Consider the following 71,685-nt stretch of genomic DNA (forward strand, 5'->3'; position numbering starts at 1 on the left):
CTTGACTGAATATGAAGTAAGGAAAGATGATCTAATCCCATACTTTCGGCTATCAACTCAACTGCTACAAAAGTTTGAGGCCGTGATGCTAAAACGTGTGCCAAGAAAAGAAAATCAAATCGGACGCTCTCGTAAACCTAGCCTCAAGTATGGTGCTAGAAGAAGACGAAGCTACGGACGTGCCAGTTTGCTAAAGATGGGTGATCCCGCTCATCACTAAAATGTTATTAGATGATACAAATGTCATCTCAATACTTCTAGTCGACACTGAAGAGTGGAAACAACCACTAATTGACTACTTGGAGTATGAAAAGCTTCCAGATGATCTTAGACACCACTCTAAAATACATCGACAAGCACCTCGCTTCCTCTGCTACAAAGGAACACTTTACCGACGCTTTTTTGAAGAAGTACTTCTAAGATGCCTTGGTGAGGAAAAAGCCAATCAAGCAATGGAAGAAGCACACTCAGGCGTATACGGGGAGTATCAATTTAGACCAAAGCACTGGCCAAGCATGGTGAAGGATTGCCTGGAGTACGCTAAAAGGTGCCAAGCCTGCCAATTCCACGCTAACTTCATAAGACCAATCACACCGCCTGAACCATTACACTCTATAGTTATTTCATGGTCGTTTGATGCATAGGGATTAGAAGTCATTGGACCAATCACACCAAAGTCATCTACAAAAGAAGCCTACATCTTAGCTGCAATGAATTACTTTTCCAAGTAGGCTGAAGCCTTACCCCTAAAGGAAGTCAAGAAGGAAACTGCCTTTCATTTCATCAAGGAGCATATCATCCACCGATATGGTGTGCCTCGCTACATCATCACTGACAACGAAAAATAGTTCTCCAACCGACTCATGGTCAAGCTTTGTGAGAAATACAAGTTCAAGCAGCACAAGTCTTTCATGTATCATGCTTCGACTAACGGTCTCGCGGAAGCATTCAACAAAACATTGTGCAACCTCCTGAATAAGGTAATCGGCCGAACAAAGAGAAACTGGCACGAAATAATAAGTGAAGAGGGCATATAGGACGACATATAGAACTCCTACCCAATTTACACCTTATTCTTTTCGTATATGGCATGGAAGCTGTTCAACCACTCGAAAGTCAAATCTTCTCATTAAGGATGGCTATACAAAAAGGCTTGACTAAAGAGGAAAATGCAAAGCTATGACTTCAAGAGTTTGAAGCACTCGACGAAATGAGGCTTGAAGCTCAACAACACTTGGAATGCTACCAAGCATAACTATCCAAGGGATTTAACAAGAAGGTTCACCTAAGGTCTTTCCAAACTAGAGATCTTGTCTTGGCATTACAAAGGCCTATCATCACAACTCATAAAACAAAAAGCAAGTTCACATCAAAGTAGGATGGACTTTACGTAATACAAGAGGTCTACACCAACGATGCCTACTTAATCATGGCGGAAGATGGCTTAAAGATCAGCCCCATCAATGGCAGATTCTTGAAACGTTACTACCCCTAAACCAAACAAGCAATGCTCCTTGCCTGCTTGAGCCTAAACTGCACACGGCACAAATCTCCTCGCCTGCGCGAGCCTAAACTGCACACGGCAACAATGCTCCTTGTTCGCATAAGCTTAAAAGGCGACACCCAATGATCCTCGTTCGCACGAGTTTAAAAGGCGACACCCAACACTATTGGCCAACAAGAGCATAAAACTGTGTATGACAAAAAAAAATAATCAAAATCATCATCAAAACCGTCAAAACTATCAAAAAACAATCCATCATTTCTTTCGAACTACGTCATGACTTGATCCCTCCTCAATCGAGGGTACGTAGACAACTTGAAACTTCAAAACTTCAAGTACAGTCACATCACCAACAAAAAAAAAATGCAAACACTTTGAAGAATAAGGAGCAAATTCAAAATGTGAATACTTTTATTTCTTTAAAGGAAGAAGTCGATTCCAAAGCCTTATTACAAAAAAAAAAAAAAAAAAAGGCTTAAAGTACAAAGAATGGAAGACAATACTTGAAAGCTATGTCCTTAAAACTACGACAACGATCTTCAAGCAAACCTTCCAAAGTCTTCAAAGTCTCCACATCGGTGGGAGACAAAATGGGCAACTACATAGCCATGCCTTTCTTTTGCTCTAGGCGTGAAATCTCCTATTGATGCTGAGAAAGTATAGCTTCTTGCTCCAAGAGAACACCTTGAATCGTGATGCTTCGACTTCCAACTGTTCTCGTTCTCGCGCCAACGCTTCTAGACACACCTAGACAAAAGCCAAAAAAGTCCATATGGCTTGATAACCTTCCAAAGCGACTTGATGCAAAGACCGAACTTGGGCAATTGATAAGTCTATTGCTGCAAGTTGCTAAGCTATAACATCTGGATTCAACTTCTTTAAGGAAACAACATGCAAAGAAGAATACTCAGTTGAGGTAGCCATAAGCTCGGCAATCTTGACTCTCAAGAGTGAGGAATCAACGTTAAGGTTGTCAATCACAGAAACAAGCTTCGATAAGTCTTCCTTGAGCAATGCAAGGTCCTCCAATGGGCACTTTGAAATCCTCTTATCAATATGGCTCTTGATATCTATAGCCGTGCGAAGGTTGATACGATGGATGAGCTGCTCAGTGCCATTAAGGTTCGAACCTCTAAGAGAGATCTCAAAACTAGCTGGCAAAGGTATTGGATGCATGACAAGCTTTAGCATGCCTACATCTACATTCGGCAACCTTGGGTTACTTGGCAGATTCGAAACAAGCTTTGTGCTAAGTGAATCTCCTCGTATGTAGGTAGATTACCTCCTAATAGCATCTCCGTAAAGGAATGAATGCCCATGTTCACCAAATCAAAAGAACAAAAGGGTCCAGCCTAAAGAAGACAAAGAAAGATGTTAGAAGCAAAAGCTAAACCAATGAAAGCAGAAAAAATCACAAGAAAGAAGGAAATATATACATTTTTCTTAAGTGACACACGACCATCAAATTGAGGAAGCCTAAACACTTTCTTCTTCTTATGACAAAAATTGACATCACTGTCATCTTGAGCACCTTCAAGCTGTCGCTTGTTTAAAACTTGTTGATGTTGCTGCAAAACAAGTTCATCTTCGTGCAAGTCAACTTCGTCACCCACCTCTTCAGAAGCATCTGAATGATGAGAAGACAAACATGGGCGTTGAGAAGCTAAAGCCATAGGTCCATCTTGCAAAGGAACTACACTCGCACAATCAAATGGTGCCAACAACGTAGGAACTACAGAATAACCCCCTCTTGGCGCGTCATAACGTGAATGAGAAGAATTAGTACCATTTTCCGTCCTTAGGTCTTCATGATGTACCTTTGACCACCAACCTACATAGGCACGGGTCACCGAATTGCTCTTAAACTCGTTCTTGGCCGGCAGGGTGATAAAAGCATTTGTGCATGAACGAGTACAAGACTCCTAATGCATATACATGGCTTGGAAGGATTTTGGCTGTGTGTTTTCCTTCAACTTGCTTGGCATATGTTGAACAAAACCACATTGCCTACTGAAAAGGTGAGGGCTATACAACTGAACAATACATCGGTTTCCTTGCCGCAAAGAAATATACCCCGAGCGAAGACTTGTAAGATAAGAAAAGTCTGAGAAATGAAGGTACGAATCATCTATAAAGCCTCGCCGCGCCTAGCCAACCCTTGCTAGATGGTCCATTCTCAAACCTTCACAGCTTCTAAACAATTCATGTGCCTGCAAATCATGAAGGCTCTTTGCAAAAACCACACCAGAGTAATTTGTCATCAAATGGCCCAGTTTGACTGAAGTTGATGAAGAAAGCCCAAACTTGTCTAAAGTCAACGAAGAAAAATGAGTACCAAAATACTCACCCAACTAACCGTACAAATAGTGGTAGGGAAATACTACAACACAATCTTCAGTGCTTGCCAAGTTTGAAACAACACTCAAGCCATCATAAATATTGGCTAAAACTGGAATAACAAAGCTGAAAGATTCACCTATAGCCATCTTGCTAGCCACTTTGACGTCGTCTTTGGGGAAAACAAACTTACAAAGCCAAAAAGCTAAGAAAACGACTAGGTAAGATTCTTCCACGTGCTATAACGCTACGCCAAGATCCTTAAACATTTTCAGCTTAGCAAGGGCATGATGCCTAGCTGAACTAATGACACCTAATGGGTCTGAGTCTCTTTTTGGCTTAGTGGTCTTGTTGCGGCCACTTTTCTTCGAAAGCTTATTGTATTTCATGGCATCCCAATACCAAAATTGGATCCATGAAGAAATCTTCACGCCTGACTTACCCTGAGCTTCCTGGGAAAGCTTGTGATACGCCCAAAATAAATAGCGGCAACTCGCAGGCAATCCTCAGCTATTGTGATGAGAAAAGTCCTCCACAACCTCATCGTAAAACTTACCCTGGATCGGCAAACCTCCTATCTTGTGGAGATCTCACACTAAAATTGACATCTCCCCTTGTGACATGTGAAGTGTGTTGGTCGTTGAACACCAATGCTCAAAGAACACACAAAAGACGGAAGGATGGCAATCATAACTAAACAAAGATATGTACACGACGTGATAAATGCCCAAGTTGGTAAGCACATCTTTAGATTAGCTTAAGACATCTTCAAGCCACTCCCGGTAAAACTCAGCAAAGACGATTTCTCCAGTAGATTACAAGGTGCTATTCCAAGTTATAGCTCTGCTACGGATGCGATCACTAAGAAGCTCAAACGAAGCTGGTGGATTGTCACAAACATGGTGCGAAGGATTCAAGATAAGAATCCTCAATGTACACGCCTTATTCTTCGTATTTGGTTGGCCAAAATTTGTCACCTTCCAAGATACTTCAGAAGACCATGACTTGATATGCATCGAGTGTCTTTCGTAGAAAGAACAAGCGCCTTAGGGCCAATCAACAACACAAAGCTACAACGTCGTTCCCCTATCTTGCAAATCACCTTCCTTCGCAATAATGGTGATGATATTGCTCTTAAAGCACTTGAAAAATACCATGGCTGCAACAAAACAAACAAGGCAACATAAGCATAAGAGTGGGGCGGTAAGAAAAAAAATTGCTTCACTAAAGCAAAAGACATGTGAGACACTCCTTGTGAGCGTTGAAGGATGACAATGACAAAGTCACAACGATGAAAAGAAATCAGCCACAAAGCTTAAGCAGCACGACAAAGAGGGTAGCTACAAGACGACCTTTCAAAAACACACTACAATAGCAAAGAAAACCAAAATGTTATGCAACCTTGCAGCGATTCCGCAAGCAGTTTCTTGCATTGTACGACAACGTCACCACCGAGGGAAAACTGTGACCAAAAGGTACTACACAGCGTAACCCTGCTACAGTCTTTTGCATAGCACCACATGGTAAAAAGTGACGCACTGAAATAAACACCAAACAACAAAACTCATGGCAGCAAGCAGCAATTACACAAGGCATAGCAACAAGCACAATGGCAGTGCACGGCAAGGGTAGTTTGTGACAAAAACACACACCTAATTGTCCTATAAATAAGGATCAATTGCTTCCTAATGCTATAGGGAGAATACATATCAAATAGCAAAAGGAAAATCAAAAGAAGGAAGTACATTCCAACCAAAAGCAGGGAGCAAATTCCAAGCAAAAAATGGCAAGGTGATTTCGGCCACAAAGGAAAAAAAAAAAAAAAAAAAAAAAAGCATGTTGTTTTTACAACAAAATCCGCAAAGAAAAGAAAAGGAAAAAAAAAAAAAAAAAAGTAAGGGGCTTTAAAAGTTCCAAAATATCAAAGGAAAGTACTTTTCCTTTCCAAAATACAAAAGGGAATCCTTCCAAAGCAAGGACAAGCCTTCAAGTTTCCCAAACCAAAGGGCAAAACACCCCCTTGGCCAAAAACCAAAAAAAAAAAAGGGAAAGGAAAAATGCAAATCCTACTTACCCAAGGACAAGCATTAAATCTTTCCAAAACCTTGAAGGAAATCACCAAAGCTTTCCAACATTTTGAAGGAAATCACCCTCATTATCAAAATGGAAGGAGATTCCTACCTAAGGAAGGAAAAGCATTTGTACCACAACCACAAGGAAAAAATCCAAGTCTCAAAATACCCCAAATGTATTTTGCCAAGAAAAAATTATGGAAAATCAATACGCACAATAAGTATGTGCCGATTTATCTATTTTCAAAATTTTCATTTCTTCCAAGATCAAACCTCTACAACCCTTGAAGAAAGTTAAAGTTTTCATTTCATTCAAGATCAAGCATCCATGGTCCTTGAAGAAAAATTTCATTTTCTTTCAAGATTAAGCCTCCACGGACGGCCCTTGAAGAAAAATTTCATTTTCACTCAAGATCAAACCTCTACGGCCCTTGAAGACATTTTCATTTCATTCAAGATTAACCATCTACAACCCTTGAAGAAATGTTTCGTCCAAGAAATACGCCTCAACGGCCCTTGACGAAATTCATCATTTCAATTCAAGAAATACGCCTCAATGGCCCTTGACGAAATTCATCATTTCAATTCAAGAAATACGCCTCAACGACCCTTGAAGAAATGTTTTTGTTCAAGACATACACCTTTACGGCCCTTGAAGAAGCAAACTAATTCAAGATCAAGTCTCAACGACCCTTGAGTTAGAACATTCACATTGCAGGACTTCAAAACACGTTTCCTACATGTGACAAACACATGCCTACAACGCGCCTTGAAGTGGGGGCATTTGCAGACATGTAAATTTCGTTGCATGCAAATGATGCATCATAAAGCTACACGTGGCATATGACTCATCACAAATGGACAAGTCATCAATCACATGTGACACAAAACAAGCAAAGAAAGCTCAAAACTTCCCCAAAATTCGGCCAAAAGGAAGAAATCTCCTTAAAATTGGCAAAGGGCCTAAATTGCTCCCAAAACTAGAAAGAAATCTAAAGTATCTTCACAAAACAAGCACGAATTGAAGATTGCTCGCAAAATAGGCAAGAAAACCCTATAGATTTCGGCCAAGCTAAGGAAAGTGGCTGAAATTAAGACACAATACATGCATGGACGAATCAAGACACAAATCAAAGCCAAATCCATCCAAAGGCAAGCTTTGAGAAGTCTATAAATACAAGATCCTCAAACAGGCATAAAGGTCAACAACTTCTACATTGAAGGGCCAAAATTCTCACAAAAGGAGAACCTCTGCCAAATCTTTGAAGACTAATACACTGCCAAAACTCTCTTCAAAGAACGTACAACCGAAGTCGAAGCTTTCTTTTGGCCACAACTGAAGCATTCCCTTGAAGAATCAACAAGCACTTGTGCCGATTCCTTCAAGACTTTGCTGCAAGCTTAAAACTTGTAACGACATTCGATTCAAGATCAAGTCGCCAAGACCCTTGAATCAACAAAATCCCACATCAACATCACCTTTGCCGCAGGTCATACACAAACCTAGGAGGTGAAGACTATCCACGCATTGTTTCAAGCTCAAAACTTGAAGCAATCGTTCAATCGTTTGTCCGAGATCAAGTCATCACGACCCTTAGATCAACAACCTACGCATCTACATCAAATTTGAAGATTGAATCAGAGGAAAATTGTAAACAGAGATTGTAACCTTACAAATTCATCAATACAAATCTACTTTGTACACGTGCTCTCGTTTCATTCATTATAGAATTTTCGTGTTTACATTCTCATCTAACTTAAAAATAATAATAAGTAAGAACCAATTCTAATGCCATATCCAAACGGTCCATTGAAAAAAGATTGGAATCAAAACAATTATATAAAAGATTTGATTTCTAATGCATTGAATGTGTAGTATAAATATTCAATGGAAAGTTATTTCTAAAGGTAAAGATTATAAATGAATTTATACCAAAAGGAAATTAAATTAAGGGTTAATCTTAGTTTACTACCCTGAAGTTTCTTGGTTTTTAACATTTAATACATGAATTTTTTTTCATCCCAGGTGGTACATAAAGTCATAATTTTGGGACACTTTCGTACATTTTTTAAGTTTTCTATTGAATCAGCCGTTAATTGGTGACGTGGTGCTCACATGGACAGTGACTAGGCTCCACGTGTTTAGGGGCCCATATAAATATTAAAAAATTAATTTTTTTTTGAAACAAAAAAAATTTAAAAAAAAATGTTTTTGGGTTGTCCCCTACCTCAACCCCTGACCCCCTTCCTCCCTTTTCTCATTTACATGCCGAAACGGGAAATCAGCTCCGCCGTGGAAAGGGTACAAAAAATCACAATGTTCCTTGTCATCGTGTTCGAATCCTTCGGCGGAAAGGGAGGCTTATCTAAATGGGACACGTCTTCTCCAGCCCGTCATCCTTATAAAATTTGACCTGTCAGTCTTCGATTTGTTGACTCAGAAAAACATAGCGGTTTCGAATCCAGGCAACCAATACACGTATAACAATCTCTCAAGCTAGACCATGCAGTAGCCTTTGCTGTCGTATTTGAACATGAATCTGAGGCAATCGTTTCTCACCATGCATCTCGATTCGCAGACGTTGAAATTGACGGCGGGCCAATTTATCTGGTTAGACCCGCCCGTGTTCCCTAAATTCGTGAGCTTAATTTTCCTTTCGCACCCTCTATCTTTAATTCCGTCGGCAGATTCTCTAAATCCTGGTGGGCACATGCAGTAAGAGGAGCTCAAACCGTCGTTGACGCAGATGGCGCTCAGCTCGCACGTGCGGTGGACTTTGCACAATTTGTACCTGGCTTGCCAGACAATGTTCCATTGCCGCAGACTGAGATTGAAGCTGTAAATTCTGAAATTCCCATAGTTGTCAATCGTCAGTCTTCAAGATTGATTTAGGCCGAAATCGGAGGCGATTAACGACTCGCTGTTTGCTTGCTGCACTTTGCCTTCGGAGTCCAGAGGCTGGAAAGCGTTGCTGAAACTCTGATAGACGTCAGTGTCATTGAAGAATAAATTACTCACGTTGACGACGCTGAACTTGTCATTGTTGGAGAGGAGGGTGAAATTAGCTCTGGTCATGCTCTGGTTCGGCAACATGGTGCAGTGGGGAAGGCGAAGCTCTTCCATTTGTCGTAAATTAAGTTTTCGTCATTGTGGAGGAGGAGTCTGGTGGTGTCTGGGTTCGAAGAAGAAGGTCATGGGGTTGAGGTAGGGGATATCCCATAAACTTTTTTTTTTTTAATTTTTTTTAATATTTATGTGGGCCCCTATGGCACGTGAGCGCCGCATCACCAGTTAACGGCTCATTTAATAGCAAACTTAATGAATGTATGAAATTGTCCCAAAATTATGACTTTATGTACTACTCTGGGATGAAAAAAACTTCATGTATTAAATGTTGCAAACCAAGAAACTTCAGAGTAGTAAACTAAGATTAACCCTTAAATTAAATAAAAGAATCAAATTTAATTTTGAATTAAAACAAATATAAACAACAAGGGTACTTTAAGATGAGAATGTGTTTTGAAATACCACTTAAAATTTCAACAACGGTCACGATTAAACCATATTAACGTCTTGTTCACATCTTGTATTGACTTCTTTAAAGAAAGAAAAAAGTGAGAAAGGAGGGGAGGGGAGTGGAGGGCAATCGACTGGATTCCAACTCCTCCATATATTATACTTTGTAAAATAAATTTCGTATATTTTCTTTCTGGTAAAGTCCATTCAACCATAGCTGGAATACACGTACATATATAATACATTCAAACAATGTTCTATTTAGTGCTACAAATTAACAAAAACACACTACAAGTTTGCTTAATCTGAGGGCATGGAGGATGGATTTTCTGTGATCTGTTTCGAGTGCTTCGGAGTAGCAACTATGAGAGCTTTGATGATTGGTACAACCTTTTCTGTGAACTTCATGATTCCCAGAAACATGAGCCTGTAAACTATTACCATTCCAAACAAAATGGCAAGATCGACCCACTTGGAGTATCCCATCTGCACTTGCCAAACGCTTCGTAAAATTTCTTCGCCATTAATTGTTGACGGTCCTTCTGCTTGATTGTTTGGGAATGTCAGTCCTTCAAACTCGTTTTTGTAGAATCCTTCATTTGCGTACTTGTGGAATGCAATGTAGTACATTGGATATCTCCAGAAGGGCTTAGGGAGGTCATTGGGTAGTCGGAAGAAACCTCCGTTCAGCATCATTACTCCTTGAATTCCAGCACCGGTGATAATTCCCATGAGGAAATCTGGCACAATGCTTGCGACAATCATCATTAGGCTCTCGACCAACATCATGGTGACAAAGAGTAGCAATGCAAAATAGGCAAAGTGATCAAAGCTCTTTTGAAGACCGACAAGGTAGTAGGCTATTGCTCCGGGAATTAGAGAGATGATGAGCAAGTATGGAATGGAGGAAAATGTGTTTCCAACAACAAATGCTGAAACACCATAGTGCCCGTTCAATCTCTCTCGCCCGAAGATCTGGTTCGTGAGACAAATAAAAGGCGGTCAGATCACCAACAATGCTTATTAGATGCAATGCTCACAAAATAAGGAATGATCCAACAAACTGACAAACCTTCATGTCTTCTACAAAAGAAGGGAATCCACCTATTGCCATGAAAGTTAAGAATGCTCCAACAAACATAAGCATCGAACCTCTCGCCTGAAAATTCGGTCATTTTTGGAGCTATTAAATTAGTATTGGCTAATGTTTTGCATGACAGTAGAGAAATATATCAGTGAAATCTTCGGTGAATTACCTGTATGGAGCCAAAGGTGGAGCCGATGTCGTGAAAGATAGTGCCTACGCATAAACACAAGGCAATGTAAATTGCAAGGCGAAGCCAGTAGTAGCCTAGATCGCGATACATGTTCACAAACGATCTCCTTGTGAGAACAAGGCATTGGGTTATGAAGCTGGCTTGACTTCCCTTCTCTAGAGTTCCACCTTTCTACAATACAAAAGAAAAGCGCAGTAAGTAGTATTCGCTAACCTTTTTTCTTTTTTGGTTTGTATGCTTTCGATCAGCTCATAATACTTTAATTGAGTGATAGATGGTTTACCTGTTGGGAAATATTAGCTACCTGCAGCTGAACTTGCTGGTTAATATTTGAATCCTTGTATGATTGTATGAGAATATTAATTGCTTCTTCTGTGCTTGTTTTGCCACCAAGCCCTTGTTCGATATCCTAATATCAAGGGCTCCAGGTAAGTTTTCGTAGTTTGAGTTTCCATATTTTTATCATATGAAGATAACTAATTAGTTTTCCTATCAAGATATATATATTTTTTTTTTTTTTGGGTATCAAAAAGTTGAAATATAGCAAGTAGATTGTTCTGAGAAGACTTACAACATCAAAATCCTTGTTGATAGTTCTAAGGTAGTGATCTGATGGGTTTCTCAGAGTCGGGCATGGGAATCCATTTGAAGCAAAAAACTGCACCATTCGGATTGGTTCTATTGCTTAATCGCTCGTATGTAAGAAGTAAACAAGTTTATGCTGATGAGAGTTCAAAGCTTACTTGTTCTGCCATTGAAGCAGGGCCAAAGTAGACTGTCCTACCAGAGGAGAGTAGGCAAAGATTTTGGAAAAGATCGAAAACCTCACTGCTAGGTTGATGAATCGATGCAATAACTGTCCTTCCATCACGGTGAGCTAGCTTAACAATGCGGTTAATGACATGGTAAGACGCTGCACTGTCTAGGCCACTAGTAGGCTCATCAAGGAAGAGAAGCTTCGGGCGAGTCAAGATTTCAATGCAAATGCTAACTCTTCTTTTCTGGCCACCGCTAAGTCCTTTTATGCTCCAACCTCCAATTCTTGTGTCCATGGAGTCTTGCAACCCCATCTCCCTTATCGTCATCTCCGCTCTTTCCTTCTTTTCTGCTTGGGACATGGAGTCGGGCAGTTGCAGCCGCGCCGAGTAATATACAGCTTCCCTTACTGTTAATGTTGTCATTAGAGTGTCGTCTTGAGTCACGTACGCCTATATCATCGAGAAATCAAACATAGGAACTATTACTTCTTAAAATAAATAGAAATTATGACATTAAAATGAGGAAGTGATGCATTATATATGTGAGTGATGAGATTGTACATCTTCATATATGTTCCTTCATTTTTCTTACCGATGTTCCAAAAGTAAGTGTTTCTTTACGGCCATTGATTAAGATCTCCCCGGTCTGCTGTGTGTTTGAACTTAGCCTTCCTGCAATATTTAAACATTTTTATGGTATTATGTACTTTGTTCTACAAATCCCTGTGGCGCTAAGCGGCTGACCATTGTCCCGATTAATGCCTAGACGTTTAAAAATTAAGAAATGATGCCTAGGCCTATTGAGGTGCCCACTTAGGCACTTGCCTAGCGCGCCTAGACCTGCCTAGGCATCTGTCTAGGTTGCAATTCACTTAGATAGAAAACATATAATTTTTATTTTGCATTTTATTTTTTCCAATAAATTGTAATAGACTTATTAAATACTTAAATGAACACACATTATATGTTTGTTCCCATGTTTTCATTATGTTCCAATAGCTAATAATATATATGTCATTTTATTTTGTATTTTATGATGAAATTATATATATTTTAATTATAAACAAATATTTATTTACACAAACTATAATAGATTTAATTAAATTCATCTAGTCTACCTAGGTGTCTGCCTAGACCCCACCTAGCCGCCTAAGCGCTAAGCTCCAACCCGCTGCCCAACTAGCACTTGGCGTCTTTTAGAACCTTGATTATATATCTTAATCAGAGCTCTGACTTTATCAGAATTTTCACATAGCAGAATGGCTGCTCCTTTTTTTTTTTATTTTTTTTTTATGGGAAATTAGCCATTTTAGACAGATTTCGAACAGGTTGTTCCGAAATAAAAAGATATAAGTGGCTTTCAAAATGGTTGTGCCGAAATAGAAACTTTTAGAATATGAAAAGACAAAGAAATCCATGCTTTTAAGCCCCCTTCCGCTCTCTCTCCTCCCTGCGTTCATGCTCCAGACATCTCTCTCTCTTCCCAGATTTTAGAGCAGTGACTAATTGAATTTCACTGCAGACCAAAATTGGAGAAACGAAAGGATTAGGATCCTCTCCTGAGCACAGGATGAGAATCCTCCTGATCAAAGAATATCGGTCGTTGAATGAAAATTCAACGGTTATAATTATTATAACTTTAAGTAGATCCTCTATTTGTAGCTGTTAGATTTTCATCCAACTGTCCACACTTCTTGATTAGGAGAATCCTCACATTGGACTCAGAAGAGGATCCAAATCCGAAACGAAAGAGATTTAGAGGAAGTGTATCCAGTAGCAAAAAGGCACCAAAACAAAATCTATATTTTGTCAGGTTTCCAACTTAATCACCTACTATTACAATACTAAATATTAGGTTTCATCTACAAATGATCTAAGTGATATTAAAGTAAAAACTCACATATATTAATTGTATACTATTTTACATGTGATCGATATAGAATCATATTCTCCAACAATTTCAACTTGCCCTTCCCTAAAATTAGAAGCCTCTTTACACAGTTACACATGACAAACAAGAAAGAACATATGAAATCAAAGAAATAAATGAATTTTTTTCCCATCATTTGGATTTAAAATTTGTTTTGTGATCTGTTATATAAAGTTGGTCAGTTTTTCATAAAAATTATATTGAAAAATAGGCTGAAATGAAGATTTTACCCTTTCAAAGTTGAAATGATAAAAATCCAATAATATATGGATAAAATATTAGTGACATAATCCATTAAATATTAACGATAACTTGGCAAGATCTAACAAATGGTCATTTCTTCTTCTGAGATTTGTATTTTCATCATTTCAGCCAATCTCCAAAAGAGTTATACATAGTTCAGAGTTACCTGCCAAAGCATCCAAAAGGGTAGATTTGCCAGAGCCAGAAGGACCCATGATAGCCAACATCTCACCAGGTTGAGCATACCCTGTAACCTCCTGCAAGATCATTCTCTGCCCATTTTTCCCATCAGCTACACCAACCCACAGGTCCTTCCATGTCAAAGACACTCCCTTCCTTTTCGACCCGATTTCGACATCATCAATACCATCAACACTACTTTGATGATCATTTCCGCAACTCAGCTTTGCAACAGATTCCAGTCTCAGAGGCGGAGCTTCACGAACGTCCTTACCGGAGTTCGAAGCCAAACCGCCTTTAAACTCAATGTGGAACGGAAAAATTCTGTCCATGCTGGAGCAGGACAAGGATATGTTCCCACCATCATCATCTTCTTCTGCAGAATCTCTGGTTTGTTGCCTTTGCATATGATCATCTTCTGATGACAATAATGTTCTTGTTGGGCTTGGACTTGGTGTCCATCTTGGAGCACTACTTTTAGCCAAAGAATTCAACTCCATGGCAATGGATGGATGTTAAGGTGGTGCAGGTTTTTGCACTAATATATATATCCAACTAGTCGTATTAAAAGTTATTCAAACCTTACAACTTCAAATAGATTAATGAAATCCTAGCTACCTTGTTCAATTGGGTGAATAAAATAATTAAATTAATGCTTGACCAATTTTTGAGCCTTGCCTATCTAGCAGAGTTTTTTTATGTGCTACAGATTATATGATGAAGGTGGACACTTTTTCTTCTTTTGTTTTTTTATCCATGTTATAAAAAATAATACTGAGTGCCATCGGCAAAGAAAATCTTTGACCTACTTTCATATATAAATTATATAATAACACAATGCTACGTTTATTTCAATGACGGATTTTGTTCAATTTATATCCGTTATAAACATATGTTAAATCGTTATACGTAAGTTATAAACGTTGATTTCAGGACCAATCATTTATATGTATCATTGAAGAAAAATTGTATAATAATGTTATAGAGATAACCCTTTAATGCCCTATCTATCCTTTCAACTTGAGGTGGGGTTCCTGCATCCCCCTTATAAATGCATGAATTTTATTGGATGAACAGTACATGTTTATCGCACTTGAATGCTAACGCCCGTCTCCTTTGTATACATTTGTCGTTAACACGTGTCACTCCTTTAGGATTACATAGATGAACAGACAAAAATGATCCACGTGCATGTGGGAAACTGACTACAGCATTTCTTATAATGGGCTAAGCTTTGGTGTTAGATTGAGTTTTCACTTTGATTTTTGTGTTTAATTAGTGTATTAGTACGAAATTATGAATATACACAGTTTCATTAACATGCATGTGAAAGAGAACGGCCTCTAAAATCTTAACCAAGTAAAATCAAGTGGGAAAAAGTCCGGTCAAGGAAAGAAGCCTCACGTAGTACTAAAGCAAAAACTAACCAACGTTTACAGACCTTTTATGTGTACATTGCATCAGCCATGGCAGCCCCCGAATCCATTCGAAACGACAGACCACTTGCGTGTATTCTTAATAATGTAGCTTAGTTTGCCAATCCACACACTGTATGTAAGCAACGACCATCGACCCTTTTGATTGTTGCTTAGTTTGCAAGTCTGAAATGATTTTGACTTTCAAAACCAAATATAAAACAAAGATTGAGAACATGGTAAGTTGGCTGGCTTGTTTTATCATAATAAGTTGTTGTTTTACTATAATAATTAAGGCGGCTTTGAATTTGAACGACGTTTCCAACAAAGCATGCATCCACAAGTTGCGACTAATTTTTTTTTTTGTTTTCAAGCGAACCTCGGCGGAAGGTGCTGAGTTTTGATGGGTCGATCAAAGAAAGTTATACTTAATTAGGGGGACATGAATTTTATTCCTCTTATTACAAGGAAGATGAAAAAACAAAATGTGAGGCTATTCATACATTCATTTTTATCTCTTACAAATCCTCTTAATTTCCAGCTGTCGAATCGAATGATTGAAGAAGATCAAAGGGTGTATGAAAAGTAAAAATGAGTGTGTGGATGCATTACCTAAAACAAAAAAATAAAGTAAAAGTGGAGGAACATAAACCTGATCCTCCTGAAAACAAAAAAAAAAAAAAAAAAAATTACAAGAAAAAGAAGGGGGCATAGAACCTAACCCTCTAAAACAAAGTCTAAGTATTACGGTCTAGTAGTATTTCTCTTCACTTATAAATGAGAGGTCGTAGGTTTGATTCTCGCCAAAGACAAATTTGAACCACATTATTGCTAGCTCATTGTGAAGTTTAGCCCACTCCCCCCACCTCCTTAGTATAGATAATATTGTTTGCTAAAAAAAATGCCTAAAATATAGAAACCTAGAAAACAAACTTTGAACACACCAAGGGCACATTTACATAAGGGTAATCGGCATCAAGAAACGAAATTGAATTTCGATTACGGAACACTCCAGTGTTTACCAAATTTAAGGGAATCAAAATTTAGTGGGTCCCACACAAATTTTGGAATTCAATTCCGAAATGTGGAGGAATTGGACTCCTAACAATTCGATGGTATTTGGATTCCGGATGATTGAGGGGATGCGGAATCCATTTTTCATACCCATTGTGACATCGCATAAAAGTTAAAATTCCAAAGAAACCCAAGCTCTCATTATCCCTCTCCTTCTCCCTCACCACTGTTGCACATCCCTTGCCTTTCCCAGGGCACAGACCTAGCCACCATCATCTTCCACAACAATTAAACCACAAAGATAGATCAAACCACACCAAGAAGAACCTTGCTGCAATTTTAGTAGGTAATCAAGGTTGTCTTTTTGGAGGGAGGGAGCATGAAGGGTTCTTCGCAAAAGGTGGGGTGGATCTGACATACAAAAAAAAAAAAAAAAAAAGGAATAATGAAGAATAAAGAAGTTTTACTAAAAAATAAAAAAGAAAGTTGTTCTCTCTACTAAAAATAAAAAAATGATGGGCTTTGGCCTTTTTTCATCAAAAAAAAAAATGAAAGATTTAAAAGTTTTATTAAAAATAATTAGCATATAAAATAGATTAGTTCAACTAGGGGTATTTTAGTAATCATATTAGTTTTCATTTCGATTCATAAGAATTAGTAAACAGTTTATATAGATCAATGTATTTCTTACTCCGATTCCAGACAGCTTTAGTAAACAACTTTAACAGGAATCTGATTATGGTTCCACCTCATTCCAATTCCTCCTTAATCCAATTCCTCTCAATTTGATTACAGATTAGTAAACGCGCTCCAAATACAGAATATTAGGAAAATAATCAAATCACACATCATGAGAGAAAGATTGACATGTCAACTGAGATTCACACTAATTTGAAAATCGAAAACCAGGTAAGCCAAGAAAATATGTATGTAGTGAAGCTAGAATTGTTGACAGAGGTGAAGCATGCCGCACCAAGGTTGAGAAAGGCAAGCCCATGTTAGCAAAGCTATCCGCAACAACATTCCTTTTCCAGTAAATGTGAAAGCAGTAAAAAGTCATCATCCTGAAGCGAGCCAAAAAAGTAAACCATTGTGTATGAAGAGGCCATGGAATTATCACATCCCAACCAAAGCATATGCCAACTCCTCTGATACGCAAAATCAACACCAAGAACTCCTAATAATTCCACAAAAAGGAATTACAATGACCAATACCTTGACAAAATCCACCAAGAAATTGACCATGCCAATCCTTAACCCCTCACGCAGTAAGACTAGGATTCCCTTAGCCAAACTATCAATGTTATTAGGTTGACAAATTGGCAACATATTTAGTTTGGTTAAACATTGGTGGAGTCGTAAAACAGTCAGTTTTGGAGTACCTTCAATTTGGTTAAACAACGCTACTAATATTTTGGTTGGTTATTTATCTCAAGTCTCAGCCTGTGAATAATCTACAATTCTTTCGCTTAAAGAGGTCACTTCATTAGCCTTTCCAACGAAGTGAGGCGGTCTATGAAGTTACTCACAAGTGCATTTTAGAGTTCGGTACCTTTATCGTAAGGATGCTCATTTCCTCTAATTATTTTTGTTCATACAACATGATTCCGGTTCGGTGCACCTATATTTTCAGAAATATAGTTAAAGTGGCCGAACCTGGTGCATAAGATTGAATTTTGTACATAGCTTTGTCTTCGGTTTTTAAAACTTAAGGCCGAGAATGTTTCTTCCTTGGCTAAAGCCGTTCGGTACAAAAATCAGCAACGCAGTTCATCACCACACCACGACATTCATCTCATTTGTATGATCGAGTTTGGTTGCGAATTGGCACGCCCACATCAACAAAATGATGTAGTTAGTTGGAAAGGGATCCTCTTCGGATCCATTCCACCAAATCCTCCCTATCAACTAATCGGGGCCTTTGAAATTTGATCCAACGGCTAAAAACAGGGGTCCACTATAAAAGTTATAATAACTTTATCCGTTGGATCAAATTTTAAGGGCATAGATTGATTGATGGGGAAGATTTAGTGGAAGGGATCAGAAGAGAATCCATTTCCCAGTTAGGTCAATATTAGTCAGTCTGCGTGCCACATAAGTCTTGTAGTTCTTTCTTGGGTTTTCCCCTGACTTTTATATGAATCTCTATTTGATAAAATATATATATATATATATATATATATATATATATATTACTCATGGGTTTTGCACATGATTCTATCTTATTAACCAGAAATTTATTTCAACTAATTGTTTATTATATTTAGAGTACCGAACCGTATTTTCATAATATTGAAAAAGGGTTGTGATTTTCACACACCCTTAACAACTTTTCCCACACCCATCTATATTTTTTAATACTTAATTGGTATCCTACTATTTAATCTTCCATATATACCTCTCCCTATTTAATCTTTCATTAATTACCATAAAAAGTAGTATGAAGGGTATATATGGAAGATTAAATAATATGATATCAATTAAGTATTAAAAAATAGAAAAGGATGTGAGAAAAGTAGTTAAGAGTGTGTGAAAATCACAACCCATTGAAAAATCTCTCCTTATTAACCAATTACATGCAATTGCCCATAATTTACCATACATATTAAATTGAAATAAAGATATTTGCTTCTTTCGGGCCTAGACAAGGAAAAGTCTACTATCCTTTTTGGTTCTTTCAAATGGAGGATGATTGTCTCTCATTCTGTTCTCTCTCGCCTTCTCCTTTTTTTTCTTCTATTTAAACAGTTATAGTTAAGTTACGTTAATATTTTATATTAATTTTTTTTTATATAGAGACAATAAGACAAAAAACAAAGTGTTTGAGGAGAGGAGGAAAGAGGGGGAGAATAGAAAGGGAGAGAAGTATGAAGAAGCATGGGACAAACGACAAGTCGCTAAAAGACCCCGAAGTAAGGCCATCTCCAATGAAGAGAATTAAAGGTTCAAAAACCAAAAAATAGCTTGATTTGTCCAAAAAATCATCTTCAACCGATGACTATGCTATAATTTTTATAAAGCCCATAAGACCATTATTTAGTCAAAAAGGAATCAGGTTAGTCAAATGTAGCCCTCTCTTAACCTTTTTGGGCGATCAACTTTTTGATTCCAATAATTGATTCAAATTTAACGGTTAAATTTAAAAACATTTAACGATAGTTTAATTAAATTAATCAATAAATTTTAAGTATAAATTTAAAACTAATAAATTATTAAGATGGCTAGGTTTAACCATTTGATTAGAAATGATACATGAGTATAATCTAAGACTGTTTATATAAAAATAATTTTTTATAACGTTATAATTTTAGACATCACTATGTTTAGCCTTTTCAAAGATGGCTTAAGAGGAGCTTCATCACGGAGTACAAACAAGACAACTCACCCGAGACATACACTTCACTTCCCATCTCTGACACTCCGACGTCAATCATACCCTGTTGTCCCACTGTTCTCCATTTTTATAATAAAAACGAGCTCACCACACCCACGAATCACATCCCTCCACGTGACAGCCTAGGGTAGACGCCAAAGGCAATGAGGGTTGCCACATTTTCACTCCTCTTCACATAATTGCAAGCAACCAAGAAAAGTCTTATCCTACTCCAAACATTGCGGTCTATAGTAGTAAGAGATGAAGCTTTTTATTGTAGAGATAGATTGTCAGCCTTTCTATTTTCATATTCTTTTCATGCTTTGTTGTTTGTGTAGTCACGGTTAAATCACGTCAATATTTTATATTCTTATTACTTTTTATTTTATTATTTTAATAAAAAATTAATATAAAATATTAACGTAACTTAACCTTGATCACACATCACAAGAAAGTATTTGAAGATTATGGAAATAGAAGGTGAGATAATCCACCTCTTTTTATTAACATAATAAAATTTTGAATAATAATTGCATTCCTCGTTGGAGAATGCTCATATTTCATATTTTGTAAATAAGGTATTTTTTCATATGAACTTCAAAATTGAAATCTTTCAATTTCTTAATTTTTATTTGAAGATCATTCATATAAAAATATTATTCACATTGAAGGTTATTTGGTTATCTAAATGTATAAAACAAATAGACAGTTCATTATGAATATGTTATTTGGTGCTTATATCATCGATTTCGATACATTTGAATGATTAAATAACTTCAATTCAAATGAGTTTTTTTTTTTTGGTAAGAATAGGCCTTCAAATAAAGATTAAGAATTTAAATAGTTATTATTATGAAAATGTATGTTAATACATTATTCAGTTAAACGGTCTTGGTTATAAAATTTGTATGATAAATACACGTTATTTAAAAAAAATTGAAAAATATGTGCATTTTCCATAAACATGAAGTTCACAAAAATTATACTAAAATTTAATTAAATGATATTTAATTTTGCGACAAGTTTCATACCTAATTAACAACCTTCATTGTAATAACTGATAATCAGCTTTGTTGTGCAACTAGTGCATTACAGACATCCTATCGTATTTCCAACCCAAAAAAAAAAAAAAAAAAAAAAAAAAAATGTAAAAGTCTCGTGGTATTTAGATAAATTTCAAGTCCTTTCCTTTGTGGGGGCTTTGATAGCAGAAGTGGCGATCTGGGTTTTCTTCTTATTTGATTGGAGAGTTGGCGTACTTGAGTTGGGAGGGAACAGAGACATGGCGAGTTATGGGGATGCGAGCCAGAAGATAGACTATGTGTTCAAGGTGGTGCTGATAGGGGACTCTGCGGTGGGCAAGTCTCAGATTCTGGCCAGGTTTGCCCGGAACGAGTTTAGCTTGGACTCCAAGGCCACCATCGGCGTCGAGTTCCAGACTCGGACCCTCCTCATCGAGCACAAGAGTGTCAAAGCCCAGATCTGGGACACTGCTGGACAAGAACGGTCTCTCTCTCTCTTTCTTCAGCAGTAGTGTACAACCCTTTTCTTTCAGTCTGCTACTTGGGTTTTTAGATTTGGATAGTTTGCAACAATTCCAGTAAACTGTCTGCTTTTTACTTTTTCCTGTTTTAGTAAAAGTTGTTGGTTACTTTTTTTGTGAGCTGTATGCATAGATTGCATATACATCCTTTTAAGTTATCTTTTTTACTTTCTGGGTTTGATTTCTTCAAGTAAATTTGTAATGTTGGTAAGTGAATTACTTCTTTGTATGCTACATATGAATAAGATAATCACCTGAGGCTTTTAGATCCGTGTTTGGAATCTCATAAGTGCACTTAGTATGTTGTGATATTGATATTGATATGGATATTCACTCAAACGATTAGAAATGTTAAGTGCCAGGAATGAAATTCGTTAACATTATCGGTTTCTTATTGTGATCCTTGTGTTCTTAATTGTATAAACTTGCCACCAGTAATATGGTTTTCGGTTACAAAGATATGAAATCGTGTTTAATTCGTCATCTACTTTTGGTCCATAGTTTCTTTTGGCCATTTTGGCCATTTTGGCTTTTCTTGCAATCTTGGATATTGCCATGGATGATATAGTGGGAGAAGAATTGTCACCTTTTGTTAAGCGGTGTGAATAATTGCTTTCTTTGATTCCCTATATTTGAGAACCATGACATATATGACTTGTCCAAGCTTGTGTTTCTTGCCTGTTATCACCGATTTGGTCTAATGGTTAGTTTCTTTATAAAGAAGATAAGACTTTGGAGTTTATTAACTGATGGGAATGAATGCTGTTCAATTGTTCACTACGATGATGCACAGTTTTGGACAAATTTACTCCGATTATATTTGTTTATCAACTAAACCGGTCACCTCTGTCTAGTATAAGATGATATGTGCTGCTCATTATATTTGGTTAATTCCAGATTTGGCCTAAAGGTTAAGTGTATTCACATCTGATGATTGTCCTTCTCCTATGCTGTTTTGCTCAGATATAGAGCAGTTACAAGTGCGTACTACAGGGGTGCTGTTGGGGCAATGCTGGTATATGATATAACCAAACGCCAGACCTTTGACCACATACCACGCTGGCTGGAAGAACTGCGTAGCCATGCCGACAAGAACATAGTCATCATTCTGATAGGCAACAAAAGTGATCTTGAGAACCAGCGTGCAGTCCCCACTGAAGATGCCAAAGAATTTGCCCAAAAGGAAGGCCTTTTCTTCTTGGAGACCTCAGCACTGGAAGCAACAAATGTGGAGAATGCTTTCTCGACTGTGTTGACAGAGATATTCAACATTGTTAACAAGAAAAGCCTTGCTGCCAACGAAAATCAAGCTAATGGAAGCCCTCCATCTTTGACTGGTAAGAAGATCCTTGTCCCAGGCCCTGCACAAGTAATCCCGGCTAAGAGCAAGGTGTGCTGTACATCGTGATTCAACAGGACCGCGGATTTATAAACATCGGATGCTTTCTTCGACATTCTTAATACTAGCAAATTTTGAGGGGTGTGATATATTTCCTTTGTATATTTTTCTCGTTTCTTTGCTTTAGTTTGCATCAGCTGATTAATTGCATGTTTTCAAAATTGAAATGAACTAGACGAGCCTGATTTGGGTATGCCCGTTGTTGAACTTCTCTTAAATACGTAATTTCACATTCTCCCTACTCATGTTAATTCGTCGAAAAAAAGCTAAAATTACTCAAACACTCGTCCCCCGAATCTACAATTTAGGGTTAAATTCTCACACATTAAATGTCGCAGCATTGTTTTATATGTCCAAATCGTAAAATGATTTGTAGCTTACGTGGTTAAGAGCATTTATGATTACAAACTTGGCGATCAAAGCCACTACCTATTAGTAACAATATACTTGACCACAAATACAAAGATGTATTCGATGTTTAAAAAAAAAAAATGAAATTCCAATTTTGTAGGAGGTAGTAAAGAACAATATAAATTCCTGCCATATAAATTACAACACCTGTGTTAATTTATCTAATTAGAGTACAACAACGCAAGTTTGGAATTCCGGAAGTTATCGCTCAACCCTCTGATGCAAGCGTGATACTTTCCTCGTCAACGTTCTTTTCAATATCCTTTACGTCCTGTACCTCATCCCTGTTGACATTAGAAGCCTCGTCTTTCTTCTCCGAAGGCTCCATTTCAGTTTCCATGCGCGCCAAAAGCCTTTCTTGCAGTTCTTGGCAGTCAATTGCAGTGATCATCACAGACAAACTGTACCTACCTTTCCAGCATCCAATGGCTATTGTTGACTTGTCTACTTCAATAGGACCCGACGTGGCCTTGCCATCTGCAGATATAAAGTTCTACGTAGGTAAACAGAACATATATGCAATGAATGTGCACTTATGGTCCTTTAACAAATGATGCTATATTACCTTTACTCAAAACTATCACACAGCATCCTGACATTATGCCTGATGCCTTCCGACCGAACTCAGAATCAACAAAATCAGCAAACTTGATAGATTTATACTCAAGAAGATGTTTAAAGTCGATAAGGGATGCACATAGAATCTGTTTGGTTATGTACGGAAGAATAAGTGGCAATCCTTCTGATGATATCCGGAATAAACAAGGCGCCAAATTTCCTTCTCTTGCAGTTTGTCGTTCCTGTTGAGAGCAAAAATAAATTAGAGAAAGATTGTTACAGAATATTTAATGCTAACACCCGAATGTAGAAATACTTTGTTCATCAGTCCAGGGCTTCACCAGAATCTCTAGCTTCAAACATGAGAACCCTAGGATGAAAATATATATACTACACACTTGGAATCCATGACTGAGCGTAATAAGGTTTAATATTTCTGCACCCAATCAGTAGGTACTGGCACTACTTGTCTCGCTCATTGTCTTAATTATACACACACTTCGGCTATTGGATTTATCTGAAGGCATAATAATTTTGCAGAACCTTCTTTGATCACATACCTAGAAATTCAAATCGTATAACGGTCTTATTTAAAAGAAAAAAGACAAATTCATATTTAAAAATACTTACAAACATCTTAAGCCCAATGGATGTTATCTTAAGTTGCTGTCCAACGGAGAAATTCAGCTCAAGAACATCTTTGACTGACTTTGAGATGTAGTAAATTCTTTTCACATGATTAGCATCGGTGTTTCTTGTGACAAGGTGGTCATTGAAGGGAAACGATTCATTAATGCCATAGAATGTCTTTATGCTATTAATGGTAGCTTCATCTTTAAAGAAAACAACAGGGTCCACTCCCCTCCACTTGCCTTGACACTGCTTCTTTCTCTTTCCTCCAGCTTTCTTGGGATCTGTTTCCTCATCAACAGGCTCCTGGGCTTCCTCCGATACATTTTCTTCAAGCGTGACAGAAGGATCAAGCCCCAAAGACACCCCATCTGGTTCTTCCTTTATTAACTCTACCTCTGAAGCTGCTTCTAAAAAAGTCTCATCTGTACCAACTTCCAAACTAGCCACCATCCCATTTGTACCTTCAGTACCCTGATTTTGTAATTCTACCTGCGGCTCGTCATTTCTAGAGCCCAAGTCCTCTTTCAGACTATTAGGTTTCCCCTGATTGGCTGTTCAATGAAAGAAGAAAAGAATCAACGAAAGGAGAAAAGAAACCAAATTAAAAATAAACAATATAAAGAGATTGTGATTCTCTATCAGGAAACCCAAACCTGGAGCACATGTTCAAATCCTAAACAAACTACAGGCCATACATATTGACACAACGATACAATTTATGTGTGACACGCCATTTTATTTTAAATTCTTTTTAAGGCGCTCCCTTTCTCCAAAAATATCTTTGAAATGGATAATTAGGTGAAAATAGCATTTACTAAATGAGATAATAGAATAATGGGGTCATTTGTTTTAGGTCATAAAATTTATTCAGTCTGCTAAGCGTCATTTGTTTTAGGTCATAAAATATATTCAGCATTAGCAGACTTTTTTTCTAAATAGGAGGGAAACAACCCCTTCATACCCAAATAAGAAGACAATAATACAGTAAAAGCTACCTCAGAGCACTTCAACTCTTTGCAGATACTTGAACTCACCTGGCAAAGCAGAATGTTTGTGGAAGACAGCAATGAAGAAAGCTCCTCCATTTTGATCATGCGGGACTATCCTCATGCAGCGTTCTAGTGGAAAATCAGAAACTTCCTCCTCTTGTTCGTTGGGTACAGTTGCAGGATCATCAGTTGACTGCAATGCATCTTCAACATTTCCATTGCCACCATTCTCATGTTTTTCTTCCACTTCCATATTATCATTACCGTCTGTTGGTTCTGTAAAGCTTCTTCCAGAAGGAAACATGCTGGGAACAATGACATTTTTCCGATATTTGCTGACATTTTTGTGGGAAGGTAACCACCTACCCTTGTCATGTATCTGCATTGTCAAATGAATGAATACGGATTTTGTCGCAAGAAAATTTTTTAAAGCTGCAACTTGCATGCAACACAGTAGGTGATGTTTGAACAAACTGTTGCAATTGAGACCACTATGCTATAAGATGTGTGTGTGTATTGAATTTGAATTTGATGGGTGGGTGGGTGTGTTGAATTTGATGCATTGCAGACAAAAATATTACAATGTTGACCCAACGTATACATAATCACGAAGCAGAGTCGAATAAAATGGTTTCACCTAACATTCATGGCGCAATATAATGCATTGATTGCAAAAGGATTTCTTAAACCCTGAATCTTATATCAAGAGAAGAATGGAAATTTGTGATATCTTCTTGACAGGTAACTCCGGATTATTTATGGCAAATATACCTTATTACAGTTTTATATTATAGTAGTGAATATGTGACACAAACAATGTTTCAATCAGACCATTTTCAAAGCACCAGGATAAAATAGCACTACAAGTGATATCAGCAACATCCCATTCAGTAATTGAGAAACAAACCTATGTTACACAAACTAAGGAAACATTCTTATTCAATAATATGTTGTGCACATCAAGCTTTCACTATACAGCACTACCATAAAAAAGGTAAACAAACAACCGACCTTCCATTTTTTAAGACCTGGCCTCCGAACAAGATGGGGAAGCTCACTAGAGACATCAATAAGCTCAACAGACCCACCACCTCTCCGCAAAATCTGCAAAATAAAAAGGAACACTTTCTCAAAATACAGAACGACGTAATCTACCACTCATAGCAAGGTCATCCAAATAAAGAATGAATAAGCACAACAAAAAATCATGAAACTCTGCCACTCATAGCAAGGTCAAAAGCATCAAATTGAAAGAAAATGTTTTCTGATGTACTTTCATAACACAAACAATATTCAAATTAAAAGCTAAAACATAAGCTGAAACAGTACATGTCCACAATGACCAAATAAACAAAATCCATAAAATCAATTAATCGTATGAAGGTGAAGTGCTCCAATCCACTAATCAATTTGCAAGAACTGAAAAAGTCAAAAGAACTAAAAGAAACAATAATTGTATGGTTGGCATTCCATGACTACCTACTATGCCTACAAGCTCTCTTCAATTGTGTGAATAAACCATGCCGTTGTCACTTACAAAATAAAATCTTTCAACCCATCAAGTTCTAAGTTAAATATTTTGTAAGAAGATAAGCAAACATATTACCTCAGCAACCACAGCTTCATTTTCAACTGGATTCATGGAGCAGGTAGAGTACACCATTCTTCCGCCAACTTTAAGCAGCGATAAACCTAGGATAAACAATATAACATATGAGAATAAACTAGTAAGTAAAGCATAGAGCCATTGTTAATAATAAAAAAAATCTGAGAAATTTCTTTTCATGATAGATACCTCGCATAGCTATGTGAATTTGTAGAGGATGAACCCCATTGCCCAGTCCAGCATGCCTGTACATAAGCAAAACGAATATCATCAACCTGCCAAAAGTAAAATAGCGACTGAAAAATTAAAGTTATACCATTTCCTCCAGATATCAGGAGCCTTGCGAAGGGTACCGTCTCCACTGCAAGGGACATCACATAAAACACGATCAAAGACAAGTTGGCTGATAGGTGGCTCCACTTCAGCTCCTATTTCAGAAGCACTAGACTTTGCCCGGCAACCAGGAAAGTGTTGAGCTTCATGATTTGTGACTATCAAGTTGGCTGTGCACATTCTTTTTGTTTGATGGATGAGTAGATTACATCTTTGGACATCAAGATCATTTGCTACAACCTAATTAATGGGCCAATAAAACAAGGAACCAGTATCATAAATGGTAGTTAAATGAGGGAAAATCTATGTCACATGAAGGCAAAATAGTAACTAGGAGAATCAAATAAGAATTGAAAGGCAAGATAACAGCCTAAACTTGAGTCCTTGACTGAGGAAAAGACAGAACTGACGAACTAAATCAGATATAAGGAATGTAATATATAATTAAAAGGAACCGTACCAATCCATCAGGTAGAGATCCTGGTTTCATTGATCGGTGTATTACCTCAAGCAATTGGAATGTTTTCGAACCTGGTGCAGCGCACACTGAGAAAAATTGTAGCTGACGGTCAGTAAGCACTAGATTTAGTCTTTAAAGCAAAACCGAAAAAGGAGTAACCTGTTACAATCCATAAGGTAACTTTTTTTCCTTATAAAAATTGAAAACTATACCACAGAACAGAGAGTTCCCAATAAAAGAAGTCCCTCAAGGAATTATGCATCTCCAATCCAAACTACAATTTTCATCAACACTCACAATGCCAATAAGAAGCTTGAAAATTCAATATGGAATAGAACAGCCGATTAGATTTTCACGTGACGCTCGTGATTCAAGTCTCATCATTTGGGTCAACTATGTTTCTAAATTTTCAGTTTTAGAAAGGGGAAAGATAAATGCAATATAAGTTGCTTACTATCAAGTACAAAATGATCTGGGCGTACATCAAGGAATAGTGGAGGTACCTGTATCATTAAAAATAAAATAGAGTAACTGAATACTTGAGCATTAGTATAAGGTGAACTACTTAGCGCTGAAACACCCAAGATTTATAATTGAATATTGCAGCACAATTCAGTATTTAAACCACAAGTGGACAAACTGCAAGTAACATAGGCCTACCATGCTGACAGCCTCCTGTCTTGTGATGTTTCCAATCTCATTTTCAAGCTTTAAGAACTCATGAAACCTTAGATATTTGTACCATCAGAACCATGAATACACAGATAATAATATTAGAACGGGGGATAGATTGAAACTAAACGGAGTGACTTGATACCATTATGCAGAATTTGGTTAAGCTCTATATAAACAAGAAATTGAAGAAGATTCAATTTGGAACAATCACAATAGTTAAGGTGGATACATATTATATATTAGTATTATTCATATAGGTAGGAACCCTGTTGGAATACATCAATTCATTTACCTCTCAAGTGTTTGGTTCTTCCTCAGTTGCATGCGAGAAAAATTTGAATGCCAAGCTAGATTCTCGGGGTACCAAGGTAATGGCCTAATAGGCTGTGGTTCACCCCCTTCACTTATCTGGAAACACATTACAATTTACAATAAAAACGAAATGAGGCAACACAGTTTTTCACTACATTTTATTAGTAAATTAGCCTACAAGAAACCAACCTCAGATTGCAAAGAGATCATAAAGTCATTCTCCAACTGCCTTCGGATATCCGAACAGAATTGGCTACTGCAATATCCACAGAAGTTCAATTGAGAATTGAGATTAACATTGAATGAAACCGCACACGAAAACACATAGAGAAACAACATAGCAAATACATTATTTCAATCACCTTGAATTGATTCTAAAAGCAGCAGGCAACGGCCTTCGAAGAACTTCATTGAATGCATCCCACTCTTCTGGGTTCACTATCCCTTGCTCCTACCACCATAACACATTCCACGGCTCAATAAACGAAGAAAAGAAACTAACTTTTACTCCAAAAACATACATGCATAGATATAAACATATATATGTATATATAGAATATGACATCACCTTGTAATATTCATCGAATGCGGGGTTTTGAGTGGCAAACGGCTCCCAACCACGATTTTCTGCGTTGTTTTCATTGTTGTTTTCAGACGAAGGATCAGACTTGGAACGCTTCCAAACGTTCTCTCGGTTCTGACGGAAGTGGCGTCGCTGAGTGCGAGAACCTCCTCTGCCTCTGCCGCCGCCGCCTCCCATCTCTGTATGTAGCTTAACTGTTTGATGTTTGATCTCAGAAAAGAGCTTCGCTGTTCCACTCACTGTGCGAGTGCGGCGGGTTTTGGGGGACCATAACCGGATTCTTGGCCTGCGGGATATCATGGTTTGGGCTTTGGAGTGTGTACGGTTTCACTTGGCCCATGAACGTAATAAGTCTCTTTCCTTTTATGTCAAACGATAGATTGGTTAGATTAGATGTTAGATTATAAAGTCGACAGAGTTTGAAACCACGTCATAGTGTAACGGCAACACTCTTTCTTGAGGGATCATTTTATTCATTGTCTTATTGTGATGTCTGGTAGTCTAGACATTAGACATCATGTTATTGGATAGTACTTGAGGATGATCGATGTAAAAACACATAGGGGTGGATTTTTTGCCAAATTGTCGTGCCATACAGATTTTGTGCCAATCGGTAATGATACGGTATTGTACCGGACCAAAATTTCATGGTACGGTATTGGTAATGGATATCATTACTACGGTATTACCGTACCATACCAAAAATATAATATATAATTTATAAATTATATAATATATAATTATATAACACATATTTATAATATATAAATATATATATATATAATATTCCAATAATTCGAAAATAAAACCCTACTTATATTACCATTGTTGTTGGTGACTTTGATCTCTTGAGTTGGTGAAAATCAAATACAAAAGAGTTCATAATTCTTTCACAAATAGCCAATGATATTTTTGCAATCCCTACTTCTACCGTGCTAGTGGAAATGCATTTAGCCTAGGGAGGAGGGTTGTGGACCCTTTTAGGGCATCATACTCCTAAAATGGTAGAAGCACTAGTGTGTACTAGTGATTGACTTAGGACGGATAAAGTAAACTTTTACAAGGAACCAACGGAAGATATGCTTCAATTTTACAAGGAAATGAAAGAAGTGGAAACAAGTAAGATATGCTTTAATTTATTTTTTTTTTTAGTAAATTTGTTATTAAATGATTTTCAACTTTAATTCTTCTTGCTACTAATATGTTTTCTTTGGTTGTAATGTAGGCTTGACACAAGTTCAATGCCTCCTCCAAAAACTTCAACATCTCAAACTTGAAGAATTGATCAATGAATTTTACTTTTTGAAGTTTAGTTCCAATTTTCATTTGGTTTGAAACTTTAACTTCTATTTGGATTGTTCGCTTCTATTTCTTTTGGTTCGTAACTTCTATTTGGATTTTAAACTTAATTTTCATATGCATCATTTGAATTATTTTGTGTGTGTAAATTGTATATGATAAATAATAGATGAATTTAGGCTACAATGTATGAGATTAAGGTACAAAAAAAAAAAAAAAAAGTTTTGCCCTTGAATTGGGTTAAAAAAACAAAAATAGATTTTGTCCCAAAACAAAGTGGCAACCATTGTCATATCATGTCAACCGAACTATTTGGCAATATCAAACTTCAATATACCGAAAGTTTGGTACAGTAATGATAATAGATTTTGTCAAACCAAAAGTTTTTTATGATAATTGGTACATAATTTTGGTACGATAACTGTACCAAACTCACCCCTAAACACTCATTAAGGCCCACTTGCTAATTGTGCATATATTTGTATCCATCCACACCACCCCACTTGCACACCTTTTCTTTCTTTTTTTATTTATTTTTTATCTCTAATATCATTGATAATATTACTCTAAGAACTCGTTTGTTATGTATGATTGGATTGGAAATAAATAATTCATTAATTTCAAAATATGTTAAGGTGAGAAATTAAAAAATTATGACGAGGTACAAAATAGAAGATGGATTATTCAAGAACTTATCAATTTCAATCCTCTTTAAAATGATAAGATTAGAAAGGGTGACCCTCAAGATAATGTTGGTATTTGGTGGTACCTTGCGGATGGCCTTGAACAGATTTTTGTGCAAGATTTCAAATTGCGATTTACTGCTAGTGCTAGACCTAGGGCTGAGGATATTACGAATTTTGTACATGTTGTTAACCTATGTATCTCTGTTTCTCAAAATGAAAGCTTAATAAAAGATGTTACTAACGAGAAAATTTGGAATGCTATTAAAAATATTGGCCCTCTTAAAGCTTCGGATCTTGATGGCATTCAAGCAATCTTCTACCGTAATTGCGGGGATATTGTCGATGACTCTATTTGCAACCTTGTTAAGGACTTCTTTAACAACAACTTTTCTCTCAGGTAAATAAATCACACTAACATTTCCTTAATTCCAAAAGTTGACAACCCTGAGCTGGTTAGCCAATTCCGTCCTATAAGTCATTGCAATGTAACCTATAAGATCATCACCAAGGTTTTGGTCAATCGTTTAAAACCAATTCTCGCTAACTGTATTTCCAAAAACCAGGGAATCTTTGCTGCTGGTAGATCTATCCATGATAACATTCTCATTGCTAGCTTTTCTTTTCTTTTAAGAACAAAAAAGGCAAAATTAGTGCTATGGCAGTTTAACTTGATCTTGAAAAATCCTTTGATTTCACTAGTTGGGACTACATTAAAATTGTTCCCCATAGATTTGGCTTTAACAACCATTGGATAAATTTAATTCTTGAATGCATCCCTTCCTCGTCTTTTTCCATCCTCATCAATGGCAGAACTCATGAATATTTCCACCCTTCTAGAGGCATTAAGTAGGGAGACCCTCTCTCCCCCTACCTTTTTATTCTCTGTACGGAACCTTTAATTAGACACCTAAATAAATTAGGGAACTTACAAAAATCCAATGTATGTGTGCTTACCTCTGCTAAAGGCTTTAAAGTCTCTAATCTTATGTTTGTTGATGATTGTTTTATCTTTGCAAAATCCACAGGTAAAGCTGCAAGGAACATCCTACAAGTCCTAAATGAATTTGCAAATGTCTCAGGTCGGAAAATCAATTTTCATAAGTCCTCTCTTTATTTCTAAAATAACACCCTAATCAAATTAGAAATGATATTGTTAATATCCTCCAAATTCAATACGAAACTACAAGTGGCAAATATTTGGGTATCCATAATATCATTTGCTGGAAAGACCCCATCAACACTAAAGATCTAATTCTTAAAGTTAAGAACAAACTTGCTGGTTGGAAAGCTAATACCCTCTTTAAAACTGGTAGACTCACCCTTATTAAGGCTAACGTTGTTGGTCTTCCAAATCATGTGATGTTCTATTTTAAATGTCCTGAAAATGTTTTTAAAACCTTTAAGAAAGATGGTAGATCCTTCTTTTGGGGCAAAGAGAGCAAGGTGAACCCAGTTGCTTGGGACAAAGTTTGCCTTCCCAACCATTTAGGGGGCCTTGGCACAAGAAAAAGTAATCACTTCAATAATGCTTGGCTTGCTAAACTTGGCTAGAATATTCTAACCGAGGAAGACAATTGGTGGGTCTAAATTGTTGAAACAAAATACTTAAGGTATGACTCATTCCTTAACTGCAAAACTAGGCAAAACCACTCCTAAGCCTGGAAAGGAATCCTTAATGTCAGGCACATTATTGAGCAAGGAAGTAGGTGGTTAGTGGGAAATGGAAAGAGTATCTTCTTCTAGACCTACAATTGGGTTTTTCCTTTCCTTCTCATTAACCTTCTGCCTAATGACCAAATCCCTGGTTTAGAATTAAGTATTAGAGTTAACAACTTCATCAATAACAATACCTAGGATAAGAACGCCCTCTCTAGTCTGTTGGACAATGACACTATCAACAAAATTTAGCATTCGTCTGTCTATTTCCCAGCAGGATGACTCTTTGTTCTGGGGTCTCAATGCTAACAACAAATTTACAGTCAAATCCGCAACCTGGATCTAAGATAAGAGATACTCTTAAGGTCTTGCTTTGATCTTCTCAAAAGAATATGGAGTCTCAAAATCCCCAATAAAATCAAGTTGTTTAGTTGGCTACTAATCCTAGGAAGATTACAAACTAGAGATTGACTTTCTATGTACATCTAATCTCTTCCCTCCCAATGCCTCATTTGTAATGAAGACACTAAGAGTATTAATCACCTTTTTATGGATTGCAATGTCTCTAAGCAAATTTGGACTAACATTAATTTCTTAAACTTATCTTGGACTCTTAAATGCCTTCCACTGCTTGAATGGCTGAATTCGTTGGATTCAAAGGAAGATAATAAAGTCTCTTCCCTAAGCATGGCCCTTCTCATTTGCTAGCATATATATGGAAGGAGAGAAAAAATGCTGCTTTTCAAAATGTACAATCAACCCTAGGAAAATCATTCTCTCTGCTACTAAACTTGGTGAAGATTACTTTAATGCAAATAAAGCTAACATAAAAGTCTGTATGGAAAATTTGACCATCAAATGGTTTCTTCCCCCATGTGGAAGCCTTAAAATCAACTTTGATGGCTCTGTTATAAATGACCACGCTGCTACTGGCTTTGTTATAAGAAATGATTTTGGCAGGCCTATCCTTGCTGTTGCTAGGAGCTAAGGGATGAATACTATCAATGTGGCGGAATGTGTTGCTTTACGAGATGCTCTTTGGATGGCTAAATCTCGTGGGTTCAGAAGTATCTAGATTGAGGGGGACTCCAAACTTGTGATTGACTTCATTCTTGGGCATTGTTCTACTCCTTGGAGACTACATTTCATCATACAAGACATCAGGCAATTAGCTAGCTGGTTTAAGAATATCTCTTGGAACCATATCTTTAGGAAGGCCAACTTCGTGGCGAATACAATCATGGACGTGGATTTTAGTTATTGTAATATTCATGTCTGAGATGGTTCTACCCCTAGCTCTGCTCATAGGGCTCTCTTATTTGATCTTATGCAATCGGGTTATACTCGTGAACATTCCCTTTAATCTTATTGCTTTTCTCTATCCAAAAAAATAAAAATTAAAAAATGTGACCCCTTATGTCCCTTTTTATTTTTAATTTGTGTAGAAGGCTTCTTATCTCTTATACGAAAGGAGGAAATGGAGGGTCGGCTGTGCTCCTCTAGTGTCCCATGTTTTGTTTGCTGATGACTCCGTAGTGTTTTGTCGGGCGCTAGAGTCTGAGGTGGTGTGTATCAATTCTCTCCTATGACGCTATGCAAAAGGTTCAAGCCAATTAATAAATCTTGATAAGAGCTCAGTGCATTTTAATGCTAATTGTCCTAGGCACACTAAGAGGTTTTTGCTGTTGGTTCTGAACATTAAACACCAATAAGGTTTTGGCAAATACTTGGGGTTGCAAGCTGATTTTGGTGCTTCTAAAAAGAAAGTGTTTGAAGAGGTGAGAAATAGAGTGGATGAACGAGTAAATGGATGGGTTGAGCAATTTCTTTCACAAGCAGGAAAAGAAGTTCTTATTAAAAGTGTGGAAAGTGTGGCTTTGGCATTGCCGAATTATGCCTATCATGCTTCAAACTATTTGTACAGTTGGCAAAAGAATTGGAGAGTGTAATTTCAAGATTTTGGTGGAAGGATCAGAAGACAAAAAAAGGCATGCATTGGATGGCTTGGCATAAGTTATTGAATGGAAAGGCAGTGGGTGGCCTTGGCTTTAAAGAAATTCTCTCATTAATCTCGCTTTTGCTTGCGAAAACAGGCTGGAGGCTTATTATGGAACTGGACTTTCTTCTTGGACAAAGTTTGCAAGCCAAATATTTTCCAAATTCTACTTTTTGGGAGGCTCTCATAAGGAGAGGCACATCATGGGGTTGGAAAAAGGATATTGCAAAGACGGACAATCCTACGAGCTGGAATCCGATGGAGGGTTGGTGATGGGAAACAAATACGAGTTAAACACGATCCATGGTTGGCTACTCCTAGAACTTTTAAGCCTATTTCGTATCATGAGAATATGCCGGAACGAGTGGTGGATTTGATTGACACTAGCATTGGCCAATGGCGAAGTGACATTGTGACCAACTATTTTAGCAGTGAGGAAGCTCGAATTATTCTGAGTATGCCATTAAGCAAGATTGGGTGTGTGGATAAATTAATATGGCATCATACAAAGGTGGGGTCGTATTCGGTGAAGTCAGGGTATCATATAGCCATGACCTTAGCAAGAGCTCGGACGAAATGGTTGGGGGAGTCGAGTGTGGGACAAGGGCGGAGTAAGATATGGTCTAAGATATGGAAGTTGGATGTCCAAAATAAACCTTCAACATTGAGGTATTCGACTTGCTACTACTTGCTTGACTTGTGGTGTGGTTGATGAAACTCTATGTTACATGTTCTTTCATTGCTCGTTTGCACAAGTCTTTTGGTTTGGGACACCCATTCAATTAGATTCTACCTTAGTACAGGGAGGTGATTTTTTCGAATGTTGGGAATGGCTCAAAAACCATTATAAAAAAAAAAAAAAAAAAACAAAAAAGGAAGATCATGAGAGATATCTAAAATGGGTGGTATTTGGTTTGTGGAGAATTTGGAAGTCTCGAAATTGCTTAGTATTTGAAAAGAAGTGGACCCAATGGAATCCATAATGCTACTGAATAAACAATGGTCTGAGTTTGAGGAAATGAAACAAGGGAGGGTACTATATGTAGATAGGGTGCAGCGGCAAGAAATTGCCCAAGTTAGTGATTAAAAGTTGGGTACGCCCATTATTTCGTACAATCAAAGTGAATGTTGATGGAGCTTGGTTCAAGGCGTCGGGTCATGGTGGATATGGATGGGTGGCAAGATTATGCGGGTATCTTTCAGGGGGTAGCCGGCAGTGGAGAGCTGCCATATCAATCTAGTTTAATAGTGGAGGCAGAAGCGATACGAGCGGCAATGTTGGCTTGTATTGATAAGGGCTTTGAGGTGGTTCAAATAAAATCGGACTCTAAATGTCTAGTGCATATACTTAACGGGAAAACTCAACTTGATGTTGTGATTGAAGGCATCCTCTTTGATGTTAAGTATTTGAAACAATAGTTAAGGTCAGTAGAATTTATCTTCGCTCCTCGTGTTTGCAACAAGGCAGCACATTTAGTGGCTTCTTTTGTTGCTTGGGAAGGGGGCTTTCATAATTGAGATGGTCTTGATCCAGAATGGCTATTTAATACTTTGGCTTCGGATGTAAACATTTCCATTCGAATATAATAAAATTTCTTTATTTTGGAAAAAAAAAATAGAAAGGGTGACATTCTTCTAATCTTATAAGAACAAATTTTTTTTTCACTTTTACCTTTAATATGCTTTAAAAGCATGGAGTTATTTATTTCAATGAGGTCATACATATTAAACCAACCATAAGTTAAAGAGGTGAGATATATTGAATTATGGACACAGTGAATTGAAGGAGAAGACTCCATCTAGCACAACGATTCACCACTTACACACATTCAACAATGTTTAAAAATTAAATAGAAATGATTTGAAGTGAGGAAATCATTTCCCAAAATAAAAGCCGCCAAAGAAAAATTGTGGTCGCACGATATTTGATGAACGGTTACTATGCATTGATCCCCGGCATCCCCAGTAAAGGCATCCAGAGAGGATCTAAATCCCAAAACTGCAATTTAGAGACTACCAAATTAAACTCAAACACTTCTGCCTCTTAGTAAGTAACTTAACTAATTCAACTCCCTCAAAAATATCAATGTTGTCTCCTCTTTTCTTCTTCCTCCTCCTCCTCCGCCTTTTAGCCCCCCCAACACGTAGTTTAGAACAAGTCAATACAAATCAGACACTGCAATGCAATGTCCATTTACTGGTTTCGTTTTTCCCGTCACTCACACACCTCCAACATGTTCATTTTTATATTTGGATTCAGATACTGCAATGCAGTGTTTGTTTCTTGGTTTTGTTTTTTACTTTTGGATTCAGATGCTGTGTTGCAATGTTCGTTTCCTGTTTTTTTTTTTTTTTTTTTTTTCCATCACTCACATGTCTCCTACACTTCACACCATGGCATTATAATGCAATGTTCGTTTCCTGGTTTTATGTTTTACATTTGGATTCAGACACTACAATGCAGTGCCTTAGTTCAGTTTTTTTGAGTTACGCAGACAGATTTCTTCATGTAAACGAAGGGCGAGAGAGAGTGATAGAATATACATGCTCTAACTATTTATATGATTTAGATCTTTTCTGCATTAGTTCCATAAGGATGGAAACCTAACGACCAAAACTTCTTCCCCCTCAACTCCTATTTCTCCTTGCACCGCCACAACCCACAACTGGTAACAACCCCAAATTCAATTGCAGGTCATTTGTGCTTTAAGTCTGATTTTTGTTTTTGCTCTCATACTATTTTGGATTTTTATTTGTCCTCTTTCTTCTTCTTCTTCTTCTTCTTCTTCTTCATCTTTGAGATTTCTCTCTCTACTGTAACTTTGTTTCTTTCTCGGCCAAAAAGACTTCTCTCTCTACTGTAACTAACAGCCAAAAAGATTTCTACAGCCAAAAGACGTTGAATTGCACAACTCCTCTCTTTATTGTTTTGTTAACATCGGCTAAGATTTTAGGGTAAGAGATTTCTCTCTCTACTATAAATTTGTTTCTCTCTAATTCTTCCATAATTATGAAAAAGATTTTTGCAGCTAAATGTTGCTGATTTGCACGACCCCTCTCTTTATTATTTTGTTAACATTGGCTGAGATTTTAGGGTCGTGGGACCTACAATTGATCGGGATATGGCTATGCTAGGGTTGATTTTGGAGAAGGCTTAGTGAGGGACTTGCAATTGGGAGTTGTGGGTTGGGTGGGTTGTGGCGGTGATGGGGCTGATTTTGAGGCAGGTTGAATTTGATCTGGAATTTAGGGAGCTAGTGGTTCGAAATTGAGAGCTTCGAAGTGAGGGAGAAAGAGAAGAGTTGAGGGGAAGAGAAGAAGAAGAAGAAGAAGAAGAAGAAGAAGAAGAGATTTTGGCCGTTGGATTTGTATCATGACTGAGATCCATCGGTCCGGAGGATCCCCATAAAACTGATTCGAAGAGGATCTAAATCCCTATTTATAATAGCTTAAACCCATATGACATTCACAAAGTCAAATTCTAACTATTTATAATGACTTAAAACCTATGTGGCATTCATCATTGATCAATGCCTAATTAATTAAAATATATCATTGATTAAGTGTGAAACAAAAATATGTCATTGATATACAACTTAACAGTAAAGTTTTTATTTACTTTTGGCAACCTTTTTATCTTTTCCCTTACCCACATGTAACTATAGTTTTACCTTTCAAATCTAAAGAAAATTTAAAAATAAAAAATGTCAATCCTTTTTCTCGATACATTCCCACTAGCTTTCTCTCTTCATTTTCACAAAAATTATCACTATTCTCTCTCAGTCTTCATGATGAATCGATTTTATTTTATATATTTTACCCTATTCTTAGTATGTTTTAATAATTATTTTTGTAAAATTTTGATATTTTGATTTATATTCTCAATGTATGACATATGACTTCTTCTTGATCAAAAAGTGGTCAAACGGACGAATTATGGAGTGATTCTAATTGGAGGATGTTCTTGAGTCCTTCAGCTTGTCCGTTTCAAAGTTTCAAATTTTTCTACCAAACAAATAATTTATGGCGATGAAATAAAGGACCAGTGAACGAAACTGTCAAAGTGATGTTTTGGGCTTATTTGGGTCTTTTGACGTCCAAGACGATATTGTTTGGTGATGGGCTTTTTTGAAAATATGTTAAGGCCATCTCAAGCTTTTCAAAGAGTTATCTTGGGCCTATTTTGGAGATGTCTAAGGCTCAGAACGTGGATGTTTTCTTGACTGGAAGATTTCCCTTTTCAGTTAAGGTTTATATTTCCTAGTTCTTTTAAGTTATTTTGTTTCCTAGTTTTTAGAAGACCTTTCTAAAAAGGATTTCAATTGTGGTAGTATAAATAAGGTTTTTAGCCAACCACAATCTTTCTATGTGTAACTTTGAGAGGAATTCAGCCAGAGCTTGCAGACTTTTACATTCATTGTGTTTTAAATCTTTTTTCTATTTCAACAAAATTGCTTTGGTTTGAATTATAAGTATGCGTAACCAACTTTCTCTTGCTAGGGTGAGGCCACAAGCCTTAGTAAGAATATGTAGTTTCTATCAATTTGCTTATGGATTTATGCATGTAGGTTTTGAATTATTAATCACCGTGTTTGAAACTGCCTAATTTTCTTGATGATTCGCGACCGTTAGGATATTTAGAAAAGTAATTTGATGCAATTTTGGTTAGATGGTTGTCCCTAAAATTGACTATGGCTTCTTTTGGTTAATAATTGTAGATTCACTTAAGATGAATATCACGTCTTAAAGGTTGCATGGTTTTCAAAAGGTTTTCGTAAAACTTAATGAGTCTTGTATGTTTAGATTTGATCTGAATACCACAGATGCATTGCATGTTTGATATACATTTTATATTGGGGTTCTAAGTTAGGACTGCATTTTTTTCAAAAAATCCCAAACCAAACAAAAAAAATCCAATCCCATATCGAAAATTTCCCAAACCAATAATACAGAAATTTTAGAATTTTGGGATCCATACCGAACCGATCCCACGCCTTTCGGTATAGGAATCGGGATTACATATTCAATGGTTTGGAAATTCCGAACCGATCTGAAAAAATATATATATTTATTTTAGTTGCATGCATGTTGAAAGTTGAATTTAAGTAGTTTGATAGTAGACTATATTAGAAATAGAAGTATGAAATTAAGTATTCGTAATTTTGGAACATCAATTTGACTTTGTATGAATGAATTGGTATTTCAATTGATATGGAATTTCAAATTGGTATGAGGTAAAAAACCTAAATTTCAATTGATATGGAATTGGGGAACAAAATTTTAGGTTAAAAGCCCAAATTTTAGCCCATAGCCCAAAAATCTCAAATTTCAACCAAAAAACCCAAAACCCAAAATTCAATCCCGATCCATCCCAAAATATCGAAAACATTTTAGGAATCCCGAAAATTGGTAATATTGAAATTACGCTTTAGGATTAATCTTCAAATTCCCGTTCGGAAGATTATTGGTTTGGAATTCGGAATTCCATTTTCGGTTTGAGATCTCATAACGAACCACCCCTAGTCTAAGCAAAGCATACCTTAAGAAAAGCTAAGCTTTAAAATATGCATGTATAAGTCATAAATAATTGGAAGAACTATATAAGATTGTTAAGGTAATGGCGGAACCTTAGTGCTTTTACAACTTGTTTTCCAAAACTGTTTTCTTTCAATTTCTTTAATATTGCTGATTTCTTTAATTTTTCAATTAAATTCGTTTTTATTAATTTAGGCCATAAAATCAACTTTTCTAAAATTTTGTTTCAAATAATTAGTTAAGATTTGTTTTGGGTATAAATTGTTTTTAATCCTTGTGGAGAACAACCTTACAAGACGTCGACTATACTATGATAACCTTGTTTCTCTTGCACGTATTTTAGGTGGATTTACTCTTCTTGCACAAGTGGTAAAAATCCTATCACTTCACATGTTGAACATTTTGATATTGATGTAAAAGATTTAAGAATCTTGAGAGAAACTTTATCGAAGGAAATAAAGGGGGCAATGGAAGTGTTGAAATATCTGAGACAAATGGATGGTTGTTTTCCGAATGCATGAGTTGCTTATAGAACTTTGTTGACCATAATAGTTACAGTTGCCTACGCAAAAAAAAAGAAAAAAAAAGAAAAAAAAAAGGATTTTCAAAATTAAAGTTGACCAAATCTTATCTTTGATTAACTATGTCACATGAAAGGATAGCATTGGTTGAAAATCAAATTATGTAAACTTAATTAGCACGCTTGCATCTAAAAATGCGAGATGAGTAATATTTAAATACCATTTGTATATTTTTCTTCTTTTGATATTAATTTCTAATGGTATTTGATGTAGAAATAGACTTTTTCATTTATTTAGCTAGTTATTATTTATACATATCAATGTACAAAGGGTCTGAAGTCAGAGCTTAGGCCCTCACTTCAAAGGCTTGTCTAGGGCCCCCAAACATGCAATGAAGCGAAATCCATTGTTGGGGACGTCATGAAGAAGGCTCTGGTCAGATAGCCTCGAAGCCTTGCCTCTATCATGCATTTCCAATCCCATGATTGCTTCTTCAATGTAGTAAACAAAAACTTTCTGCAAAAAAGCAAAAGTTCTATAGTTTCCCCAAGTTTTGTTAATATTTAAATTAATATACTTGAAGGGTTGTGATGGTTCTGTGTTACTTGATGACACACCAGTAATGCTTGGAGAAAAGTTTTCCCCTTCAAATATAATTTCTCTGAGATCTTATGAGGTTGTTGATGAAGCCAAGGAAACCTCGAAGAAGATCTGTCCTGGAGTTGTTTCTTGCACTGATATTGTAATCATGACCGCTCGAGATGCCGTTGCTCTGGTATTAAACTTTTCTTGTTTCACCAACCAAAACAGGGTATTTGTACATAATTTGATTTATTTAAATTCTAACCCTACTAATTTGCAATTTGGAAACTAGAGGACCAAGTTTTGAAAAAAAAAATCATCGAAAACTACTATGTAGGCTAGAATATCAGCCACATATTTGCCTCCAAACAAATGTACTTCAGCTTTGTATCATAAGAGATGTTAGAGTCCTTAATCGAAATTCAAAGGAATCGAGGTATAGTTTTCTTGAGGACATTATCAGTGATAATTGTTAAAGGAATTTTGTTTATTGTCAATTCTCGAGAATTTGAAATCAAAGTCTGCTACTACTAGGTCTTGGTTAAGAGCTATTGATTAGTTCATGCTAGATGTTTTCCTTACCATTACCATGTACATCACAAATTGTTATATTTGAATTGTGTTATATAATGTTATTGGTGTGAGTAATCTTTAGGGAAATAGGAATGTAAATATTATGTAATTATTAGAGTCCTTTATTAGGAAGGATATTTCTTTGTGTCCTTTATTGTTTCCTTGGAGAACAAGGACTGTATGTACTTATATCAAATTATGCAATACATGAAAATTAAGCTGTAAAATTTTATTTGGTATCAAGAGCTTGGTTTCGATATGAATTCTATACAGTAAATCGTCAAGTTTGCCGTGTATTATGTATCGTATTGTGCCTTGTGGGAATATTGCTCCGCTTCGGCTACAATCTACTTGCTGTCTGGTAGGTGTCCACTTGTTGTCCGTGTGCCCGTCTGCAGCCTTGCCGTGAGTGGCTACTGCAATTCTTCAGTGGGTAATTGCTGCATAATTGTAGCTTATTTTTTATTGTGTCGTGGATAACTATTGTAAAGGATTGCTGCAACACCTTTTCCTTTTGCACGACTTAGTTGCTAGGAGGACAGAATGAAAAGGAGAACCAAAAAAGAAAATAAAATAAAAAAAGGAAAAATTGGTTAGGTTTTGAGGCCCGCATAGGCAAGGAGAAAAGATTGGTTTTTGGCTTTTTTTTCCTATTAGTGGTTATCTTGTTTCGGGTGCAATTGTTGTGCTTAAGCAATTGTAATTCTGTGGAAGCGTATTATGTTGCAAGTAGGTCTTGTGTGTAGTCGTATTTTACTACAATGACCAATTCAAGTTGGATTTTAGATTTCAGTGCAACAGATCATATGACATATGATAGAACTTTGTTTCAGTCCATGAAAGATTCTCATAGAAAGTGTGTGGCAACTGCCAATGGTACTACTGTTGTTGTTGTTGGAGCGGGAACAGTGTCTCTTACACCCTTTCTTCCCTTGTATAATTGTTTATTGGTTCAGTCATTATCCCATCACTTATTGTTTGTACCTTATGTCACTGAACAATTGAATTGTGTTGTACTAATGTATCTTTCATTTTGCTTGCTTCCGGATATTCAGACAAAGGAGATCATTGGGCGTGGCACTAAGAGAGATGGGCTATATTATGTGGATGACATGGTTCCGGGAAGAGTTAATTTGGTTCGTGCGTCACGTAGTAGTAATCTACAGAAGGTATTGTTATTGCATCGTTGTTTGGGGCATGCATCGTTTGGTTATTTGAAACATATATTACTTGATTTGTTCAGTAGTATTGAAGAATCATATTTGAAATGTGAAGTATGTATTTTATTCAAAAGTCATCGTGCTTCATTCCCTCCAAATATGAATAGAAATTCTTCTCCATTTACGCTAGTACACTTTGATGTGTGGGGGCCTTCCCTTGATAGTACTACTTCGGGAATTAGGTGGTTTGTTACTTTCATGGATGATTGCACTCATATGACGTGGTTGTATGTGTTGAAAAGTAAAAGTGACGTTTGTGATGTGTTTCGTCTATATCAACAGATGATTAAAACTCAGTATTCCTCTAATCTTAAAGTTTTGTGTTCTGACAATGGTGGAGAGTACATAAATCTTGAGTTATCTCGGTTTCTACAGGATCATGGAATTATTCATCAAACTATATGTCCACATACTCCTCAACAAAATGGGGTTACTAAGAGAAAAAATCGTCATATCTTGGAAACTGCTCGTGCCTTACTTATTGGTGCGTTCGTGCCTAAACGTTTTTGGCCTGAAGCCGTTACTTATCCGGTGTATGTGGTTAACCATATACCATCTCAGGTTGTGGACTTTCGTATACCTCTTTAAGTATTGATAGAACATGGTCCTGTAGTATCCACCAAACTCTAACTCCTCGTGTGTTTGGATGTGTAGCATATGTTCATATTCACAAGAGTCATCGTAGTAAATTGGAACCATGTGCTCTTCGGTGTGTCTTCATTGGATTTACATCCTAATAAAAAGGTTATAAATGCTCCCACCCTGAAACTCGACACATGTATGTGACAATGGATGTTATCTTTTCTGAATCGGAATATTTTAATACTCCGGTATCATCACCTTCAGATCATAAGGGGGAGATTGCTAGTATTTGTGATCTTGATAGTGTTTTTGGGTGGTTGGATGTCCAAGATGATGTGATAATCACTTCAGAGGCAGTAAATGATGACAAACCCGTGCAAACTGATGCAGCAGAGCCTCAGTTCATTCCTGTCGAGACTGCTGCAGGTGTTCAGCAGCTATCTACAGATGAAGAATGTGCTGGCATTCAGCCAGCTTTGCCGAAGAGGAAACAGCTCCACAACAAGTTATTACCGAGCCTAGTACTGGTACTACCAAGACTCTTGCCGAGCTTGTTTTCCCCTCTTTCTCTAGTTCAATAGGGTTGTCGTCCAATACGACTTCTGTGAATATCCCTAAGGTAAGTACTATTGATGATCATGTAACTAATGATGCTATAAGTACATATATAAGTTGCCACCAAGGCAAAATTGTGGTGTACCTCCTAATAGGTTTTCTCTGAAAGGAAAAGTGAAGTATCCAATAGCCAATTATGTGTCATGTAAAAATCTTTCCCCCAAACGTCAAGTTTGGGTGAACAATGTGGTGGCATTTCAAATTCCAACTCGAGTGGAGGATGCTTTGAAGAATAAAAAATGGGTTGAAGCAATGGATGAAGAGATGATGGCACTACAGAAAAAGAATAAGAATACATGGGAAGTAGTGGAATTGCCAAAGGGAAAAAAACCAATTGGGTGCCGATGGGTTTATACAGTTAAATACAAGGCTGACGGATCACAGGACAGGTACAAAGCAAGGTTGGTGGCAAAAGGATATACTCAAACATGGTGTTGATTATTAGGAAACTTTTTCTCCGGTGGCCAAGATGAATACGGTACAAGTTCTTATCTCATTAGCTGCAAATTTGGATTGGCCATTAAAACAGTTTGATGTAAAAAATGCTTTCCTTCGTGGACATTTGGAGGAAGAAGTGTATATGGATTTTTCTCCAGGGTATAATGCTGGGGGGAAACCTGGAGTGTGTCGATTGCGAAAGTCGCTTTATGGACTTAAGCAATCACCTTGTGCATGGTTTGGAAGATTCACTCAGGCCATGAGAAAGGATGGGTGTTATCAAAGTCATTCTGATCATACGCTATTTATGAAACAGAGAAACCGTAAAGTAACAACCTTAATTATTTATGTGGATGATATGATAATAATAGGTGATGATTTAGATGAGATTGTCAAACTGGAAAATAACCCTGTTGCCGAGTTTTGAAAAATTTATGTGATTTAAAATATTTTCTAGGAGTCGAGGTTGCTTGTTCATCCAATGGTATTTTCTTGTCTCAACAAAAGTATGTTCCAGATTTATTAAAGGAAACAGGTATGCTTGGGTGTAAGCCTGTGGATACTCCTATTGTGGAGAAACATGACTTGGGAATTTATCCGAATCAAGAACCAGTGGATAAAGGCAGATATCAGAGATTGGTAGCGAGACTAATTTATTTAGCTCACACTCATCCAGATATAGCATATGCAATGAGTGGTGAGTCAATTTATGCACTCACCGAGTATGGATCGGCTACGATTATGCGGATTTTAGCATATTTAAAGTTTGCTCCAAGGAAAGGAATTTTGTATAAGAATCACGGTCATCTAAGAATTGAGGGGTTTACTGATGCTGATTGGGTAGGTGATGTGACTAATAGGCGTTCTACATCTGGATACTTTACATTTGTTGGAGGAAATTTAGTTACTTGGAGGAGTAAGAAACAAAAGGTGATGTCTAGGTCTTCTGCGGAGGCTGAGTTTAGAGGCATGGCGCATGAAGTGTGTGAAGTCCTTTGGTTGTGAAAGTTGCTTTGGGTTCTTGGTTTCAAACAAAAAGAGGCAACGAATTTGTATTGTGACAATAAGTCGGCAAGAGAGATAGCAGAGAATCTAGTACAGCATGACAGAATGAAGCACGTGGAGGTTGATTGACACTTCATTAAGGAAAAGCTGGAGAAGAAGATTGTGTCAATATCATTTGTGAACTCGGAAGAACAACTTGCAGATATTCTCACTCATGTCGTGTGTAGTAGGGTTTTTGGTAACTCACTTATCAAGTTGGGCATGTGTGATATCTATGCTCCAACTTGAGGGGGAGTATTGGTGTGGGTAATCTTTAGGGAAATAGGAATGTAAATATTTTGTAATTATTAGAGTCCCTTATTAGGAAGGATATTTCTTTGTATCCTTTTTTGTTTCCTTGGAGAACAAGGACTGTATGTACTTATATATCAAATTATGCAATAAATGAAAATTAAGCCGTAAAATTCTATTAATGTATCTGCACTGTGGTCTCTTGTATCGTGTCGTCACATTTGACATGAAATTGTGAAAGGACTACAATTTTTTTCTTTCTGTTGTTTGTACTTGAAGATATAATGATATGAGTTTTTGTTAATCAGACAGGAGGACCCGATTGGGAATTGAAGTTAGTAAGATTGGATAGCTTATCAGCTAGTCAGGAAGCCTCAGACAATGTTATGCCAAGTCCAAGAGCCAATGCAAGCTCCCTCATTGACCTCTTTGGAAAATTTAATCTTTCTGTCAAAGACCTCGTTGCCTTTTCGGGGTCACACTGGATTGGCCAGGGTCGGTGTTTTTCCGTCATGTTTCGGCTGTACAACCAATCCGGCAGTGGCGGGCCAGACCCTGCATTTGAGCCGAAGTATAGAGAAAAGCTAAAAAAAGCTTTGCCCTTTAATCGTGGGCCAAAATGTGACCGGAGATCTGGATGCTACGCCTTTGGTATTTCACAACCAGTACTTCAAGGACTTGGTTTCGGGGAGAGGGTTTCTGAATTCTTATCAAACACTTGTCACGTATCCACAGACTAGGATATATGTTGAGCAGTGACCAAACAGAATTTTTCAAGGCCTTTGTTGAAGGGATGATAAAGATGGGTGACTTGCAGTTCGAGCAGCCTGGGGAGGTAAGAAGGAATTGTAGGGTGGTTAATCGTTGTCCTGTCAACACGCATTGGAATCTTGAAGGGATGAATCCGACTTTCTGAATAGAGACTAGAGAGAATAAACATTAACAAGGGGTGTCACTGATTCTGATTTGTTCATAATGTGTATGTTGGTTCCAACATATAAATGTAGAAATGTTATATGTTGCTGTAAATTGTTGACAACGTTTTTTCAATCGTAATCCGAACTTTCGGTTCTTTAGAGATTCGGCATACAGAACTTTGCTAATTTGTCTACTGTTGTTCTATTTTGTAGATTTAGATTCAAAACCAAACCACTTCCTCAGAGCTACAAATGTTACAATTTGCTAGCGGTTTCCTCAAATGTGTACTGTTTGAAAGATGGAAGACAAAATGAACCTAAAGGCTTACTCTCCCACAAATTTCTTGTACAAATTCCTATTGCTCGTTTAATTTTACATAAAAGAAATGTTAGAACCAATCAAATGTCAAGTATATAATATACAACAATTGCACAATTTATTTCGAATAGAAATTTCACAAGGATACAATATATATACATCTCACAATATAAACAATTAATAAAACTGAATTAATAAACCACAAAACACTGACTTGATTAGGAAGATAGAGGCTTGCAGTAACAATCTCCTAAGACAGAAATACGCCCCTACACCAGTGCAGTAGTTCAAATGGACGTCTATCTTGCAGGATACAACTATCTAATCCAAGTTCTTGCACACGAACTTGGATTCTTGGCGAATTGATTGAGTGTTTCTCTGTGAAATATGGAGAAAGGAAAATGAAAATGATAGTTTTGTTTCTGATTTTTATTGCCATATATATAATGGCATAACTTGAACAAATATAACTGTTCATGCTTATCAGTTTTTGAAACCGAATGCAACTGTTTAATCAATTTTTAAAAACTGAACGTAACTGTTCAATCAGTTTTATCCTTTCGGAAAAAACCGAATCCAAAAAATAAAAAACGTAACTTTTGTTTTTCGTCCATCCGAAAAATTGATTGAGCGTTTCTCTATGAAATATGGAGAAAGGAAAATGAAAATGATAGTTTTGTTTCTGATTTTTATTGCCACATATATAATGGCATAACTTGAACAAATATAACTGTTCATGCTTATCAGTTTTTGAAACCGAATGCAACTGTTTAATCAATTTTTAAAAACTGAACGTAACTGTTCAATCAGTTTTATCCTTTCGGAAAAAACCGAATCAAAAAAATCAAAAACGTAACTTTTATTTTTCGTCCATCCGAAAAATTAATTGAGCGTTTCTCTATGAAATATGGAGAAAGGAAAATGAAAATGATAGTTTTGTTTCTGATTTTTATTGCCATATATATAATGGCATAACTTGAACAAATATAAGTGTTCATGCTTATTAGTTTTTGAAACCAAATGCAACTGTTCAATCAATTTTTAAAAACTGAACGTAACTGTTCAATCAGTTTTATCCTTTCGGAAAAAACTGAATCCAAAAAATAAAAACATAACTTGCATTTTTCGTCCATCCAAGGTCCAAGGCCCATCTTTAACATTTAATGTATACACCCAAACACTTCAAGTAGGCTTAAGATTCATGACTTTGGACCAATTCATTTTAAATTATAAGTGAGTTCACTCACTTATAAAGATGAAGAAAAACAAAGGTTTGGGCGATGAGGGACTTGGAGTCCCACATAAAACACAAGTTCCAACAAAAGAAACTAAAATGCGACATGAACTGATTCAGGGGTGCTGATACAACTCATAGAGTTTCTAAATACATTAAGCTGCGCTGCCGTTCACGATGAAATGATCTTTTGCTTAAAAAGTTTGTAAAACATCTTTCGACAGTTCGATTTGTTTGGTTGTCGAATTTCTGTTTTCTTTTCTAATCCTGTGTGTAGTTTGTCACTTCCGGCTTGGCCTGTGGTCGTAGCCTTTTAGCTTATGCAGTGGTCAACCTTCCTACAGGCACGCACCGGCCAGAATTAATCTATCGATCTCTGTATAATCTCAGAAAAAAAAATTGAAGTGTTTTTCAGCTTGACGCAGCATACACTAAGGGAAAATGGAGCATTCAGCATAGAGTCACGAAGCAATACATTTGTTCATGAACAAATATATAAATAAATGAACTGATGACTTATCACAACTTTAGGAATTCTTTTAAGGAAGGGATCTCCAATTTTTTATAAAAATGGGATTATTTGTCGGGTCCACACCGAACTTTAATGATTCGAGCTGTATATTTTTCAAGTTGTACCTCATAGCAAAATATTAGTCAAATCGAAAATGTTTAAGACATCTAATTGAGTTCAAAAAAATTAACGAATATTTTGTTGTATAAAAAATAATGAAATTTTATCTTGATAATTAAATAGGCAAATAGTTTCGAATTGAATTAAATTTTTGCAAAAATGATCTATGAATTGAGACTTACAAAATAAACAGTTCGGATTGTTGAAGTTCAATGTAGAGTAAACCCCATACCTAATCTCTATTTTTTGAAAAAAAAAAAATGAAGATCCCTTTTAAAGGGCCTGCACCAACTTTATGCATATAAGAGCCGGAGAACTACTGCATCTCCCACCCTTCCTAGATCTTTTATCACATACATGTAAGAGCTGGAGAATTACTGCATCTCCAACCCTTCCTATATCTTTTACATATATCACCAATAAAAATCCCCAGCCCCATAACTGGTACGAATCATTTTACCTAGTAAAATTCACGTAATTTTCGTCAATGAACCGCCAGTCACAACAATCCTCACATGCAGTCTTACCTGCACGTGGAGAGCCGAACATATAGATAGAGAGAAACGAAACACATTGGTGCATGTGAGGCTATAATACCGTGTTAGACAACCTTCAAGCTTTTACGCAATGAGCCGACAATATATATCCAACTTGAGAACAAACTCATATAATTACACATAATAATAGTATAATTAATTCTTTATTATTATTAAAGAATCAATCCATTCATAGTAAGATAAGAAATGATAGTAAAAAAGGAATTAGTGATTGTTAATCTTCTACTTTTAGCTCAGATGCTGTTGGGAGATGAATACTATAAATAATGCCGACTTCAGGAATAGTAAGCCGAAAGTGTGTCAACTGTGAACTGGGATACATATCCACAATTTTCAACGTGCTCCACTATTGACGATCTGGATTTTTTTTAAGATTTACTGTTTTGGATTGGATAAGGATTGAGGACCACTAAAGTGATTATTTATGAGTCGCCCATTTGTTCAAAACTTCAACTTTCTGAATTAGTATCTATTCTCTTATTTTCTTTATCATCCAAACCACATGCAATGCACACACTACATTATTACATTAATATATTGCACGTCTCAGTTAAATTGTTGAATCAAACATGATTAGATAAATTTTCGAATGTAAGCTAACTAGTTTTATATTTGATTCGTTTAAACACAACGATAAGGCTAAGAAAATAATTTGAGATCAAATTTGTTATTCAAGAGATTCAATCTAATATTATACTTATAAGTGAAGAAAAATATTACTAAAATGTAGTATTAAGTAACTGAAATGACTCACTTGTAGTTCATGAAGTGGAAAAAAGGCTATCAAAACTTGTTTCAATATGCAATAAGCAATAAGCCGACAAGGATTCCACCATATCCCTCCTCTATTGGGTTTTGGTGAGCTAATTAGTGTAACTTCATTATTTTGACTTATCTTCACCACCTTTCTAGATTAGTCCAATCAGTGACCATTCCAGTCAACCTCCAATTTAGTGTATATATTTAAATCCTGCAGTTTCCATAAATTCAGGAGAAGAGCTGTTTTTGTTTATTTCATTTTTTTGGGTAGAAACGGAATGAATCATTTCACATCCATTGTTTCTTTCTACTAAATCTCTGTACATGCATATGATGCAGCCCACGAGTTTAAAAAGCACCCCACCCCCCACACAACTGAACCAATTAGCCACCTGCCTACCAGTGACTAGTGCCTCGAGAATTCTCAATGTCTCCTCTCTTTTCACTCTTCATCCTACTCATAATAACCGGGGCCACAGCGCAACTCCGCCCTGGTTATTACTCGGGAACCTGCCCAAAAGCCGAATCCATTGTCCAAGATGTCATGAAGGCAGCTCTGATCCGAGAGCCACGGAGTCTTGCCTCGGTCATGCGCTTACAGTTCCATGATTGCTTTGTTAATGTAAGTGGACCATAAATCACAACATTATTTACTTCCTAATTGATTAGTCCTAATAGTTCGTTGTTAATGATGAATTAAATAACTTGGTATTATATCTCTATATTAGGGTTGTGATGCTTCATTGTTGCTTGATGACACACCAACCATGCTAGGAGAAAAACTAGCCCTTGCAAACATTAATTCACTGAGATCTTACGAAGTTGTTGATAAAGCGAAAGAAGCCTTGGAGAAGGTGTGTCCGGGAGTTGTTTCTTGCGCAGACATTATAATCATGGCATCTAGAGATGCTGTTGCTCTGGTAATAAACTTTCTTATTATCTCCTATATACATGAACTTATTTTGAGTCCAACATAAGTTTTAAGATCCATTTGATTAGCTTTATCAACAATTGAAAATTTAACGCTACTTTGTTTGAGTTTTAAAAATTTGACTTTTAGTTTTCAGTTACTAAAAACTGATAACTGAAGTAAAATGATTGCCAAACGTGCCTAAGATTTTCACACACTGTGTTGGACTTGACTACAGTTAGTATCGTCTAATCCATATTGACCTCCAATGTCATGTACCAAGCGAACGATGAGAATCTTAACTATGATTGAAAGAAGTATAATTCTGATTTTATGTAACATGATTATGTAATTATTAGACAGGGGGGCCTTGTTGGGAAGTGAAGTTAGGAAGGTTGGATAGCTTAACAGCAAGCCAAGAAGCCTCAGACAACATTATGCCAAGTCCAAGATCCAATGCGACATTCCTCATTGACCTGTTTGCCAAATTTAATCTCTCTGTTAAAGACCTCGTTGCGCTTTCGGGTTCACACTCCATCGGCAAAGCTCGGTGCTTTTCCATCATGTTTCGGCTGTACAACCAATCTGGCAGTGGCCGGCCAGACCCTGCCATTGAACCAAAGTTTAGACAAAAGCTAGACAAGCTTTGCCCACTAGACGTGGACCAAAACGTTACAGGTGACCTAGATGCTACGCCTGTAGAGTTTGATAACCAGTACTTCAAGGACTTGGTTGCCCGGAGAGGTTTTCTTAACTCGGATCAAACGCTTTTCACGTTTCCGGAGACGAGGGGATTTGTGAAGCAGTTCAACATTGATGAAGGAGAATTTTTCAAGGCATTTGTGGATGGGATGATAAAGATGGGTGACTTGAAGGTGGATCAGCCTGGGGAAGTAAGAAAGAATTGCAGGGTGGTTAATAGTCATTCTTCTAATTTTCCCAATGAATTCTAGCTAGGGTTCTTGAGGAGATTGGACAGTGAGAAAACAAATAATATATTATCATATATATGATATATAATGCATCAATGTTGTAGAAAACTTTATGCTCCGTCGAGGACATATCTTTGTCAGACTTTATAAAAAAAATTCAAAGTTAATTAAACAATTGCAACTAAAGTCTCACATGTGTTCCATATAATATATATTAACGAGGCAATCCTTTTTCGTATATCACACGGTGAAGAATTTATCAAAACTAATCGATATTCGCCTATAAAACATAACTCACAGACCGCTTTCTCACCAACAGAAATCAAATGGAATATTGCTGGATGCATTAACAAAAAGGTTAAAAGCAATTAATTACCACAAGAAAAAGAAAGCCAAAAGCTCCAAAAATTATAATGATGATATAAATAGGACAAGGATACAGCTGACAAGTCAAAAAATCCAGGAACAAGAACTCATCCAACATAATTTCCACGACCTTCCTGTCGTTCTATCAAGACTCAACGCCATGTAAACACTAACCGCCATTTCTGTGAAGTCTCTCAAAATCCAACTCTCACGCTCATTAAATATATACTCCAAAACTTTAATTTGTAAATTAGGGTTCAATAAAAAGTCTCCCAAAACCGTTTAATGTAACATCGGTTCCGTTCGGTTTTCAAACCATGGAAATTGAAATTGAACCAAATAATTTCGGTTCAGTTCGATTTTTTCCAGTTACGATTCAGCTTTCGGTTCAATTTTTTGATTTTTGGTTTTTCGAACCGACCTTTACATGAGGCTCTTCTTTCTTGTATTTTGTCTAAAACAACTGCAAGATGTGAATAATTCAAACCTAAATATAGTCTTAATAATGATGTCCATTCCTATCATCATTGGTATCATTTGAAGATTAAATTTGCACAATTCTAATTAAATTTCATATTACTGTTGAACTTAAAAGCTACACAATTTACGTCGTGCACAGGTCGAGTACAAAAAGTTTACTATGTTCTTCTGTGTCCTTGAATATTGATGCAGCCATGCCAATTTCACTCTGAGCTCCACGAACTAATACCTCTACGTATGGTGGTATGAAATACACTTTTGACTTCTGAATCAACAGACCTCGGTCGTGGAAGGAACACACACGACCTGAGTCCTAAAATCTGAAGACAAGATTATGCAGATCGCTGTTAAGTTATGGATCCTTTGCACCAGGTTTGGCAACTTCAACTATATTTTTGAAAATATATGTGCACAAAATTTGTATCAAACTGTAGGAGCAAACTATATGGTGAAAGTGGTTCGGCTGCTTGAATGTCACTTGAGAATATGCAGTCATATAGAACACTTCACTTTGCTAAGAAACCTAAGGAAGTTACCTTGTTCAATGATAGGAGCATATTCATGCGACTTAAATGGCTTGTTCTCGTGCATTTACGTTATGTTTCTCTAGTTATTTTAGTCCTTTATGCTTCTTTTGTGTGTTTTTAGGTTCTAAGGGCAAGGTATGCAAAAGGATGCCTTTTGGAGCCTTTTGGAGCAAATTAGAGATTGGAATGGATATCATATGCTTGGAGCCAAGAGGATGGACGAAATTAAAGACTTGAAGTAGGAAAGTTAAATCCTAAAAGACCTCATGTTTAAGCATCATTGAAGACTCCTACGCATTTTAGAACACAAAAACAACATTCCTTGCAACCTTAGGACATTGTCGTGTGTTTCCTTGTGTCTCCCTTCCTTGCCATGCAAGGAAGGGCTTTGTTCCCTATTTTAAACACTTAAAGCATTCACTTATCATATCATTCACTTATTATAAGCATTCACTTTTCATATCATTCACTTATCAAACCATTCACTTATCACTTCCATTCACTTATCACTTATCACTTCCATTCACTTATCACTCACCACATATCATTCATTTATCACTTAACATATCATTCATTTATCACTTAATACATCATTCACTTATCACTTATCATACTCATAATCATCTACACATTTCAACCATTTAAACATATGCATTTCAACTCACATGCATCATCATCATGCAACCAACCTTGCCACATGCTTTCCAAGCTTTCCCCCTTCATCATTAAGCCACATTCACTCCCATTTTTCTCCCCTTAACAGCCCTAAACCGTGCATAATTAAAGGACACCATTCAACACACACATGCACCAAAAGACAACATTGGCATGCATCACATGCATTTCCAACACTTCCCCCTTTGTGCCGTGCCTTCCCTTCCACTTTCCAACCACATTCTTTCAATTCCCACTTCATCATTACACCACCTAAGCCACATGCACTCCCATTCTTTAATTCAGCCACTTAATCATTCAACCACAAAACAATCACACAACACACCAACACACATGCATCCTGAAATTCTTTGCCGTGCAATCACATGCATTTCCCTTGACATTTTCAGCCATCACACTTCATCATTACACCACCATTCACTCTTTAACCCACACACACTTCACACAAACAACATTCACATGCATTCACATGCATTTCCAACACAAAACACACTCAAAACCGTGGCCACCTTTGCATTTCAGCATTCTCATTTGCATTTTCAGATTTCCAGCTTTCCAACCTAGCCACATTCACATGCATTCACTCATAATCATTCACCAAACTTGCAGCCACATTTCCACCCACCTCCTAGCTGTCATGTTCCCTCCATTACTCCTATAAATACCCTTGCATTCATTCATTCAAGATCATCTCATTTCATACACAACACATTACAAACACATTCTCCCTTCCCTAGCCGTCAGCTTCCCATCTCTCCCTATTAATCCAAACACCATCCTTCCATCTCCACAACTCCTCTTCCATTCCTCCACCATTCCCCAAACCATTCACACCATCAAACCATCCTTAGACCTTGTGATACAACGAAGAGGAAGATAAGAGGGTCTAAACGTTCATACAATTCAAGTTTGAGTTGTTGGAATGTTTAGGTGTTTCTTTGATTTCAATGTTTAATTTCAATACTCTTTGTTTTGTACGAATGAGGAATGGAAGAGAAGAGGGCCTAAACGTTCATACAATTCAAGTTTGAGTTGTTGGAATGTTTAGGTGTTTCTTTGATTCTCTTTGTTTTGTACCATGAGGAACTAAACCCCCCTTGGCTAGGGGGGGATTCGAAATAAATGTTTATGCTTGCATTTTGATTTGATTACTTCTAATTGCGTTTCATAAGTTGTGGATTCAATTTATTTAACCGTTTGATTGATAACTTATTTATGTATGTTTATTGAGAGTGCACGCTTAATTTTCATGCATGAATATGACGCTAGAATATAAGTGAGTTTCACCTAATCGTTACGAACTTATATTCACAAGTAGTGGAGGTTGCTTATAAACAATCGCGTTAAATGAATTCTTGGCACGAGTTTCATGCTCATCATAGTAACGAATGCCTCGTCAACACTTATAGTCTTCATAATACTTAATGATCTTTGATTGTATCTTTATTGTGCTGTTCACGTAAAGGACTTTTGGAGAATGTAGTGAATTGCGTTGCGCTAACCCATCCAATTCATTAACTTAAGGAAAACTTGACGGTTAATTTAAGCGGACCTAATTGACCCGGGGTTATGAGTTTCATAATTTATTGAAATGCAATTGGAAATCTTTTTATTATGTAAGTGTAACATGTGTGGAGAAGAACCCCTTAGCTACTCTATCATCCATTCATTCCATTTCATCAATTTCGTTTTTAGAATCTGTTTTAATTCCAAGTTTCTGTTTTAATTTTAAATTCGTCAAAACCAATCCCCCATTTCTTTTAAAGTGTTAGATTAGTTAGAAATACATTTAGTTTGTGTTTATAAGTGTTTTGATTCATTTTGTTTCCCAAATTCGTCCAAAGTACTCAAGGTGCTCAAAACTGCCCAGAAAGTGTTATTTAGGCAGTTTCGAGTGCTTTGGGTACTGTTTGAGTCTTTTGGTTTGTTTTAGAGTTTTAAAGTTTAGTTTTACATTTTTGAGTCAGTTTCCAAGTGATTAACAATCCCTCCTAATCCCCGGTCCAGAACGATCCCTACTTATACATATACTACAATTTGACGAAAAGAGGGTTTATTTTGTGTGCGTATAAATCTCGCATCATTCAACGAAAGAATCCAAGACTCTTCGACAGCTAAGACTTAAGATAGATAATCAGTAGAAAAAAAAAAACTCGATGTTTAACCAAGCTGTTAAGACTCATAAACTGAACTGATTCCACGACTCTAGCGTTGTTTAACCAAACTGTCACCTACGCTGGTTGCCATGGAAAACTTTGTTTAACCAAATTGTAATCGTCTGTTGATCGTCCGCATATATATCAACCCAAATTTGTTTAACCAAACTGTATTTGTAATGACAAATAATAGAGCAGTTAGTATTTTTCTCAAAGTGTGAGAGATTTTGTGGAGAGCGTTGTGTGTTTAAAGAGTTCAAGGTCATTTCAACGTTGCAAATCCTCTTGTATATATACAGATGAATTCCTTGATGGCCATGCCTACTGAGTAGTAAAATTCTACTAGGACTAAGATTCATAGTAAATATCTAGATGCATTTAGCATTATATTGACAAGTCCCTCTTTTGGTTAAACTCTACCCCTATCAAGTCTCACCCTTCGACTTGAACTAGGACTCTTAACTTGGTACCCTGTCCAACAATTTTTACCCTTAGAATAATTCAATTAGAATCTTATCAAAATCATCTTGATCCTTCAAAAGCCCTACTTCATTAGGACTCAACCGAAACGGAATCTAATCCTGAACTTCCAACAATCCTACTTCTCCTAGGATTCGGTCAAACCACTAGCATTTGACTTTTGGGAGGAGTACTCCATCACCCGGGATGAACAGTTCAGTAATGGGCCGAGTCTTGCATCCTTCTTACCAAGTTTATTCATTCTCCGCCCAAACCTGGAATTTAAGGCCCAAACACAAATACTTGAATTACAGTATTTTAGACCAGAGAATATTGTCGGTTCCGATCCAATCCAAGAACTTTAGATATATTGTACAATTAAACGGTAACACTTGGACTTGAGCTAAGTCACACATTGGAAGTGAATCATAGCTATACTTATGAATGTCGTTGTTTGTATATTAAGGTACCTGAAGTCTTCTCTTGAAAATGAAATAAAGTTACCAAGAATGATAGTTTGAATGGTAAAGGTTAATACATATGCATATTGAGCTGGATCAATTGAATAAAGGAGTTCTGGTCATTTCATTTTTGTAGGAAGAATCTTGTTATTTGGCAAAGCAAAATGAAAAACGTTGGCTATATGAGAAACTTAATGAGAGATTTGGTTTTCAAACAGGGATTTAATGAAATTGTATTGTGACAATATAATGGCATGCAATATTGCTCATAATCTAGCTCAACATTAAAAGTTATTGAAGTTCCACATATGAAGTCTGAATACCAACCATGAGACTTACTCACTAAAAGTAGTATCGAGCCAAGCATTTCACAGCTCACTTGTCAAGTTGACCATGACTGATATCTATTCACCAAGTTGTGAGAGAATGTTATGATAGTTGCGTGATTGATTTCTATTGATTTACTTTCTTTTATAGTATTTTATAATTAGTAAGATTCCTAATTAGTTATACTAGGTTACTCTCTCTCTCTCTCTCTCTCTCTCTCTCTCTCTCTCTCTCTACACATGTGATTGTTATACATACCTCCAAATAATATAATCAGAAAGTTGTATCATGACATATTCCCAACCATTCATATCATCGTGAACAAAATAATGGTGGGAAATATTTGAGTTGCAATTTCAAGGGTTCAAACCTACCTAAGAAGGTATAATTCCCCTAAATGGTATGCTGGAGGAAAATAAAAAAAATAAAAAAATAAAAAGAAAAGAAAAGAAAGAAGAACTGTATTTTCTTGGTCGGTTTAAAAGGCTATTCTCGAGCCACTAGGTCTTATTCTCATCAATCACCAAAAACAATAAATTTGCAATTCGAATTTCAAACAGTAGTCTCTTTGGTTGGACTAGCATTTGCATGACTATTAGGTTCTACTTTAAATAAATTTAAACTCTAAGTTGTGAAATTTAAACTAAATTGCAACATTACATTTGGAGTCAAATATAACGTTATACTAACTTCTAATTTTTTTTTTTTTTTTTTATAGTTGGAGATAGCGTAATCTTTATTTCTTGTGTTTGATGCTCTAAGCTGGTGAATCTGCTTGACTGTGGCCACGGGTAAGGTGAAATTCCTCATAGCCCTTCCAAACAGGGAAGATGTAGATAATCGTAACTTGCCACCAGTTGTCCCCCTTTTGAAAAAAAAAAAAAAAAAAAAAAAAAGAACACCAACACTAGGAAATAACGTATCACATACACTTTATCTATACATGTTTTATATCCTTCTTTTTCACCACACCTATTTAATTATAACTTTTAATTTCTTTCGATTTGTTCAATCAAATGACTAAAATAAAGTAAGGTCTCCAGAAAGAGAAAAACAGTGGGCATTTAATTATTTCCCTTTTTCCATACGTGCAAATGAGGCATCCAACAAGTTTATAAAGCCCCATGTGCAACTCTAATTTGAACCAACTCATACACAAATCTGCCTACTAGAGAGGATTGTCTGAAAACTTCAATGACTTCCCTCTTTTCTCTCTTCCTCCTACACTACATAATAATCGGGGCCGCCGTGCAACTCCGACCTCATTATTACTCCGAAACATGCCCGCAGGCCGAATCTGTGGTCCGAGATGTCATGAAGGGGGCTCTGATCAGAGAGCCCCGGAGCCTTGCCTCTGTCATGCGCTTCCAATTTCATGATTGCTTTGTCAATGTAAGTAAAAACTACATACACAAATACTATATTCCCTTTTGATCGATTTAATATACATATACTGTAGGGTTGTGATGCATCTATGTTACTTGACGACACGCCAACCATCCTTGGAGAAAAACTAGCCCTTGCAAACATAAATTCATTGAGATCTTACGAGGTTGTTGATGAAGCGAAAGAAGCCCTAGAGAAGGTCTGTCCGGGAATTGTTTCTTGTGCAGACATCATAATCATGGCCTCTAGAGATGCTGTTGCCCTGGTATTGCACTCTCTTCTATTTACAAAGATCAAAATACTAGTAATTGCTCAATTTAATAAATTTCTCTTTCACAATGTTAGAAGATGTCTCAATTGAATCCCACTTGTATAATCGACAATCTATAAAGATGTAATGACATAACTTGTGTTAAACAGACTGGAGGGCCTGATTGGGAAGTGAAGTTAGGAAGATTGGATAGCTTATCAGCTAGCCAGGAAGCCTCAGATAACGTTATGCCAAGTCCAAGAGCCAATGCAACCTTCCTCATTGACCTCTTTGCCAAATTTAATCTTTCGGCTGAAGATCTTGTTGCCCTTTCTGGGTCTCATTCCATTGGCCAAGCTCGGTGTTTCTCAATCATGTTTCGGCTGTACAACCAATCCGGCACTGGCCGGCCAGACCCCTCCATTGAACCAAAGTTTACAGAAAAGCTAAACAAGCTTTGCCCTTTAAACGTGGACCAAAACGTCACCGGAGACCTAGATGCTACGCCTGTAGTGTTCGACAACCAGTACTTCAAGGACTTGGTTTCCGGGAGAGGGTTTCTCAATTCGGATCAAACGCTTTTCACATTTCCGGAAACGAGGGGATTTGTGGAGCAGTTTAGTAGTGACCAAGAAGAGTTTTTCAAGGCCTTTGTTGAGGGGATGATAAAGATGGGAGATTTGCAGGTTGAGCAGGCTGGGGAGGTGAGAACAAATTGCCGGGTGGTTAATAGTCATCGTCCTGCGATTGCCAACACATGCAAGAGAATTGAAGGAATCGTAACGTTTGTATAAAGACATGAACAAATGAGACAATTGTTTGTTTAAATGCCTTCAATGAATTAAATTTTGATATTTTGTCTTTCCCATAAGGACATTCTATTCTCATAAGCACATTGTTACATTGTTTGACTTCTTTTTTTTTTTGTAAAGCAAAACAATAGCATTTTATTGATAATTAAGAAGAAATATCATCAACAAGAATATCCTGGATAAATTGCAGAGGCTGGTCAAACCAAGTACAATTTAAATTGATAACAAAATTCATCTTGGCTAGTCTATGAGCCACACCATTACCACCTTGACGGATTTGAACAAATTTAGCATGAGCCAAATTAGCTAAGACGCTTTGAAAAGAATCATTCCTCTTTATGAGACGACGTGACATCAAATCACTATACTAACTTCATAATCTAAACTTCTGGGGTTGTACTTAATTGAGAATTTGAGGAATTTTATTTCTTTTAATAAATTTGGGAGATTCAATTACGATTTTAAGTGATTTTCTAAAATTTAACGTGTATTTAATCAGAATTTTAAGACAGTTTATTATAATCTTTTAGAAATCCGAGTGTATTCAATTAGGATTTTAAAGAAATTTATAGCATTCCATGTGTATTCAATTAGGAAGTTTGTAGTGTATTTTAAGCATTAAAACAATCTCACATCTCCCTCTAAAATTTCGAGGGAATTGAATAAAAAAATTCATAGAATCTCTAAAAAATGAATTAAACTCCATGGATTTATAAATCCATTAAAATCAAAATTGAATATACCCTGTCTCTTAAAATGTATCATTTAATTTGAGACCGTTTCATCTGATTTTGAAACCGTTTGGTCAACTCTTCCTCTGTATTATGTCTAAACATCATTTCTAGAAAATTTCATTTAATTTTGAGATAGTTTCATTTGATTTTGAAACCACTTTGTCAAACAAGTTGACGATAGTAAACATTCTTCAAAACAGGTTCAAAAGATCAACCGTATTGAGTTTTCACTATCATTTTTATGTATTAGCATAACGGGGGATTGAGCAAAAACGAGTGGATGGTTAGAAACACGAACATATGTAAAGGATTAGTAATGGAGATTATGTAAATTCTCCAAAAGGACATTTTTACATAATATACAAACAAAGAATACTAATTGGGGCTTTAAGTTGGTAGAAATGATCAGGCAGTACTCCCCATGACACGATTCCAATCCAGAGTATACTCCTATCCACCGATTTAATAAATAACTATTCGAAACGAAAAATAAATGATTTTTTTATAAAATCAACCTTAGCGTCATGATAAAGAATGATTCAAACTATGACAGTTGAGAGGTCTTAGGTTCGATTCTCACTAAAGGCGAATTTGAACCACATTATTGATAGCCCATTGTAAAGCTAAGCCCACCTCCCTCCCCTTAGTGTAGATAATATCGTTTGTTCAAAAAAAAAAAAAAGTTGATATATTGCCAAATAAGAACGAATGGCTTCAATAGTCCTGGACTTCTGAAAAGATAGGAGAAATGAGCAGCGAAGCTAAGAAATTTTTCTTCAATCTTCACCTCATATTTCACGGACTAGTCCCAAACTAAAAGTATTGAAGACAACCCTATTTTTTCTTCATTGTGCAGAAAGCAACATTTTTCACATATTCCTTGCTTGACCTTTTATTTTGGTGAATTCCATGTGCCAAGATATCACCATACGATATCAATACTCCCACATCACAGACGCAAAATAACACTATACCATAACACAATTAAGGGCCAACCCTTTCCTAAACAGAAATTTTCTTCTCGGCCATTTCTCATTTTTCAAAAATCAACGGCGGCCAAAGAGACCGATACTCTACATGGTAACGCAGCCACGGGTTCCCCACTTCGATCAGCTAAAAAAATGAATATGGAGCATATGCTATCTAACGTTACAGTCATCTCATCTCATGCATACAGAGAATAATAACCAAGAGAGATTGCACAATAAAGGACAACTGAGAAGCACCGAGAGAGATGTCAACTACCGACAATCAAACATGAATACCGCAACAAAATTGGATTTGTCAACCACTTCAACATGTTCGACATCCATCGTAAACAACCTAAAATACCTTAAACCATCTATGGTGCCCCTCCGCTCTTAACTCGTTGACGAAAACCTCACGTGCTCCAGCGATCTAAACAGTAACAGATGGCTTAGAAGCACCAGAGAGTCTTGATCTCCTATTGGCTAAGCATTCACTACGGCGCTCTCGCTGCTCCTTCGACCTTGAAGCAAGGAGCTTTTGGTACTCTGCTGCCTCTGACTTTGCCTTTGCCAGTCTCTGAATTTTGGGAGCTTTGCTCATCTCCTTGCCGGCAAACCATAAAAAAAAAATTAGAGAGCACTTAAAAATAAAATAGTGGCTCATATCGAACTAATATTAAATACGAAATTTATATTGACTGCCTAGTTAGCAGAATTCTCTCCAAGTTACTTTAGTTCTGTTGAGTGGAACCAAATTTATAAACAGACAAAAAACCGACCCACCATCTTTGTGAATGTTCTGCGGTTAGTGTTGACATACTATTGAGTTTTGAAGGTGTATTTACTATTATGAAGAAACAAAGTACAAAGATAGCTCATATATATGAGCGTGGGAAGAAGAGAAAAACAAGGAACAAAACAAGGAACAAGAAACAATCTTCCTTCCTTAATTTACACCTAATCACCTAACAACTAAAGCAAGATCAGCAATCCCTTGAATTAGTGAGAATGACAGCCATACTTCAAGTTGTTAGACATCACCCCATGCACACACCCATGCTACCTACCGGCTAGGGTAAATGACAGCACCCCATGCACACACCCATGCTACCTACCAGCTAGGGTAACTGACAGAAAGTAGATCTTCTTCCAATACTCCCCCTCAAGCTAGATTAAACGGGTCGATTGATCCAAGCTTGGATAGGAAGTGATGGAAAGTAGCAAACGGTAATCCTTTTGTGACGATATCTGCAAGTTGATCATTACTACGAATGAAGTGTGTATCAATCACCTTGGACTGCACTTGATTTCAAACATAGTGGCAGTCAACTTCAATGTGTTTGGTTCGCTCATGGAAGACAGGATTTGATGCTATGTGCATCACAGCTTGATTATCACAGTAGAGAGACATAGGTTGCTGATGGGAAAACCCTAAGTCCAATAACAGATTTTTGAGCCAAATAAGTTCACAAGCAGTCGAAGCCATAGCACGGTATTCTGCTTCTGCACTAGAGTATGCAACTGCGCTTTGTTTCTTGCTTTTCCAGGTGATTAGGTTACCTCCTACAAAGGTGCAGAAACCAGTGATAGACTTGCGATCGAGAACGTTCCCTGCCCAATCTGCATCTGTATATCCTGAGATATGAGTATGACTATTGTTGCGCATGAGAATCCCTCGACCAATGGAGCCCTTCAGATATCGAAGCACACGATGAACAATCTTCATGTGATCCATGCTTGGAGCATGCATAAACTGGCTAACAAGACTCACAGCATATGCTATATCAGGGCGAGTAATAGTTAGATAAATGAGTTTGCCTACCAATTTCTAATAGTACTCTATATTGGGAATGAGATCACTGTGAGATTGCAGTTTCAATTTACTATTCAAAGGTGTGCGAGCAGGTTTACAATCTGTCATGTTGGCCTCGCGAAGAAGATTAATAACATACTTGCGTTGATTTAGAAAACAACCTTTGTGAGAGTGTGCCATCTCGATCCCTAGAAAATATTTAAGAATGCCGAGATCTTTGTAGCAAATTTGTGATTGAGATATTGTTTAAGAGCACTAATCTCTTACATATTATCACCTGTCACAATGAGATCATCAACGTAAATAAGCACCACAAGTTTACCCGATGTGCTTGAATGCACAAATAAGGAAGAATCAACATTGCTCCGACAGAAACAAACTCTTTCTAGAATATGACTGAGCTTGGCATACCATGCACGTGGACTTTGCTTGAGACCATAAATGGATTTATGAAGTTTGTACAACATTTCTGGATTGTTTGATTGAGGATGACCTGGAGGCAGTTTCATGAAAACTTCTTCTTCAAGTTCACAATGCAGAAAAACATTTTTAACATCCATTTGAAAGAGAGGCCATGCATTGTTAATAGCAACAGATAACAACACCCTCACAATGTTCATCTTTGCCACGAGAGCAAATGTCTCCTTGTAATCCACTCCATAGGTTTGTGTAAATCCTCGAGGAACCAAACGAGCCTTGCTCCTTTCAATTGTGCCATCTGAATGGAATTTGGTCTTGTATACCCAACGACTTCCCACAACCTTCTTCCCTTTGGGAAGTTTCACTATAGTCCAGGTGTTGTTGTCATGAAGAGCTTGAAGCTCTTCTGCCATTGCAGCTCTCCACTCACTATATAGGTTAGCTTCTTGAAAACTTTGTGGTTCATTAGTTTCAGTAATTCCACTAAGGAATGCAGCAAATGAGGATGAAACTTTGCTGTAATCAATAACAGAAGTCAAAGGATACCTGGCATTGTAAGTTACATAATCATGTAACTTGGATGGAAGCTTCCTCTCACGAGGAGGGTTTCGACGAACTATGGGAGATTGAGTTGCTGGCACATGAGTAGTTTCTTGGTTGAAAGAACTACTTGAGGGTTCTGATGAGATAGATTCTTCAGGGACCACATGTGGAAGATTCTGTAGGATGCTAAAATCATCCTCATTCAATACTTGGTCCATTGAAATATCTGTTGTATCCTCTTCACTGGGATATGGTATTGGGAACAAATCAAGCAAATTCTCCCCCTCTCTAGAATAGTCCAGAGGTTGAGTGAAGTAAGGCATGGTTTCTTCAAATTTCACATCTCTTGAAACAACTATTTTCCTAGTTGTTGGATTGTAACATTTGTAACCCTTTTGAGTGGATGAATAGCCTAGGAAAACACATTTGGCAGCCCTTAGATATAGTTTGTCACGATTTGGTGCTTGAATGTGAACAAAACATGTACATCCAAACACTCTCAAATGGGATAAATTGATTTGTCTATCTTTCAATACCTCATAAGGTGATTTAAAATTCAATATCTTGCTAGGTAATCTATTGATAAGATATGCAGCAGTAAGAACACCTTGTGACTAGAATTTTTTAGGTACATTCGAGTGAAACATAAGAGCTCTAGTTTTTTCAAGTAGATCTCTATTCTTCCTTACTGCTACCCTGTTTTGTTGAGGTGTTCCAACGCAACTAGTTTGATGTAATATACCATGTGTGCTTATATAGTGAGAGATGTTATGGGACATATATTCGGAGCCATTATCTAATCGTAAGACATGAATGCTTGAAGAAAATTTTGTGTTTACAAGTCTATGAAAATCTTGAAAAACTTCCATCACTTCACTTTTAAATTTTAAAAGATACAACCAAGTAATCCTTGTGAAATCATCCACAAAAGTTACAAAATATTTGTATCCGTCAAAGGACTCTAGGACTGGTCCCCAAACATCGGAATGCATGATTTCAAAAGGATTACTAGCCCTAGACAAGGAGGAAGTGAAAGGTAATCTAGTGAACTTAGAGAAGTGACAAACATCACAGGAACTTGTAACTTTGCACAGGTTTGGAAACAAAAAGGACAGAACTTTATCAGAAGGATGTGTAAGTCGTTGGTGCGAAAGTTGTTGTTCTTGAACCAGACTTAGTGACTTGGAAAACCTTGGGAGTTTGCACATGCTTGGAGAGGTAGTAAAGACCATTTAAGAAAAAAACTTCACCAATCGTCTTCTTGGTGGTGATATCCTGAAAAACCATAGTTTTTTGGGAGAAAATAGCAAGACAGTTTAGTGAGTTTGTGATTTTCCCAATAGATAAGAGTTGAAAAGGAAAAGAGGCGACATAAAGAGCCTCAGACTTGACATCACTAGAAATCAAATGTGTTTTCCCTCTCCCTACAACCATAGTACCCTTGCCATTAGCAACTGACACTTGAGATGGACATGAGAGTTTTTCAAAATTATGCAAGTTTGTAGACTTGTTAGTCATATAATCAGTAGCTCCTGAATCAATAATCCAATAATCATGCACATTACCTACTTTGAAAGCAATTGAGAAGGATTGTAAGATACCTGGAATATCTTGTTGTGTCACACTTTCATTTTCAGCCAAAAAGCCAACAAACTGCCCGAGTAGAGCAACTTTTTTGTTGTCACTTTGATTAGTTGATCCTTCATTGTCTCCATGACCTTGTTTCTTATGGAGGAATGTAGCAAATTCATTGATCAGGTTGGCTGGATTGGAGGTGAACTTCTGTGCTCCCTCGGAATGAGTGGTGACAATATGATTTGCCTTGTAGGATAAGTTGTGTGAACTTTTAAGGAAACCCTTGTTGTTATCCCTCGAAGACTTGGGCCTTAGCTCAGGGTGGAGAATCCAGCAATGATCTCGTGTATGTCCACCAGTATCACAATAGCTACATTTCACAATAGGTTTCTTTCCTTTGTAGCCCATCTCTTCACTAGTTCTATGGTTAGAGAGATATACCCTAGCTTCTGGTATATTTGCCTTTAATTCCATAGTCATGATTTTTCTGTGAGTTTCTTCCCTTTGAATCGTGGCACACACATTTGAGAAAGAGGGAAGATCAGGATTCATGAGGACATGACTCCTGAGATCTTTGTATTCAGGACTTAAACTCGCAAGAAGTTGAAATATTTTGTCTTCCTCAGCTCTCTTGGTCAGCACAGCAGCGTCAATGGTGTGTGGCCGATAGACATTCAACTTGTTCCACATGGTGGTTAACTTCCCAAGATGTTGCACAAATGAGTTTCTTTTTTGTTAAAGACCAGCAATATCCTTTTTTAACTGGAACACTCAAGCTGCATTATTCTGATTCCCATACATTTCTTTGAGATTTTTCCAAATGATGCAGAAGGATTCAGCATAGCTGAAAATTTATGCAATCTTTCGATCCATAGAATTTAGTAGCCATGACATGACCAATTGGTCCTTGCACAACTAGTCATTGTAATCTGATGAGGACACATCAGGCGATGAAATAACACCATTAATATAACCACGTTTCGATCGTCCTCCCAAGACAAGATTGACTACTCTCTCCAAGGAAAGATAATTGAACTCATTTAATAAGACAGAACTGAGACGTTGATTTGGGTTGACATCAACATCTAAATGAAATGAAGATGGCACAGCATGCGAGCTAACTTCTTCGCCATGCACTGAACTTTCTTCAGCCATGATAGAGAATAAAGGAAAGCTCATAGATTTCTCAAGAAACTACTCAGAAGCAAGTCGATTAGGATCACTGCTCTGATACCATATTGAGTTTTGAAGGTGTATTTACTATTATGAAGAAACAAAGTACAAAGATAGCTCATATATATATAAGTGTGGGAAGAAGAGAAAAACAAGGAACAATACAAAGAACAAGAAACCATCTTCCTTCCTTGATTTACGCCTAATCACCTAACAACTAAAGCAAGATCAGCAATCCCTTAAATTAGTGAGAATGATAGCCATACTTCAAGTTGTTAGATAGCACCCCATGCACACACCCATGCTACCTACCGGCTAAGGTAAATGACAGCACCCATGCACACACCCATGCTACCTACCAGCTAGGGTAACTGACAGAAAGTAGATCTTCTTCCCGATCTTCTTCCAATACATACTTCCTCACATCATCTTCGTTGGTGAGGTTAAATAACTTTCAGATCTTTGATGCCCTCTTTGGACCTCTCATTCTTGGCTTTTCAACATCAGTCAGTCCAGGGAGGTCAGAGTAACATTTTTTAACAATAACCAAGTTCAGAACAGAGAGGTCTGGACTGACGATGCATCCATGAACATATTTCCTTCTTCGTTCCCCATTCCTCCTTCCATGTCCATATGAGCATGGGGTTCCTAAGCAAACAAAATACATCAATCAATTACATTGACCAAAAGTTGAAAACAAGAGGTCATATAGAGGAAACAACCAGAATTCTTAAGCAACTGCCCTCATCACGCTAATCATCTCCCTCTCTCTATCATAGACAAATTGGTAGATTATAAAATAATGTACCTCTATGGAGAAAAAGGCGAACACGGCCTGTGGTTAACACTCTTTGCTTCATAGGAAAGCCTTGCTTGTCACAGCCTCCCATAATTTTAAATACATAGCCTCTTAACTCTTGACAAAAGGAAAAAACAAACGTAATAAGTATGCTCTTGTAACATGAATAGAACTTGAGATCTTGCAAAAGACACATAAAAAATCAGAAAGTAACCATCCATCGCCCAATGCATCACCATTTACTTCTTAAGAGATCCTCTTGTCCCAGAATGCACGATTGCATGATAAAGGAATTTAGTGGTAGTAACTCAGATACATTAAAGGTAAATTAGTAAAAAACACAAACTATTGTTCAACACGAAAAAAAAAAAATAAACAGATGAGGACACAAGAAGTGAAGCAAATGTCTACAAATTGGCAAAGCCATAATTAGCTACAAGCACATATAAGTAGCTAAAACATGTGCGTCTTTCACTCAAAAATGTATATCCAGCAACTAAATAAAACTATGGAGCCAATGCCTTCAAGAGTACGAAAGTTTCCTTGGCGTTTACAAAATACACGTACCATAGGAAAGGATACAAACCATATAGAATTACCAAAGCACACAAGTATTATGTGCAAATATACTAATAGAGTCAAATACACAAAAGGCAATTTGTAAAATTTTCTACTACATAGCAATGTTCCACAGGTTTTGTTAAGGAGCTCAAATCCATATAAAATTTTACTGCAGAGAAATCCCAAGTTACTAAAACCAATAGAAGGAGGAGTAATGCTATTCATATCCCAAGTTATCAACAGGTAAAGAAATAAAACCCAGAAGGCAATTCTCTTTCTTACAGACCTCCTAGTCATCAAACAAAAATTCAGCATTATTCACACAAAGGACAAGCAAGCATATCCTGACCCCCGTTAAGCATCCACAATATTGCTAACCAAACAGAGAAATACATGAAAAGAGAAATTTGTCCACAGTATTTCTCAGCAGCCAAACAAACCCCAAAGATCATACAAACCAATCCAACCCCATAAACCACCTCAATTGCAAAGAAAAAAAAAATGATCATATTATCCATTCCGAAAGCAAACAAAAACCCAAATTGACAAGAATTTGAGGAAGGGTTTCTATATAGTTTGGCGTCGTCGTCGATCTCAAGCTTCTTCTGGCACCCAGTGATGGGATTTGCAATGTTAAACGGAAACAACCAAAAGAAACGAACGAACTGAAATGCTGATCAGCAAAACAGAGAAAGACACTAGAGTTCGGGTTTGGAAAAAGTGAGACGGATCCAAACCTTCATGTTTGCTCCGCCGCCGGCAGCTGAGATGAGAGAAATGCTCCGCCTTCTAAACCACTAGAATTGGACGAGCTCTTGGCAGCTTGTTAGGGTTTTGGATTGTCTGCCCTCCCCATTCCATACATTTCCCATCCCCTCCTATTTCTGTGGTCACAGTTAAGTCACGTCAACATTTTATATTGATTTTTTTTTATAAAAATAATAAGACAAAAAGCAATAAGAATATAAAATGTTGACGTGGCTTAACCGTGACCACATAAATAGAAGGGGATAGGAATGGTATGGGATGGGGAGAGCAGAAAATCCACCCCTCTAAGAAAGTTAATATTTTAATGAATAATTCCAAACATTATCATTTCCAACCGATGGGTAGGCTAAACATAGCCCTGTGACAAAAACTACATCCAACCGAGGGGGCCAAAGGATCATAGGGCCAAACATAATTTATAATTTTAATTTAAAAACTATAACAACTTAAATTTAAAAATTACAACAAGTTAAATTTAAAGTCTATAATGATCATCATCATCATCCACCATTGTAGGATTATAGTCGGAGGTAAACAACTCTCATCGGCCCATAATTTTCCTCTTTTTTCTATCAAAATAGGTCTTACTCATTGGAGTGTAATCCGAAGTGTTCTTTTGCATATTCCTATCATATATCTCTTTTTGTATTTGTTTGACTCGTTCTTCACTCCTACGGTTCCTTTCTTCCGCGACAATAGCATTTTGCTCTGCCATTAATCGCAAAGAGGTCGTCATTTCTTGTTGAAAGGCGTAATCATCCCTTGCCTTGCCTTTTTCCTTCAACTTTCGGGCCTTGTTTCGTCCCATAGCCCTAGGTATAGAACCTCCACCCAGATACGGATTTTCTACCCTTGTTTCTTGAATGGTAGGAAATCCATCTTCATCGCCATCTGCAGTTGAGGATGCATTTCCGAACACTAGCGTACGACCTACTCTTTGTTGAGGTGGATCTTCAAATAATACCCATCCTTTACAAATTTCCCAACAACCATGATGATTAAAGGGTTTCGAGTTGTCCTCCATATACAATTATTCCGCTTGGAGTACCTAAAAAATATAATTACAAAAATTAAAGGAAATTAATTTATGAAATTAAATGTAATATAATTAAATATTTAAAATAAATTGTGAAAACATTTACTTCGTCGTAGTAATTGGCACCGCTTTCATGTCTACTTGGGGCCGTTAACAGTACTTGCCATTTATTCAAACTTGGATGAAGATGTTTCTTCCATCTTGAAGAACAACTCTTGTGGTTTTGGGTATTCGGTGGAGTGGTGCCTTCGTAGAACTCATAGTATTTTTTGGATGTACGAGTCCAAACACCTTCACTTGTTTGAGAACTCCCCCTTATACTATCTTCTAAGACCCATCTATAAGCCCTGCAAAGAGCTTCATCATCTTTTTGGGTCCAAGCCCTACCTTTCATTGCATATATGGCCATTTGAAAATTATTGAAAAAATTGAAGGAAAAATTATTGGAAGAGGTAACAAAATAAAATGTGAAGAATTGAAATAGAATGAAGTAAGATAGTATGGAATGGTGAGAATTATGTGAGAAATGATGTAGGAATGACTTAGGTATTTATAGGAAATAAATGAGATTTTTTTTTAAATTTTCTCCTAAAAAAAAAGAATAATAATTCAAATCCAGCGGTCACCTAGTGTCAGCATGATGTCAGCTGGTCGTTGCTAGCTAGTGTCATGTTGACGCTAGGTAGCCGTTGGTTTCAAATTTTTTGGCCGGTCCAGGGCTAGCTGGCTGGTCCTTTGGCCTGTTTTCTCTTTTTTGGCTCAATGAGGCCCACGAGCCCTTTGGCCTAGCCCTCGGTTGGAGATGGTTTTCTTGTCATTTCGAACTATTTTCGGCCCTCTGGCCAAATCGGTTAAAGATGGCCTAAATATGCGAGAATGGTTAGGGTTCGTGTGTAGTGTTATGAAGGACTGATTGTATGTCTTAATTCGCTTTACACCGTACACGCCACTAGTTGAACTGATGGACGGGTGGAGGCCTAAAAATTGGGCTGGGTTGCTATCAACTATCCAGTATT

At 36.9% G+C, this 71,685-nt stretch overlaps 5 protein-coding genes and 2 pseudogenes across 5 annotated transcripts; 4 read left to right on the forward strand and 3 right to left on the reverse strand.

Moving 5' to 3' along the window:
* Positions 1 to 9,587: 9,587 nt before the first annotated feature.
* LOC137717231 (ABC transporter G family member 1-like) lies at positions 9,588 to 14,420 on the reverse strand. The gene is made up of 8 exons (XM_068456526.2): positions 13,805 to 14,420; positions 12,058 to 12,137; positions 11,451 to 11,915; positions 11,279 to 11,365; positions 10,991 to 11,116; positions 10,687 to 10,878; positions 10,503 to 10,589; positions 9,588 to 10,405 (listed from the first exon to the last, which is right to left on the reverse strand). Exons 1-8 carry the CDS (start codon positions 14,316 to 14,318, stop codon positions 9,731 to 9,733), a joined length of 2,226 nt encoding a protein of 741 aa, XP_068312627.2. The 5' UTR covers positions 14,319 to 14,420; the 3' UTR covers positions 9,588 to 9,730.
* A 6,258-nt stretch (positions 14,421 to 20,678) lies between these two features.
* On the forward strand, positions 20,679 to 22,803 carry LOC137735722 (ras-related protein Rab11D). Its single transcript, XM_068475168.2, has 2 exons — positions 20,679 to 21,126; positions 22,127 to 22,803. The coding sequence occupies exons 1-2, from the start codon at positions 20,903 to 20,905 to the stop codon at positions 22,569 to 22,571; spliced, it is 669 nt and encodes a 222-aa protein (XP_068331269.1). The 5' UTR covers positions 20,679 to 20,902; the 3' UTR covers positions 22,572 to 22,803.
* An 89-nt stretch (positions 22,804 to 22,892) lies between these two features.
* On the reverse strand, positions 22,893 to 29,386 carry LOC137735705 (uncharacterized). Its single transcript, XM_068475152.2, has 15 exons — positions 29,108 to 29,386; positions 28,902 to 28,990; positions 28,729 to 28,795; positions 28,520 to 28,635; positions 28,213 to 28,279; positions 28,007 to 28,055; positions 27,553 to 27,638; positions 27,076 to 27,332; positions 26,949 to 27,004; positions 26,760 to 26,845; positions 26,165 to 26,257; positions 25,199 to 25,532; positions 24,162 to 24,715; positions 23,539 to 23,773; positions 22,893 to 23,450 (listed from the first exon to the last, which is right to left on the reverse strand). The coding sequence occupies exons 1-15, from the start codon at positions 29,297 to 29,299 to the stop codon at positions 23,182 to 23,184; spliced, it is 2,550 nt and encodes an 849-aa protein (XP_068331253.2). The 5' UTR covers positions 29,300 to 29,386; the 3' UTR covers positions 22,893 to 23,181.
* A 1,220-nt stretch (positions 29,387 to 30,606) lies between these two features.
* On the forward strand, positions 30,607 to 47,037 carry LOC137724997 (peroxidase 17-like; annotated as a pseudogene).
* Positions 47,038 to 50,817: 3,780 nt separating this feature from the next.
* LOC137720190 (peroxidase 17) lies at positions 50,818 to 52,616 on the forward strand. Its single transcript, XM_068459211.2, has 3 exons — positions 50,818 to 51,160; positions 51,267 to 51,458; positions 51,808 to 52,616. Exons 1-3 carry the CDS (start codon positions 50,966 to 50,968, stop codon positions 52,399 to 52,401), a joined length of 981 nt encoding a protein of 326 aa, XP_068315312.2. The 5' UTR covers positions 50,818 to 50,965; the 3' UTR covers positions 52,402 to 52,616.
* Positions 52,617 to 58,966: 6,350 nt separating this feature from the next.
* Positions 58,967 to 60,321, forward strand: LOC137739077 (peroxidase 17). The gene is made up of 3 exons (XM_068478926.2): positions 58,967 to 59,223; positions 59,291 to 59,482; positions 59,638 to 60,321. Exons 1-3 carry the CDS (start codon positions 59,026 to 59,028, stop codon positions 60,259 to 60,261), a joined length of 1,014 nt encoding a protein of 337 aa, XP_068335027.2. The 5' UTR covers positions 58,967 to 59,025; the 3' UTR covers positions 60,262 to 60,321.
* Positions 60,322 to 62,411: 2,090 nt separating this feature from the next.
* LOC137724991 (small ribosomal subunit protein eS6-like) lies at positions 62,412 to 70,441 on the reverse strand (annotated as a pseudogene).
* Positions 70,442 to 71,685: the final 1,244 nt, after the last annotated feature.

This window comes from Pyrus communis, chromosome 15, assembly GCF_041283825.1.
Source record: "Pyrus communis isolate YQ-2024b chromosome 15, ASM4128382v1, whole genome shotgun sequence".
NCBI classification, from domain to species: Eukaryota; Viridiplantae; Streptophyta; class Magnoliopsida; order Rosales; family Rosaceae; genus Pyrus; species Pyrus communis.

Excerpts from the sequence above, each read along its gene's own strand:
- LOC137717231 (XM_068456526.2), bottom strand. The coding sequence starts at position 14,318 with ATGGAGTTGAATTCTTTGGCTAAAAGTAGTGCTCCAAGATGGACACCA. Across the intron at positions 10,879-10,990 it reads TAGCTAATATTTCCCAACAG|AAAGGTGGAACTCTAGAGAA; the intron begins GTAAACCATCTA and ends TTTGTATTGTAG. Across the intron at positions 10,406-10,502 it reads CTTTTGTAGAAGACATGAAG|ATCTTCGGGCGAGAGAGATT; the intron begins GTTTGTCAGTTT and ends CTCACGAACCAG.
- LOC137735722 (XM_068475168.2), top strand. The coding sequence starts at position 20,903 with ATGGCGAGTTATGGGGATGCGAGCCAGAAGATAGACTATGTGTTCAAG. Across the intron at positions 21,127-22,126 it reads GACACTGCTGGACAAGAACG|ATATAGAGCAGTTACAAGTG; the intron begins GTCTCTCTCTCT and ends TGTTTTGCTCAG.
- LOC137735705 (XM_068475152.2), bottom strand. The coding sequence starts at position 29,299 with ATGGGAGGCGGCGGCGGCAGAGGCAGAGGAGGTTCTCGCACTCAGCGA. Across the intron at positions 28,280-28,519 it reads AAGAACCAAACACTTGAGAG|GTTTCATGAGTTCTTAAAGC; the intron begins GTAAATGAATTG and ends CAAATATCTAAG. Across the intron at positions 27,333-27,552 it reads GATCTCTACCTGATGGATTG|GTTGTAGCAAATGATCTTGA; the intron begins GTACGGTTCCTT and ends CCCATTAATTAG.
- LOC137720190 (XM_068459211.2), top strand. The coding sequence starts at position 50,966 with ATGTCTCCTCTCTTTTCACTCTTCATCCTACTCATAATAACCGGGGCC. Across the intron at positions 51,161-51,266 it reads TCCATGATTGCTTTGTTAAT|GGTTGTGATGCTTCATTGTT; the intron begins GTAAGTGGACCA and ends TCTCTATATTAG. Across the intron at positions 51,459-51,807 it reads CTAGAGATGCTGTTGCTCTG|ACAGGGGGGCCTTGTTGGGA; the intron begins GTAATAAACTTT and ends TGTAATTATTAG.
- LOC137739077 (XM_068478926.2), top strand. The coding sequence starts at position 59,026 with ATGACTTCCCTCTTTTCTCTCTTCCTCCTACACTACATAATAATCGGG. Across the intron at positions 59,224-59,290 it reads TTCATGATTGCTTTGTCAAT|GGTTGTGATGCATCTATGTT; the intron begins GTAAGTAAAAAC and ends CATATACTGTAG. Across the intron at positions 59,483-59,637 it reads CTAGAGATGCTGTTGCCCTG|ACTGGAGGGCCTGATTGGGA; the intron begins GTATTGCACTCT and ends TGTGTTAAACAG.